We start from the raw sequence: 72,089 nt of genomic DNA, 5'->3' as shown, positions 1-72,089 counted from the left end.
TGATCTCTAATTTTCTTTTCGATACAAGGCACCTTGAGAAAGAGTTGGACGGCAGGGGAGAATGGAGGTGAGGGTGGATGGAGGAGCGTGGAGGAGGGCAGAGAAGCATGGAGGAGGTGAGGGAGGACAGGGGAGCATGGAGGAGGTGAGGGAGGACAGGGGAGCATGGAGGAGGTGAGGGAGGACAGGGGAGCATGGAGGAGGTGAGGGAGGACAGGGGAGCATGGAGGAGGTGAGGGAGGAGGCTGGAGGAAGAGAAGGAGGAGGACAGAAGAGGAGGAGGTAAAGGAAGAGAGAGGAGCCTGGAGGAGGGGGACATCAGAGGAGCCTGGGAGAGGAGGAGGAGGTCAGAGGAGCCTGGGAGGGAGAACAGGGGTGTCTGGCAGCTGCTCTATCTTCGAGGACTAACCTTAACAAAGCACTCCTATGTATGGGAGAGATGGCTGTAGCCAAATGATCCTGTACATCCAGACCTGTGTATGTCACCATCAGTGAAGGCAATGGGAGACCAGGCAACTGTGGGTGGTGGGACAGCACCAACCAACCCTGACTCTCAGATGGAGGTCAGGATCCAAAAAGTGGTGGAGAGCAATCCAGAAGGCAACTGCTGCTACAAGGCCAAAAAATTCAAGGATGTTACGGCAAGTACCATGGCCCTGCTGGTGCTGAAAGGTGTTCATGAAGATGGGGATATTTTATTTATTCTTTTTTTTTTTTTATAATACATTTTTCAACTTTTTGTAAGATTCTTGTGCTTGTAAAGTGCTGTGGAATAGGTAAACGCAGTATAGATAAAGGTGATTATTAGGAGTCTGTACATCCAGACCTGTGTATGGGGAATCTTTCACTTAGACGAATACTCAAGGGGTTAAAAAGAGATGGCTCAGCTGTGTGGTACCCAGCATGCAGCGGGGGATGGACTGCTCCAGCTCGCTCTCTCCTCCTCCTCCTTCTCCAGCATCCTCAGCATCTCTGCCGTTCATTCCTTATGCACAGAACGTACATACAGAGGGAAAAGGCGCTGGGATACCCCCAGCATGGACCACGACCAGTGAGGGCAATGGGAGACCAGACCGGTGTGGGTGGCGGGAGAGCGCCAGCCAACCCTGAGCCCGAGATAGAGGCCAGGATCCAAAAAGCAGTGGAGTTCAAGACGGAAGGCAACCGCTGCTACAAGGACAAAAAATTCAGGGATGCAATAGGCAAGTACCACCGGGCCCTGCTGGTGCTGAAAGGTGTCCACGAAGATGGGGAGGAGAGGAAGGCCAATGGCGGAGCGGGCACAAGACTGACAGAGGCTCAGAAGGTGCGGGTGGAGGCCACGGAGATCGAGTGCTATGACAGCCTGACTGGTAGGTGGTGGAGGCTCCGATGAGGGATGCAGCTGTGGAGGGAGGGGGAGGAGGACTCGCTGATGTGGAAGTGACAGAGATTAACCCTGTGAATTGGGATTTGGAGGGAAGCAGGGGGTCCTTTGTGCTCATTAACCTTTTGTGTGCCAAAGGGGGACACAAAAATAAAAGTTTACATGTCAACTGGTAGCGAGAAGGATGGAGCATGGCAGGTGTGTCACTCTATGCTCCATGTTTTATAGCTCCTTTCCGTCTACCCTGCAGTAGGAGGGGCAGACTTCATATCATATCTCTGTCACCCTGCAGGGGGCGGTACAGACTACATGTCAAACCCTTTGTTCCTCCCCCTGCAGGGTAATAAGGGTATGACATGTAGTCTGTTCCGCCCCCTGCAGGGTAATGACTTCTTACAGTCTGTGCGACCCAAACCATCTTTGCACTATCCAGATAGAGGCCGACGATTCCCTGGACTTTAATTTTCCTCTTTTTAAAAGAAAATTAAAAATTTCCAAATTTTACTGAAAGTTACAGAGCATCTCCCTCCAAAATATATTTTTTTAGTACATTTTTGGTCGCGTTTCGGTGCAAGGTATATGTTTTGAGTTGTCGCTCAACTTTTCTAGACTCCTGAACAGCACTTTTATATACACTGCTCAAAAAAATACAGGGAACACTTAAACAACACAATGTAACTCCAAGTAAATCAAACTTCTGTGAAATCAAACTGTCCACTTAGGAAGCAACACTGATTGACAATCAATTTCACATGCTGTTGTGCAAATAGAATAGACAATAGATGGAAATTATTGGCAATTATCAAGATACACTCAACAAAGGAGTGTTTCTGCAGGTGGGGACCACAGACCACATCTCAGTACCAATGCTTTCTGGCTGATGTTTTGGTCACTTTGAATGTTGGTTGTGCTTTCACACTCATGGCAGCATTAGACGGAATCTACAACCCACAGGAGTTGCTCAGGTAGTGCAGCTCATCCAGGATGGCACATCAATGCGAGTTGTGGCAAGGTTTGCTGTGTCTGTCAGCGTAGTGTCCAGAGGCTGGAGGCGCTACCAGGAGACAGGCCAGTACACCAGGAGACGTGGAGGAGGCCGTAGGAGGGCAACAACCCAGCAGCAGGACCGCTACCTCCGCCTTTGTGCAAGGAGGAACAGGAGGAGCACTGCCAGAGCCCTGCAAAGTGACCTCCAGCAGGCCACAAATGTGCATGTGTCTGCACAAACTGTTAGAAACCGACTCCATGAGGGTGGTATGAGGGCCCAACGTCCACAGATGGGGGTTGTGCTCGCAGCCCAACACCGTGCAGGACGCTTGGCATTTGCCACAGATCATCAGGATTGGCAAAGTCGCCACTGGTGCCCTGTGCTCTTCACAGATGAAAGCAGGTTCACACTGAGCACATGTGACAGACGTGACAGAGTCTGGAGACGCCGTGGAGAGTGATCTGCTGCCTGCAACATCCTTCAGCATGACCGGTTTGGCAGTGGGTCAGTAATGGTGTGGGGTGGCATTTCTTTGGAGGGCCACACAGCCCTCCATGTGCTCGCCAGAGGTAGCCTGACTGCCATTAGGTACCGAGATGAGATCCTCAGACCCCATGTGAGACCATATTCTGGTGCGGTTGGCCCTGGGTTCCTCCTAATGCAGGACAATGCCAGACCTCATGTGGCTGGAGTGTGTCAGCAGTTCCTGCAAGATGAAGGCATTGAGGCTATGGACTGGCCCGCCCGTTCCCCAGACCTGAATCCGATTGAGCACATCTGGGACACCATGTCTCGCTCCATCCACCAATGTCACGTTGCACTACAGACTGTCCAGGAGTTGGCGGATGCTTTAGTCCAGGTCTGGGAGGAGATCCCACAGGAGACCATACACAACCTCATCAGGAGCATGCCCAGGCATTGTAGGGAGGTCATACAGGCAGGTGGAGGCCACACACAATACTGAGACTCATTTTGACTTGTTTTAAGGACATTACATCAAAGTTGGATCAGCCTGTAGTGTGTTTTTCCACTTTAATTTTGGGGGTGACTGCAAATCCAGGCCTCCATTGGTTAATAAATTTGATTTCCATTGATATTTTTGGGTGATTTTGTTGTCAGCACATTCAACTTTGTACAGAACAAAGTATTCAATGAGAATATTTCATTCATTCAGATCTAGGATGTGTTATTTCAGTGTTCCCTTTATTTCTTTGAGCAGTGTAGTTACACATACGGAAAGACAGGAAAAAAGGAGAGCCGAAAAAAAAACAGGCGGACCTACCCTTCAGGATTGTAGGAAAGCAGTAATATGACTAGTTTGGGAGTCGTTATTAGTGGCCGTAGATATAAAGTATATCACACCTTCATTATTCAGTTCTAAAGGTTTTTTTACTTAACTGCAAGTATTTGGGGAGAAAAATCATTTTTGTAATTTGGTTTCATTAAACATTTTGCACCGTTTAGCACCGCGGAGAATCGGCACACATGGAGGATAGACATTATCACTCATGAATGAAACCTAAGCTGCACCCAATAATGGAGTCAAGTTTAACTATTCTTCTGTCTTTATAAAGTGTATATCAAGGATTTATTAACCCCCTTAAAGTATAGCTGTCATTTTTGTAAAACTTTTGAATTATTATAAGGCAGGGATGTTAAACTCAAACACACACAGGGCCAAAATGAAAAACTTGGACAAAGTCGCAGGCCAACCAATATACAGTATAATGGGCCCTACAAAGTCCTCCATACAGTATAATGGCACCACATAGTCCTCCATGCAGAATAATGGGTCCCACATATTCCTTCATACAAAATAATGGGCCCCACATAGTCCTCCATACAGAATAATGGCCCCACATAGTCCTCCATACAGTATAATGGGCCCCACATAGTCCTCCATACAGAATAATGGCCCCACATAGTCCTCCATGCAGAATAATGGGTCCCACATAGTCCTCCATACAAAATGGGTCCCACATAGTCCTCCATACAAAATGGGCCCCACATAGTCCTTCATACAGAATAATGGGCCCCACATAGTCCTCTATACAGTATAATGGCCCCACATAGTCCTTCATACAGTATAATAGGCCCCACATAGTCCTCCATACAGAATAATGGCCCCACATAGTCCTCCATACAGAATAATGGGCCCCACATAGTCCTCCATACAGTATAATAGGCCCCACATAGTCCCCCATACAGAATAATGGGCCCCACATAGTCCTCCATACAGAATAATGGCCCCACATAGTCCTTCATACAGTATAATAGGCCCCACATAGTCCTCCATACAGTATAATAGGCCCCACATAGTCCCCCATACAGAATAATGAGCCCCACATAGTCCTCCATACAGAATAATGGGCCCCACATAGTCCTCCATACAGAATAATGGCCACTCATAGGGGTGGCGGATCTGGGGTCGCGGGCCAAATAAAAACACCCTACGGGCCAGAGTTTGACATGTATGTTATAAGCGCTGCAAAGTGTTTGATTGGTGGAGATCCGGGACCTGGGACCTCCTCCGATCATCAAAACACAACTCTGAAGTGCGTATCTCTATGGGGTCCGTATGTACACCGCTCCTTGAGAGTTAATGTACGGACCCGTACCCTTACTATTGAGCCCGTACACCGCTCTGTGCGCGCAGCTCATGCAGAGGCCACTCATTTCAGAGCGTTGTTTTGATTGATGAGTGGGGGTCTCAGGACATGGACCCTCATTGATTAGAAACACTATGCAGGGCCTGTAATATACAAATTGACAGATACACTTTATGGAGCACGGCTTTTTTTTCACGGCTGACTTTTTTTCATTGCTATATTAAAAATTGCACAGGAACAGTTTTAATGCCACCAGTTTGGGGTATATATAATTTTTTTTTAATGAATTTTTTTTTTGGGAGGGGAGAGAGGATGGAAAAAAAACCCTATAATTTTGACATTTTATGTTTTGGGTCTTTTTAAACTGTATTTGGCAGGTCGGTACAAACATAACGTTATCAATTAGGTGTGTTTTTTAGGGAATTCAAGGCCCCTAAACACATTGGATGAAAGTTGGCTGAACCCGCCGATTTCGGCAGGACTGTAAGCATCTGATGTGTATGGGGGGGACTCCCGAATCTTCACTCCGACAGATGGGTTAGCAGAATCTTTATTTTTGCAAGCAGATCGGTGCGGCCCCCACTGACAGCAATCAGGATGGGGTGCAACTTTCTAACTACTACACTGTCCTTATATTGCAAAAGTGGACTTTCTGGAAAAAGGGGCAGAGGTGCAGATACAGAGGGGTTTTTTTTTCACACGGGCAATCATGATCTCACATTCAGTGAGTATTTTCCATCATCTGCATTACTATACAACCAGGTAAAATTGGCACCGGGTGCATTTCCATATTTTGCATCTTGTCCTGGTTATTTCCTGTTTTGCTTGTGCCCTGTTCTGTATAGGAATAATAATTAATAATTATTCTTTTTTCCCCCCGGTAATTGCTCCCCACAGCCTGTTTGCTGCAATCTGAGCTGGTGAACTACGAGCGGGTGAAGGAATATTGCCTAAAAGTGCTTGAGAAACAGACCAGCAACTTTAAAGCCACGTATCGGGCCGGCATCGCCTTCTACCACTTGGGAGACTATGGCAATGCCTTGCTCTATCTCAAGGAAGCTCGAAGCCGGGAGCCTACAGGTAAACCTCGCTTCCCAAATCATGGCCAATAGTCATCATTAGTACCAATCATCTATTATGAAGTTCAACTTCAAATGTGGCCTATCAAAGACAAATAGAAGATCTCCAGAATGGCAATTAAGGGGTTATTGCCATCTTCACACATGGGTATTATCAGATAGATCTCGTAAAAACGAGCACTTTTCCAATCTACAGAATATTTAAATTTGCAGCCTTTCTTGAGATATTAACACTTTTGTTTACTGCTTGTTGCCTAGGAGACCGACCACCGCTGCTGTTTAGCTTGAAAGCACTGAACTGAAACCTGCCAGGATTAAGGAGGTAACGGCACACTCCAGCAATCCTGGCCAGCTTCAAAACAGTGCTTACAAGCTCAATAGAAAAGAGCTTGTAAGCACTGTGCGTATTCAACTGTCTAACAGCGGTGGTTGGTCTCCAAGGCAACGAGCTGTAAATAAAAGTGTTAATATCTCAAGAATGGTTGATAATTTTAAAAAGCAGTAAATTGCAAAATTGCTTGTATTTACAAAGACTATCTGATCATATCTATTTAAGAAGATGGAAATAATCCTTTTAAATAAAAATAAAAAAAATATTGAGAGACCATTTATGTGACAGGTCATATACTGAGCTATCAGGTTATTTTAAGTTAATTATACACCATCTGTGATACACAGATATGTGATATACATTTGGTGGGGGACCGGCTGCTGAGACTCCTCCTGATCCCCGGAATGGGGGACCCTAAGTTCTCTGTGTAAATGGAACAATACTGAGCATGTGCAACCACAGCTCCATTCATTTTCCACTATCATTCTATAGACAGTTAATGGAGCGATGATCGCACATGCTCAGTAACTTTTTTTTTACAGTTTGGCCCCAAATTCTTGGGATCAGTGGTGGTCTCAGCAGCCCGACCCCCCAGAAGTTAATAATTTATCCTCGGTCCTGTGGATTAGTGATGCATTTTCTTTGGGACAACTACTTTAGGGGACTTTTCAAGTTTCGAAAACCCATAGTTAGGATTTTCTTCTATTGCCCAGAGTATAGAGGGGCAACAAAAGAAGGTTTCTGGAGGACTTGTCCTGTATGACACAGCCAACCCATGATATGGATGGGCACGGTGTAAAGCTTAATTTCCACTGTAATGGCGCTACAAGATTTCTAGATGATCGTGAGGGTCCCAACAAAAGGGCACTTATTTCTCTTATCGGGGAACCCTTCTAAATTGTTCCTCGGGAATGCTCTGATTTTTTACTCTTTGTATGGTTGCGGTCAAACATGGCATCATATCTGTTCCCTATATGTCTACTGCAGGCTGATTTTTTTTTTATGGAGTCACCCTTTAAGCTAATTTGCATATAGAGCAGAAATGTGACTGTTCTCTTTTTTTACATACAGACACCAACGTTCTTCGTTACATCCAGCTGACAGAAATGAAAGTCCAGAGGTCAAACCAACGGGAAAGGAAAAATTTTAAGGAGGTGATCGGATAGCCCAAACGTTAGACCCGACCCTAACCCTTCACCAAACTTGTATGTTGAGAACTGTGAGCAAAGAGCATGGCGGCTAATATTGAGCATCGCCCTGTGCAAACCTCAACAGTCTTTCTATCATCCGGAGAACACGATCTAGAAGAATAATGCAGCTCTGGCACTTTATATAAATTTATTTAAGGAAAAAAAAATGATTATTTTAGAAATCTATCTGCCTCTCCACTACCTATAACGTGTCAATGCATGCATCAAGTGTTCACGTGTATGTGTGTGTATTTCTATAAAGGATAGACGACACACACAGATGTATGAAGTCTCCGGATATGGACGGGTCATGCTCTGTAGCACTGGAGACAGCATGCTGATTTAAAGGAAGCCCCCAATTTCGGTTCTCATCCATGCCATATTGCCTCATTAACGAGGATTGCCCTAATGACAAAGTATCCCACGAGTTGATTCTTACACCCTCGTGAAACGGAGACTTTTAAAAAAAATTCCTAACCTTCGCTTCTCTTACCTGTCGTCGCCCCCCGCATAGACGACCGCGTCGAGTTCAGATTTACAAGGACTTTCCACAAAAATGGATGTTAAGTGTGACGCCCGACCCGATCTCTACATGTAACGCCGCCTCTGCACCTTACACTTCTAGTCAACGCTTTGCACTTTCGGCATAAGCGGGAAACAGAATTCGGACAGACCTACTACTCCCTCATGCCATACAAAGTGAAAATTGTGGCTCGTTCTTCAGTCTCAGAAAAGGATGTTGTGTAGGACTTTCTTTTGTAAATAAAAAGCCGACAAACTCTGTTTCTGCATTTGTTTTTCAAAGTTTAAAAAAACAACAAAAAAAACATAAAAAGTGAAGCACATATTGCTTTCCTCAAGTATTGGGACTGCGGTCTCTTGTGTGGTGGTGAATAATAAGAATTAGTTTCTTATTTAAACGTACAGAATAAATATTTTGCCCAGTTTTAATGTCAAAAACTTTTTTTTTGGTAAAATGATCTGCAAGTTTTTCTTTTCTTCATCAATTTCAGGACCCGGACAGTTTTGTGCTTTTGTTTTTTTCAACCCTTGTACCAAGGGCCATTACTTTTTCATTATTCCATCACTATAGCGGCACGAGGACTTGTGTTTTGCAGGACTAGATGCAGTCCTGAAGACAACATTCATTTTACCATATAATGTACTGAAAAACTAGCAAGAAATTCAGGGAATTCGGGCATTTTGATTTTTGCTTGTGTCGTTTACTGTATGGCCATGTTCACACATGTTGTTGCTTTTTTCTAAGTCACAAATCTGCAGCAAAGCTGATCTCTGGCCGGAAATCAGCTGCGTCAAAAACACAGGTTTTGCTGCGGTTTTTGTGCGTTTTTTCAGCGTTTTTTTTCAATGTCCTTCTGTCTCTATGCATGTACATAAAGTTCTGAGAAAAAAAAGAACACCATTCTATTTTGCCATCAAAAACGCTGAAAAACCTAACATGTGAGAACATAGTCTAAAGTATTTTATAGTCTCATAGATTGGACTTTGCGGCAATATATGAAATATATTTATTTTTCTTTTTTTTGTAATTTTTGGAAGTGATTCAAACATATATATATATATATATATATATATATATATATATATATATACAGTACAGACCAAAAGTTTGGACACACCTTCTCATTTAAAATTTTTCTGTATTTTCATGACTATGAAAATTGTACATTCACACTGAAGACATCAAAACTATGAATTAACACATGTGGAATTATATACTTAACAAAAAAGTGTGAAACAACTGAAAATATGTCTTATATTCTAGGTTCTTCAAAGTAGCCACCTTTTGCTTTGATGACTGCTTTGCACACTCTTGGCATTCTCTTGATGAGCTTCAAGAGGTAGTCACCGGAAATGGTCTTCCAACAATCTTGATGGAGTTCCCAGAGATGCTTAGCACTTGTTGGCCCTTTTGCCTTCACTCTGCGGTCCAGCTCACCCCAAACCATCTCGATTGGGTTCAGGTCTGGTGACTGTGGAGGCCAGGTCATCTGGCGTAGCACCCCATCACTCTCCTTCTTTGTCAAATAGCCCTTACACAGCCTGGAGGTGTGTTTGGGGTCATTGTCCTGTTGAAAAATAAATGATGGTCCAACTAAATGCAAACCGGATGGAATAGCATGCCGCTGCAAGATGCTGTGGTAGCGATGCTGGTTCAGTATGCCTTCAATTTTGAATAAATCCCCAACAGTGTCACCAGCAAAGCACCCCCACACCATCACACCTCCTCCTCCATGCTTCACGGTGGGAACCAGGCATGTAGAGTCCATCCGTTCACCTTTTCTGCGTCGCACAAAGACACGGTGGTTGGAACCAAAGATCTCAAATTTGGACTCATCAGACCAAAGCACAGATTTCCACTGGTCTAATGTCCATTCCTTGTGTTCGTTAGCCCAAGCAAGTCTCTTCTGCTTGTTGGCTGTCCTTAGCAGTGGCTTCCTAGCAGCTATTTTACCATGAAGCCCTGCTGCACAAAGTCTCCTCTTAACAGTTGTTGTAGAGATGTGTCTGCTGCTAGAACTCTGTGTGGCATTGACCTGGTCTCTAATCTGAGCTGCTGTTAACCTGCAATTTCTGAGGCTGGTGACTCGGATAAACTTATCCTCAGAAGCAGAGGTGACTCTTGGTCTTCCTTTCCTGGGGCAGTCCTCATGTGAGCCAGTTTCTTTGTAGCGCTTGATGGTTTTTGCAACTGCACTTGGAGACACATTCAAAGTTTGCCCAATTTTTCGGACTGACTGACCTTCATTTCTTAAAGTAATGATGGCCACTCGTTTTTCTTTACTTAGAATTTGTATTATGGCAAGAAAAAAGCAGCTAACAGTCTATTCAGTAGGACTATCAGCTGTGTATCCACCTGACTTCTGCACAACACAACTGATGGTCCCAACCCCATTTATAAGGCAAGAAATCCCACTTATTAAACCTGACAGGGCACACCTGTGAAGTGAAAACCATTTCCGGTGACTACCTCTTGAAGATCATCAAGAGAATGCCAAGAGTGTGCAAAGCAGTCATCAAAGCAAAAGGTGGCTACTTTGAAGAACCTAGAATATAAGACATATTTTCAGTTGTTTCACACTTTTTTGTTAAGTATATAATTCCACATGTGTTATTCATAGTTTTGATGCCTTCAGTGTGAATGTACAATTTTCAAAGTCTTGAAATACAGAAAAATCTTCAAATGAGAAGGTGTGTCCAAACTTTTGGTCTGTACTGTATATATAATATAAATATTATATACATCATAAAAATGATATATATATCTATCTATCTATACATACATACACATATATATAATATTGTATATATAAAGTTTGAATCACTCCCAAAATTTAAAAAAAATTAAAAAAACATATTTATATTATATATATTATATTTTTTATTTATAGATTTTTTGATATATATATATATATATATATATATTCTTTTTACATTTGATTTTATGCTATGTACAGTAGTTCCCTTTGTTGACTTGCACTTACGATCTTGTACTAAATAATGCAATTCTTTAATATTACAATATACTGTAAATATAAAGATCTCCTATGAAGTCCGGTGCATGGCTGGGCTTTATAGATGTACTAAAGATGGGGGTCTTCTGAAGGCCCCTAGCTGCCATGGTAAATCAACATCACCCTGCGATTTCATCATGGAGTATGAGGAAGGGTCGGTAAATACGCACCCAAATAAGTGCGCAGTCACATGGCAACATTTAAAGTCCCCAAAGGTGGACAATCCCTTTAAGGGTTTATTCTAGGAAGTTTCTAAAATCTTCCTGAAAGTAACTCCTTAAAGTGGGATTGAAGAGTACTTGTCATTTCAGGTGACTTTTCAGAATAAGCTGCTTGTGCACATGGGGGATTAACACCATTTCTAGACATTATATGACTTGTATCCTGCAGTTTTCCTCTCTACAGGCTCTGTGTCGAATTATCAGTCATCTCTAAGCTAGTGAGCGGAGACTAGCAGCTATGATGCCTCCCATGTACAGTCGTGGGTGATTCCTGTTCCTCTGTCTCTGTAGCACGCGTTAAGAAGCAGCAACATGGAGGACATTATACACCAATACTGAGCAGTGTAGCTGTGAATTCAGCTCCAATTGAGGGGAAAAAAAACACTAGACAGCATCAATGCACACAATGTATTTTTCTGTCTGTTCTCTCACTCAGTTCCTTACCCTCTCCCATCTTTGTAGGCTTCAATAGGCAGCTGTAATCTGATCCCTCAGTGAGCTGGGGGGGGGAAGTGGCTCATAAAAGGAGAAGGAAGCACAGTTCACAGATAAGATATATCACAAAGTTTCTGCTACTTATTTGTACTATTGATTTATTCAGGTTTCTCAACTATTTAACCCCCATGTCGCCTGTGTAGCAGTAATATATCCAGATATCACTAATTAAGCTACGTGCCATAGACCAGATTGGTAAAATTCTTTATTAATACTTCAGTCACCATTAAGACGACAACGGATGGAGAAAGTCGGGGGGGGGGGGACGTTTTGCACCCTTTAGCTGCTGGAAGTCACTACATCCCGACTACTGCCATGCTACAATGGAACTAAACCAGTGATTCCCAAAATTTCAGCAAGGTCTTTGATGTCCCAAGACACGGCTTGGTGGTAAGGATACTTGTAAACACAGGTAGGTTAAGCAAAGGCTCAGTCATTTTCACAGAAATCAATAAGATAATCCAATCCAAGGACTGATCACGTTACATTTGGGGGATTTTTAAAAGGTTACTAGGCCCCCCCAAGGCTTCAGCTGAGGATTCCTACAATGGACCTTGTTTTCTCTGTTTCAGCTGCTCTTGACCATAGGAATAAAGTTGGGGGATGAGGAACGACCCCTTAATTAATTTACTTGTTTATTTTCTTCATACCCGTTGGGTTACATCCACAAAATACATTCATAAGAGCCGCTTGTTTCCTGCAGGAGGCAGCAGCAGAATAATACTTGGTGCCGATAGCCTCGAACATTAAGACACGTCGTCTCCCATATTATAATAAGGGTCAGTCTGTGCTCGCACCCCTCCCCCACACAGAGGGACAGTGTTGTCCAGTCTCTGTCCTTCCACCTCCATGTCCAGCAGGGTCTCCTCAACTCCCCCAGCCTGGATACCATCTGTGGATCCGCTGGAGCTGCCATCCCCTCCGCTGCCGGATGGAGATGAACTGTGAGTCCGAGAAAGGGACACAAATTTCCAAGGGTCCAAACGAGGCCGGCTAGAAGAGGGTCGAGGCCGAGGGGCAAACTCCAAAGTGGTTGGTCTTTCTACTGCTAAATCCTTGTCGTAGGGTTTACGTCTGGCTGGAGGGGGGAACACAAAGTGGGGGTCCGGAAGGCGAGGAAAAGGAGTGTGCTCTTTGGAACCTGTGAGAATAAAACAGATTGTTATTAGACTTTGCAAATAGATCCCATTTATGACTTCTAACTCCTGGAGATCTTTAGTGCCAGTCGTGACCGATGCTCGACGATCTCCTGAACATACATGAATTAGTGTAATTGTTCATTCAAAGTAGCCGCGCAGGTTTATAGGGAGTATTCATACTCTAGGGATTGATATTGGGCTTTCTTTCACCTGGTCACAAGTTTAGTTTATGCCTTAGTCCTGCACCTAATCACAAGAGTTGAGAAAAATGGTTTGTGCTGCCTGGTCCGGAGTCCAATCTGGTCCCTCCTTGCAGTCCAGTCCTCTGTGTAACCCGGTCCTCCGGGCAGTCTGGTCCTCTGGGCAGGCAGGTCCTCCGTGAAATCCAGTCCTCCTTGCAGTCAGGTCCTCCTTGCAGTCCAGTCCTCTGTGTAATCCTCTCCTCCGTGCAGTCAGGTCCTCCTTGCAATCAGGTCCTCCTTGCAATCCAGTACTCTGTGTAATCTGGTCCCCCAGGCAGTCCGGTCCTCCGTGCAATCCGGTCTTCCGTGCAGTTAGATCCTCCTTGCAGTCCAATCCTCTGTGTAATCCAGTCCTCCAGGTAGTCAGATCCTCCGTGCAATCCGGTCCTCCGGGCAGTCAGGTCCTCCGTGCAGTCCGGTCCTCCGTGCAGTCCGGTCCTCCGTGCAGTCCGGTCCTCCGTGCAGTCTGGTCCTCCGTGCAGTCCGGTCCTCCGTGCAGTCCGGTCCTCCGTGCAGTCAGGTCCTCTGGTCAGTCAGGTCCTCCATGCCAGCCGTTCTCCACTACTGCAGCTAGCATCCTCGGCGCCTCTTGCACTTACTAGACTTTGTGACATCATGACGTAACCACTAGGACTCATAGGACCTCATGACGGGCAACAAGCTGCAACGTCATGACTTGCGGGATCTAATAAACCCCAGAGGTGCCCAGGATACCAGGCTGAGGATGCCGGCTCCAGTAGTAAAGACGGGCTTGCTACAGAGGACTGGAGTGGATGCTGGGCAGCACAAATCTTTTTTTTGCTCAACTCTACTAATCAACCTGACTAATGATAAGAGGCTTGTTGACTCCACTCCTGGTACTCAGCACCAGGGGTACATGCCCCAGTTGCCCCCTGCAAGCTCCATCCCCCATATGTTTTGGCCATGGAGAAAAGTAAATATTAGGGCGCAGTGAAATGGCCGTATAAATCGGAACGAGATTGTAACGCAGTGCACGGACTGGCCGTTGGCTCTTCTGACCTGAAAGTGACGGCTTCGTGTATTTCTGTGTAGCTGTCACGATTTGGTCAGGAGAGCCGCCGGCCAGTCCGTGCACTGTGCTCGGATCTCGTGCCGATTTATAGGCCCGCCTAACTCGCGGGCATTGGCCAGTTATGCATAGTTGGTTAACAATATATGAGGGGCACACATTAAAGGGGGCACTCAATTACTAATCTATATTTTGGAGGTGCAAATCGATTCATAAGACCCGATTCAGCGGCCAAGTCAGAAATTTATGAGCCTGTGAAAAGCCTCCTTACCTGCCAGCGTCCAAGGCTCTTTTTTTTGATTAACTGACCTGGCCCGATTGATGATGACGTTCCACCAGGCCGGCTAATCAAAAGAGTATTCGGGGCTGCCGATTAGAGATTTTGCCGCTGGACCAGGTCTTGCAAATCGATCTGCACCATCTCTAGAAGTTCTGTTTTCGGATGCAGCCTCCCAACATAGCGTCTTTAATGATCCGTTTCTCTACATGGTGACAGAGAACCTCTCCCGGATATGCTGGCAGAATGAATATTTCACTATTTTGGTGTATACAGCTGACACGCTGCGGCTATGTTGATGCTGCGGATGATTATAAAGGGCATTCTGGGGGAGTCTTCATTCTCTGCCAGACCACAGTGAACAAGGCTCTTCCAAAACCAGAAAAATTACGTCTGCATCATTTCCCATTCTCCTACACAACAATACACACAACCTTTATCCTGACCTGCGGTGCAGAGAAAATGGGGAAAAGCTCACATAGCATAAAGAGAGCCCCCGTAACCCGCATATACAAGTCCGCGAGATGTCACCTATAGTCAGGTCACCACTATCTATAGCAAAGCTACGTGACATTTCATGCGACCGACACCTTCATACAATCTTAGTTCTGCAGTAACATGGACATGTCGTAGCAAATGACTTTCCATACAGAACTCCATCTAAGGCCGTGTTCAGACGGGCGTATTTCACGGACCCTATACAGATTGTACTGACCATTCTTTCAGACTGTAAGGTCGGGAGAAGATCAGTCCGGGCATCGTTGTCTGTATACAGACCATGACATACGCCCGTCTGAACCCGGCCTTCCAACTCTTAGCTAACAGATGATGTTAGGAAAAGGAAGAGTTTGGTATGTTAAATTTTAACAAGTTTTCAGAAGAGATAAGAAGCTGCCAGAGATGTCTGGCAGCGGCTTTCTCCCTTTTCTCCAGTAAAAAGACGTGCACGCAGAGTGTGCATGTGTATAGAGAAGTCGGGAGAATACCAGTTTGCCAAATAGTTACATGAAGTCAGCTTAAAGGGTTATTCTCATTTTCACAAATGGGTTTTTATCAGATTGAACTTTTAAATACTAGCAATTTTGCAATTTACTGCTTTTTAAAATTTGCAGCCGTTCTTGAGATATTAACACTTTTCTTTTGTTTACAGTTTGTTGACTTGGAGACCGGCCACCTCTGCTAGCCACAGAACATAGCCAGTGCTTACAAGCTCTTATCTACTGAGCTTGTAAGCATTGTTTTGCTGCTGGCCAGGATTGCTTGAGCGTGCTGTTACCTTCTAATCCAGGCCAGCTTCAGCGCAGTGCTTACAAGCTAGACAGCAGCAGTGGTCGGTCTCCAAGGCAATGAGCTGTAAACAAAAGGAAAACGTTAATATCTCAAGAACGGCTGCAAATTTTAATAAGTAGTAAATTGCAAAAGTGCTTGTTTTTACAAGTACTATCCGACAACATCAATCTATAAATATGGAAATAACCCCTTTAAGTGTTGTATGCCTGTCATGGATTGGCAGACATGTAGAAGTGGACTGCACTCTTGTTTCATATCAGTATGCCATCCATGGTTGATTCTTACGCCAATCTCTTATAGAACAAGTGACTTGTGGCCCTTGGTCCTTTTTCCGTTTTCCCAGTTTACTGATGTGGAGAAGGTGCCAATACACACACAACTGACCTGTGTCAGGTGGGGTGCTGCCATCTGACGGTGAGCGCCGGTGACCTTGTGTGACCTGACGTATGGCGCCATCAGATGGGGTTCTCCTGTGGCCCCTTGTTGCAGAAGCGTTGGGTCTAGTGGCTGTGACGTGTGTAGGGGTCAGAGATTGCCGGGGGTCCCGCTTGAAGCTTTCCACTTTATAGTCCACAAGTGGGTTTCGCCCATCACTCTGCTCCCTACCAGATTCCTCGCCACCTTGTTGCCCACAGGACACGTTATCATTGGCCAAAACAGCCTCGTCGCTGTCTGAAGGGACAAGGGACTTGGTAGAGTTACAGTCTGAGATGGAAGACAAGGAGATGAGGGTGACAGAGCTGGTTGGTATGACTGGATCCTCTTTAGACATAGAGCGGCTGGGCGAATTGGCATTACGTCTCTGCCCTCTTCCTGCCCACTGAAAGATTCCCTTTCGCTTTTCCTCCTGGGGCACCAGGTCAGTGAGGTCAGTACCCAATGCCACCGCCGCTAAGAGGGATGCACAGCCGAGCAGCACTAGTTCAGTTTTCTTGCGCGACTGAGGGGTCCGCTTGGGACTGTCTGATGATGATGTTGCAGATAAGCTGGAGTCCTCGGTGTTGCTCCGGACATCGGTCTGAAGGGGTAACGTGAGGTAGGACTGTGTGGAATAAGGGGATTGGGGAGCGGAGCCTTCATTATCCGCATACTCCTCTGGAATGAGAAAAAATAATCAGATAATGTGATATGGCGCTACATCATAGTGCACGGGCAGCCATTTTCCATTCACACACGATGAGGGGATGGATAGATAGACAGATAAATAGACTCATGGCCGAAAGTGTTGGCACCCTTGAAATTGTTCCAAAAAATGAAGTATTTCTCCCAGAAAATTATTGCAAACTTGTATAGACTATAGTTTGCCAAAATGTACGTGAGTAAGCCAAAATCCTTCTGGGAAAGCGTCTTGTGGACAGATGAGACCAAGATAGAGCTTTTTGTTAACGCTCATCATGCTACCGTTTACTGAAAATGGAATGAGGCCTACAAAGAAAAGAACACAGCGCCTACAGTCAAATATGGTGGAGGTTCAAAGATGTTTTGGGATTGTTTTGCTGCCTCTGGCACTGGGTGCCGTGACTGTGTGCAAGGCATCAAGAAATCTGAAATGATCTTAAAATTTCTATTGGGAGAAGGCATCTTCAAATATGAGAGACCTGCAAATGAAGAGTGGTCCAAAATTCCAGTTGAGAGGTGTAAGACATTTGTTGATGATTATAGGAAGTAATTGATTGTAGTTATTTATTCCAAAGGATGTGCAACCAAATATTATGTTGAGGGGGACAACAATTTTGTCGGCCCCATTTTTGGGGTTTTATGTGAAATGATATCCAATTTGCTTTTTTTTCTCTGTTTTTTTGTGTTGTTCCAATATACACAAAGGTAATAAACATGTGTACAACAAAACATGTGTAATGGCAATAATTTTCTGGGACAATTTGAAGGGGGGGCAAAACTTGTGGGCATGACAGTATATAGATAGATAAACAGACAGACAGACAGACAGACAGACAGACAGACAGATAGATAGATAGATAGATAGATAGATAGATAGATAGATAGATAGATAGATAGAAGGATAGATAGATAGATAGAAGGATAGATAGATAGATAGATAGATAGATAGATAGATAGATAGATAGATAGATAGATAGATAGAAGGGTAGATAGATAGATAGAAGGGTAGATAGATAGATAGAAGGATAGATAGATAGATAGATAGATAGATAGATAGATAGATAGATAGATAGATAGATAGATAGATAGAAGGGTAGATAGATAGATAGATAGATAGATAGATAGATAGATAGATAGATAGAAGGGTAGATAGATAGATAGATAGATAGATAGATAGATAGATAGATAGATAGATAGAAGGGTAGATAGATAGATAGATAGATAGATAGATAGATAGATAGATAGATAGAAGGATAGATAGATAGATAGATAGATAGATAGATAGAAGGGTAGATAGATAGATAGATAGAAGGGTAGATAGATAGATAGATAGATAGAAGGGTAGATAGATAGATAGATAGATAGATAGATAGATAGATAGATAGATAGATAGATAGATAGATAGATAGAAGGGTAGATAGATAGATAGATAGATAGAAGGATAGATAGATAGATAGATAGATAGATAGAAGGATAGATAGATAGATAGAAGGATAGATAGATAGATAGATAGATAGATAGATAGATAGATAGAAGGATAGATAGATAGATAGATAGATAGATAGATAAATAGATAGAAGGGTAGATAGATAGATAGATAGATAGATAGATAGAAGGATAGATAGATAGATAGATAGATAGATAGATAGATAGAAGGGTAGATAGATAGATAGATAGATAGATAGATAGATAGATAGATAGATAGATAGATAGATAGATAGATAGATAGAAGGGTAGATAGAAGGGTAGATAGATAGATAGATAGATAGATAGATAGATAGATAGATAGATAGATAGATAGAAGGGTAGATAGATAGATAGATAGATAGATAGATAGATAGATAGATAGATAGATAGATAGATAGATAGATAGATAGAAGGGTAGATAGATAGATAGATAGAAGGATAGATAGATAGATAGATAGATAGATAGATAGATAGATAGATAGATAGATAGATAGAAGGATAGATAGATAGATAGATAGATAGATAGATAGAAGGGTAGATAGATAGATAGATAGATAGATAGATAGATAGATAGAAGGGTAGATAGATAGATAGATAGATAGATAGAAGGGTAGATAGATAGATAGATAGATAGATAGAAGGATAGATAGATAGATAGATAGATAGATAGATAGAAGGGTAGATAGATAGATAGATAGATAGATAGATAGATAGATAGATAGAAGGATAGATAGATAGAAGGATAGATAGATAGATAGATAGATAGATAGATAGAAGGATAGATAGATAGATAGATAGATAGAAGGATAGATAGATAGATAGATAGAAGGATAGATAGATAGATAGATAGATAGATAGAAGGGTAGATAGATAGATAGATAGATAGATAGATAGATAGATAGATAGAAGGGTAGATAGATAGATAGATAGATAGATAGATAGAAGGGTAGATAGATAGATAGATAGATAGATAGATAGATAGATAGATAGATAGATAGATAGATAGAAGGGTAGATAGATAGATAGATAGATAGATAGATAGAAGGATAGATAGATAGATAGATAGATAGAAGGATAGACAGATAGATAGATAGATAGATAGATAGATAGATAGATAGATAGATAGATAGATAGATAGATAGATAGATAAATAGATAGAAGGGTAGATAGATGGATAGATAGATAGATAGATAGATAGATAGATAGATAGATAGATAGATAGATAGAAGGGTAGATAGATAGATAGATAGATAGATAGATAGATAGATAGATAGATAGATAGATAGATAGATAGATAGATAGATAGAAGGGTAGATAGATAGATAGATAGAAGGGTAGATAGATAGATAGATAGATAGATAGATAGATAGATAGATAGATAGAAGGGTAGATAGATAGATAGATAGATAGAAGGATAGATAGATAGATAGAAGGATAGATAGATAGATAGAAGGGTAGATAGATAGATAGATAGAAGGGTAGATAGATAGATAGATAGATAGATAGATAGATAGAAGGGTAGATAGATAGATAAATAGATAGAAGGGTAGATAGATAGATAGATAGAAGGGTAGATAGATAGATAGATAGATAAATAGATAGAAGGGTAGATAGATGGATAGATAGATAGATAGATAGATAGATAGATAGAAGGGTAGATAGATAGATAGATAGATAGATAGATAGATAGATAGAAGGGTAGATAGATAGATAGATAGAAGGGTAGATAGATAGATAGATAGATAGATAGATAGATAGATAGATAGATAGATAGAAGGGTAGATAGATAGATAGATAGAAGGATAGATAGATAGATAGAAGGATAGATAGATAGATAGATAGAAGGGTAGATAGATAGATAGATAGATAGATAGATAGATAGATAGAAGGGTAGATAGATAGATAGATAGATAGATAGATAGATAGATAGATAGATAGATAGATAGATAGATAGATAGATAGATAGAAGGGTAGATAGATAGATAGATAGATAGATAGATAGATAGATAGATAGAAGGGTAGATAGAAGGGTAGATAGATAGATAGATAGAAGGATAGATAGATAGATAGAAGGGTAGATAGATAGATAGATAGATAGAAGGGTAGATAGATAGATAGATAGAAGGGTAGATAGATAGATAGATAGATAGATAGATAGATAGAAGGGTAGATAGATAGATAGATAGAAGGATAGATAGATAGATAGAAGGATAGATAGATAGATAGATAGATAGAAGGGTAGATAGATAGAAGGGTAGATAGATAGATAGATAGATAGATAGAAGGGTAGATAGATAGATAGATAGATAGATAGATAGATAGATAGATAGATAGATAGAAGGGTAGATAGATAGATAGATAGATAGATAGAAGGGTAGATAGAAGGGTAGATAGATAGATAGATAGAAGGATAGATAGATAGATAGAAGGATAGATAGATAGATAGATATATAGATAGATAGATAGATAGATAGATAGAAGGGTAGATAGATAGATAGATAGATAGATAGATAGATAGATAGATAGATAGATAGATAGATAGATAGAAGGGTAGATAGATAGATAGATAGAAGGATAGATAGATAGATAGATAGATAGATAGATAGAAGGGTAGATAGATAGATAGATAGATAGAAGGGTAGATAGATAGATAGATAGATAGATAGATAGATAGATAGATAGATAGATAGATAGATAGAAGGGTAGATAGATAGATAGATAGAAGGGTAGATAGATAGATAGATAGATAGATAGATAGATAGATAGATAGAAGGGTAGATAGAAGGATAGATAGATAGATAGATAGATAGATAGATAGATAGATAGATAGATAGATAGATAGATAGAAGGGTAGATAGATAGATAGATAGATAGATAGATAGATAGATAGATAGATAGATAGAAGGGTAGATAGATAGATAGATATATAGAAGGGTAGATAGATAGATAGATAGATAGATAGATAGATAGATAGATAGATAGAAGGGTAGATAGATAGATAGATAGATAGATAGATAGATAGAAGGATAGATAGATAGATAGATAGATAGATAGATAGATAGATAGATAGATAGATAGATAGATAGATAGAAGGGTAGATAGATAGATAGATAGATAGATAGATAGATAGATAGAAGGATAAATAGATAGAAGGATAGATAGATAGATAGAAGGATAGATAGATAGATAGATAGATAGATAGATAGATAGATAGAAGGATAGATAGATAGATAGATAGAAGGATAGATAGATAGATAGAAGGATAGATAGATAGATAGATAGATAGATAGATAGATAGATAGATAGATAGATAGATAGATAGATAGATAGAAGGGTAGATAGATAGATAGATAGATAGAAGGGTAGATAGATAGATAGATAGATAGATAGAAGGGTAGATAGATAGATAGATAGATAGAAGGGTAGATAGATAGATAGATAGATAGATAGATAGAAGGATAGATAGATAGATAGATAGATAGATAGATAGAAGGATAGATAGATAGATAGATAGATAGATAGATAGATAGATAGATAGATTAGACAGAACAAGTAAATCATCCACGTCTTACCCATTTCTGTCAGGCTAGCAAAGCCAACGCTGATAGGTGTGTGCTTGGGTGATTTTCCCAGATTGGGGGCGCTGTTGGACCACTGCTTGCTGCCTTCTCCAAGTGCCTTCAGTCTGTAGAGGGACAGAGAGAATATATAATATTGAGCTAAACGAGTGCGAGGAAAGATGCATTTTTGTGGCTCTTGATCACCAGTGCTGAGAATACGCTGATTTCTTCTACTTTTACATTTCATTATTTCAGACCTTCAGTCCAGATTTACTATAAAGACAATGAAACCTGAGCACATTTCAGCCATAATTTCATAAATAAAAAAATGTATTTAATGCCAACAGGAGTTAGTGTTTTTTTGCAGTGATTTGTGCTGTAATTTTTGTTGCATTTTCATTTTGCAAAAAATAATATAAATATTTCTGTTTTTACAAAACATGCAACAAAAGTAAAACTGCATGCGGCGTTACCACAAAATTCATGATTTTGTAATGTTTTTTTTTTTTTTAATGCATGTATTCGGGGCTAAAAAATAATTTTTGTAAATGGGTTTCATTACACATTTTGCACCGTTTGGATTTTTGTTTCCCTGCACATTCAACTTTGATGTAATCTGTGGTCATAAATCAGCAATAGGAGTTCAGAAAAAAGACAAACAAGACTTAGAAGCTCTCCTATCATTCAAGAGGAATGAGCTCACTGACAAATTCTCAGTTAACTCCTTCTGCATCTAGAAATACACAGTGTAACACTGAGGCTAAAGAAGGTAAATGGTGTAAGTTTTTTATGAAACCTAATTGCAAAAATAATTTTTAGCCCTGAATACATGCATTTAAAAAGAAAACAAAAATGGCGCCAAAATGGACAACCTCTTTAACTAATTTTTTTGGTCCCCTATGGCCATAGTAAAACACGGAATTATCATTACTAAGTTTCTACAACTTCTCCCTAGATACCAGAAGTCATTTATCGCCCGCCGGCAGACTATATTAGTGGACTGTGCTGATTACATAATGAATAGCTGGTAATGGCTTAATCTATACTAATGAATTCTATATCTATCATTGCTCTGTCGCTCATTCGCATCCGAAATGTCATTATACTCTCAAGCCGGGGATAAACTTGTCTTCCCTTAATGAATACGATACAATATTTTTTTAAATTTCAGCTAAAACACAAGGCAAAATTTGATGCTACGATGGAACTATTTTCTTATTTATATTATAGCAAAAGTTTCTATAATTTTATTTATTTTAAATGGAGAAATTTCCAGAAAACATTGTAAAATGACAGCTCCAGCTAATACGCTATTTTTTTTTTTTAAATTAATTTATTTCCATCTCAAAGCCTCCTGTTGCCCCTTTTTACACAGTAATAGTTACAGCCTATGATAAAACTCTGGCTGCATGCAGCTACCACTAGAGGGAGCTCACTGCACATCTAATAGCAAACATGCATCTGTAATGTCTCAGTCACCTCTCTTCTCCTCCGACTCTTTCTTTTGGTTGCGTGGAGCTTGGACCCCATGTCCTCCCCTTCTTCTTTGTTGCGGCCACCTCTTCCTTCTTCAGCACTGAACTCCGTCCCCAAGTTTTACTGACGTCTACAGGAGTCACTGAGAAAATGTATTAGTAAATTAGTCACTGAGAGACTTTATTAGTAAATTTGAAAATTGAACATTCAATTTCAGCACAAAGCTTGGTAAAAATGATAAAACCCTTACATTGTGTAAACTAGAGCCAAACTTTGAACTTACATCGAATGGCGCGCAGCCTGGGGATGATCAAGGGGCTTCCAGGAGGACTGTAACTGCTAGAGCCTTGACCTTTACACTTGTCCAGAGTTGGTGAGGCTTGCACTGTGATCTTGTGTTCAAAACCTGTGCAGTAAGGTGGTGTAAAGAGTAATTCACTGTTATCTGCAAACATCTTTGCTTTTCCATGCATGAAATAGTTTGGAGTGTAGAGAAGCCGTGTGCACAGGATAATGTTGGTACGGAGAGGTAGAGTGCTCAGGATAATGTTGGAGTAGAGCGGTGGAGTGCTCAGGATAATGTTGGAGTAGAGCGGTGGAGTGCTCAGGATAATGTTGGAGTAGAGCGGTGGAGTGCTCAGGATAATGTTGGAGTAGAACGGTGGAGTGCTCAGGATAATGTTGGAGTAGAGCGGTGGAGTGCTCAGGATAATGTTGGAGTAGAACGGTGGAGTGCTCAGGATAATGTTGGAGTAGAACGGTGGAGTGCTCAGGATAATGTTGGAGTAGAGCGGTGGAGTGCTCAGGATAATGTTGGAGTAGAGAAATGGAGTGCGCACCACATGATGTGTGTGTAAAGAGGTGAAGTGCACAGGGTAAAGTAGTTATACACAGGTGGAGAAGGAGTACTATAGTGTCTCGGATGATGTGTGTTTGAACTGGTGGAGTGCACAGGATGATTGACTGCAGACAGGGGGAGTGCACAGAATGATGTGGCTGTGGACAGGTGGAGTGCACAGGATGATGTGACTGCGGACAAGTGGAGTGCACAGGATGATGTGACTGCGGACAGGTGGAGTGCACAGGATGATGCTGCTGTGGACAGATGGAGTACACAAGATGATGTGGGTGTGGACTGGTAGAGTACACAGGATGATGTTGGAGTAGAGCGGTGGAGTGCTCAGGATAATGTTGAAGTAGAGCGGTGGAGTGCTCAGGATAATGTTGGAGTAGAGCGGTGGAGTGCTCAGGATAATGTTGGAGTAGAGCGGTGGAGTGCTCAGGATAATGTTGGAGTAGAGCGGTGGAGTGCTCAGGATAATGTTGGAGTAGAACGGTGGAGTGCTCAGGATAATGTTGGAGTAGAGCGGTGGAGTGCTCAGGATAAGGTTGGAGTAGAGAAATGGAGTGCGCACCACATGATGTGTGTGTAAAGAGGTGAAGTGCACAGGGTAAAGTCGTTATACGCAGGTGGAGAATGCAGGAGTACTATAGTGTCTCGGATGATGTGTGTTTGGACTGGTGGAATGCACAGGATGATGTGGCAGTTGTCAGGTGGAATGCACAGTATGATTGACTGCGGACAGGTGGAGGGCACAGGATGATGTAGCTAACGTCAGTTGGAGTGCACAGGATGATGTGACTGCGGACAGGTGGAGTGCAGAGGATGATGAGTTGTGGACAGATGGAGTGCACAGGATGATGTGGCTGTGGACAGGTGGAGTGCACAGGATGATGTGACTGTGGACAAGTGGAGTGCACAGGATGATGTGACTGCGGACAGGTGGAGTGCAGAGGATGATGAGTTGTGGACAGGTGGAGTGCACAGGATAATGCGGCTGTGGACAGATGGAGTGCACAGGATGATGTGCCTGTTGGCAGGTGGAGTGCACAGGATGATGTGGGTATGGACAGGTGGAATGCACAGGATGTTGTGGGTGTGGACTGGTAGAGTGAAGAAGATGATGAGCTGTAGACAGGTGGAGTGCACAGGATGATGTCGGTATGGACAGGTGGAGTGCACAGGATGATGTGGCTGTTGGCAGGTGGAGTGCACAGGATGATGAGTTGTGGACAGGTGGACGGTACAGGATAATGCGGCTGTGGACAGGTGGAGTGCAGAGGATGATGTGGCTGTGGACAGGTGGAGTGCACAGGATGATGTGGCTGTGGACAGGTGGAGTGTACAGGATGATGTGGCTGTGGACAGGTGGAGTGTACAGGATGATGTGGCTGTGGACAGGTGGAGTGTACAGGATGATGTGGCTGTGGACTGGTGGTGTGCACAGGATGTTGCGGCTGTGGACTGGTGGAGTGTACAGGATAATGCGGCTGTGGACAGGTGGAGTGTACAGGATAATGCGGCTGTGGACAGGTGAAGTGCACAGGATGATGCGGCTGTGGACAGGTGGAGTGCACAGGATGATGTTGCTGTGGACAGGTGGAGTGCACAGGATGATGTGGCTGTAGATTGGTGGAGTGCACAGGATAATGCGGCTGTAGACAAGTGGAGTGCATAGGATGATGTGGCTGTGGACAGGTGGAGTATACAGGATAATGCGTGTGTGGACAGGTGGAGTGTACAGGATAATGCGGCTGTGGACAGGTGGAGTGCACAGGATAATGTGGCTGTGGACAGGTGAAGTGCACATGATGATGCGGCTGTGGACAGGTGGAGTGCACAGGATAATGCGGCTGTGGACAGGTGGAGTGCACAGGATGATGTGACTGCGGACAAGTGGAGTGCACAGGATGATGTGACTGCGGACAGGTGGAGTGCACAGGATGATGCTGCTGTGGACAGATGGAGTACACAAGATGATGTGGGTGTGGACTGGTAGAGTACACAGGATGATGTTGGAGTAGAGCGGTGGAGTGCTCAGGATAATGTTGAAGTAGAGCGGTGGAGTGCTCAGGATAATGTTGGAGTAGAGCGGTGGAGTGCTCAGGATAATGTTGGAGTAGAGCGGTGGAGTGCTCAGGATAATGTTGGAGTAGAGCGGTGGAGTGCTCAGGATAATGTTGGAGTAGAGCGGTGGAGTGCTCAGGATAATGTTGGAGTAGAGCGGTGGAGTGCTCAGGATAATGTTGGAGTAGAAAGGTGGAGTGCTCAGGATAATGTTGGAGTAGAGCGGTGGAGTGCTCAGGATAAGGTTGGAGTAGAGAAATGGAGTGCGCACCACATGATGTGTGTGTAAAGAGGTGAAGTGCACAGGGTAAAGTCGTTATACGCAGGTGGAGAATGCAGGAGTACTATAGTGTCTCGGATGATGTGTGTTTGGACTGGTGGAGTGCACAGGATGATGTGGCAGTTGTCAGGTGGAATGCACAGTATGATTGACTGCGGACAGGTGGAGGGCACAGGATGATGTAGCTAACGTCAGTTGGAGTGCACAGGATGATGTGACTGCGGACAGGTGGAGTTGCAGAGGATGATGAGTTGTGGACAGATGGAGTGCACAGGATGATGTGGCTGTGGACAGGTGGAGTGCACAGGATGATGTGACTGTGGACAAGTGGAGTGCACAGGATGATGTGACTGCGGACAGGTGGAGTGCAGAGGATGATGAGTTGTGGACAGGTGGAGTGCACAGGATAATGCGGCTGTGGACAGATGGAGTGCACAGGATGATGTGCCTGTTGGCAGGTGGAGTGCACAGGATGATGTGGGTATGGACAGGTGGAATGCACAGGATGTTGTGGGTGTGGACTGGTAGAGTGAAGAAGATGATGAGCTGTAGACAGGTGGAGTGCACAGGATGATGTCGGTATGGACAGGTGGAGTGCACAGGATGATGTGGCTGTTGGCAGGTGGAGTGCACAGGATGATGAGTTGTGGACAGGTGGACGGTACAGGATAATGCGGCTGTGGACAGGTGGAGTGCAGAGGATGATATGGCTGTGGACAGGTGGAGTGCACAGGATGATGTGGCTGTGGACAGGTGGAGTGTACAGGATGATGTGGCTGTGGACAGGTGGAGTGTACAGGATGATGTGGCTGTGGACAGGTGGAGTGTACAGGATGATGTGGCTGTGGACTGGTGGTGTGCACAGGATGTTGCGGCTGTGGACTGGTGGAGTGTACAGGATAATGCGGCTGTGGACAGGTGGAGTGTACAGGATAATGCGGCTGTGGACAGGTGAAGTGCACAGGATGATGCGGCTGTGGACAGGTGGAGTGCACAGGATGATGTTGCTGTGGACAGGTGGAGTGCACAGGATGATGTGGCTGTAGATTGGTGGAGTGCACAGGATAATGCGGCTGTAGACAAGTGGAGTGCATAGGATGATGTGGCTGTGGACAGGTGGAGTATACAGGATAATGCGTGTGTGGACAGGTGGAGTGTACAGGATAATGCGGCTGTGGACAGGTGGAGTGCACAGGATAATGTGGCTGTGGACAGGTGAAGTGCACATGATGATGTGACTGCGGACAGGTGGAGTGCACAGGATGATGCTGCTGTGGACAGATGGAGTACACAAGATGATGTGGGTGTGGACTGGTAGAGTACACAGGATGATGTTGGAGTAGAGCGGTGGAGTGCTCAGGATAATGTTGAAGTAGAGCGGTGGAGTGCTCAGGATAATGTTGGAGTAGAGCGGTGGAGTGCTCAGGATAATGTTGGAGTAGAGCGGTGGAGTGCTCAGGATAATGTTGGAGTAGAACGGTGGAGTGCTCAGGATAATGTTGGAGTAGAGCGGTGGAGTGCTCAGGATAAGGTTGGAGTAGAGAAATGGAGTGCGCACCACATGATGTGTGTGTACAGAGGTGAAGTGCACAGGGTAAAGTCGTTATACGCAGGTGGAGAATGCAGGAGTACTATAGTGTCTCGGATGATGTGTGTTTGGACTGGTGGAGTGCACAGGATGATGTGGCAGTTGTCAGGTGGAATGCACAGTATGATTGACTGCGGACAGGTGGAGGGCACAGGATGATGTAGCCAACGTCAGTTGGAGTGCACAGGATGATGTGACTGCGGACAGGTGGAGTGCAGAGGATGATGAGTTGTGGACAGATGGAGTGCACAGGATGATGTGGCTGTGGACAGGTGGAGTGCACAGGATGATGTGACTGTGGACAAGTGGAGTGCACAGGATGATGTGACTGCGGACAGGTGGAGTGCAGAGGATGATGAGTTGTGGACAGGTGGAGTGCACAGAATAATGCGGCTGTGGACAGATGGAGTGCACAGGATGATGTGCCTGTTGGCAGGTGGAGTGCACAGGATGATGTGGGTATGGACAGGTGGAATGCACAGGATGTTGTGGGTGTGGACTGGTAGAGTGAAGAAGATGATGAGCTGTAGACAGGTGGAGTGCACAGGATGATGTCGGTATGGACAGGTGGAGTGCACACGATGATGTGGTTGTTGGCAGGTGGAGTGCACAGGATGATGAGTTGTGGACAGGTGGACGGTACAGGATAATGCGGCTGTGGACAGGTGGAGTGCAGAGGATGATGTGGCTGTGGACAGGTGGAGTGCACAGGATGATGTGGCTGTGGACAGGTGGAGTGTACAGGATGATGTGGCTGTGGACAGGTGGAGTGTACAGGATGATGTGGCTGTGGACAGGTGGAGTGTACAGGATGATGTGGCTGTGGACTGGTGGTGTGCACAGGATGTTGCGGCTGTGGACTGGTGGAGTGTACAGGATAATGCGGCTGTGGACAGGTGGAGTGTACAGGATAATGCGGCTGTGGACAGGTGAAGTGCACAGGATGATGCGGCTGTGGACAGGTGGAGTGCACAGGATGATGTTGCTGTGGACAGGTGGAGTGCACAGGATGATGTGGCTGTAGATTGGTGGAGTGCACAGGATAATGCGGCTGTAGACAAGTGGAGTGCATAGGATGATGTGGCTGTGGACAGGTGGAGTATACGGGATAATGCGTCTGTGGACAGGTGGAGTGTACAGGATAATGCGGCTGTGGACAGGTGGAGTGCACAGGATAATGTGGCTGTGGACAGGTGAAGTGCACATGATGATGCGGCTGTGGACAGGTGAAGTGCACATGATGATGCGGCTGTGGACAGGTGAAGTGCACATGATGATGTGGCTGTGGACAGGTGGAGTGTACAGGATGATGTGGCTGTGGACTGGTGGTGTGCACAGGATGTTGCGGCTGTGGACTGGTGGAGTGTACAGGATAATGTTGCTGTGGACAGGTGGAGTGCACAGGATGATGTGGCTGTAGATTGGTGGAGTGCACAGGATAATGCGGCTGTAGACAAGTGGAGTGCATAGGATGATGTGGCTGTGGACAGGTGGAGTGTACAGGATAATGCGGCTGTGGACAGGTGGAGTGTACAGGATAATGCGGCTGTGGACAGGTGGAGTGCAGAGGATAATGTGGCTGTGGACAGGTGAAGTGCACATGATGATGCGGCTGTGGACAGATGAAGTGCACATGATGATGCGGCTGTGGACAGGTGGAGTGCACAGGATGATGTTGCTGTGGACAGGTGGAGTGCACAGGATGATGTGGCTGTAGACAGATGGAGTGCACAGGATGATGTTGCTGTGGACAGGTGGAGTGTACAGGATAATGCGGCTGTGGACAGGTGGAGTGCACAGGATAATGCGGCTGTGGACAGGTGAAGTGCACATGATGATGCGGCTGTGGACAGGTGGAGTGCACAGGATAATGCGGCTGTGGACAGGTGGAGTGCACAGGATAATGCGGCTGTGGACAGGTGAAGTGCACAGGATGATGTTGCTGTGGACAGGTGGAGTGCACAGGATGATATGGCTGTAGATTGGTGGAGTGCACAGGATAATGTGGCTGTAGACAAGTGGAGTGCACAGGATGATGTGGCTGTGGACAGGTGGAGTGTACAGGATAATGTGGCTGTAGACAGGTGGAGTACACAGGATGATGTGGATGAAGAGTGAGAAAGCTTTTCTATAATCTTTAGATGGACTAAAACCTAAATTCCCCATACCTGAGGGTAAGCTGATGCGATTTCCATCCTTGTGCTTCAGACGGCTTTTCTTGAAGTTCCCCTTCCGTTTCTTCACCTTGGGCTTCTCCTGATACATCTGGTACATTATAATGTTCAGCTCCCTCTCTACAATGTCAAACTCCCGCTCTGCCAGTTCTTGTTCTCTTCTCCGGAGCATCTCTTCCAGGTTCCTCTGCTCCTCTGCCGCACGCACCAGCTCCTCCTCCCGACTACGCAGTTCCTAACACGGGAGCATATGTGCCACATTATTATATTTATTACTTTAAAAACACTATCTGGATTTAGTATGATTTCATGTTACAATAGTCAGAGGCCACATCTGCCGTCAGGTTATGTCGATATTGCAGCTCAGCTTCATAGAAGTGAATGGGGGTGAGCTGCAATACTGGGCTCATGTGATGAAGATGTATACATACATGGACCATATTTTTTAGGGTCTGCATTTCAGCAATCTTTATTATATACAGCAGAGGTGGTCAATCTGTCATGCAATCGAGGCCTCCAATGTGGACCTTGACGCACCCACAACATAGTGTTGTTTCAAATTGGCCATAAAGTCTATGGACACCTTTGGGAGCATTTTTCCTTTAACAAAATACATTAATTTTTGGCTGAAAATCATTTTTTTAGTTGGGTTTTATTAAAAATGTGCAACTGTTTGCATGCAGCCTACATGCATTCTCATACATTGTAGGCTGCACAATGCTGTTCAGTGTGCAATCTGACAGACGAGCTTTCTATGGCCTTTATCTGCTTTCCAGAACACAAATTTAAGCTTATATTATTACAGCCAAATCAGTTTTATAGTGCAGGACAGCAGAGAGGGGTTACAGACCCAGTTGTGAGAGAGCTCGTCTGATAAAATTTTCTACTGAAAGGGATTAAGCAGCCTGCAGTGTATAAGAATTCAAGTAAGCTGCAGCAGACAAAAGGTTACAACATTTTAATACAACCTAATGACAAAAATTATTTTTTAGTTTAGTCAAAAATACATGAATTGAAGGAAAATAATGTCCCATAGGTGTACATAACCTTTAAAAGTCTTGTCTGTTATATTTACTCTGATGTGATACACATTTTACGTTTCGGGATCTTTCCAAATTGCCTCTCATTGGTGATGTAACTGGAAGGCTATGTTCACAGTTTGTGTTTCTGCAGCGTTTTTTTTCTGAAGGAAAAACCTGCTCTTGTGGCAGTAAAGAAGCTGCTTATAAAAAGCAGATTTTGCGTATTTTTGCTGCTTTTTAGTGCCTTTTTTATTGGTGTCTGCAGTACATGTTTAATAAAATTTAGTTGTATTAACCCAAAATACTGCAAAAACACATGGTTGCATTTTTTTTCTGCGTTTTTGCACTTTTTCATTGCTTTCCATGGGTGACAAAACGCAGCAGATTTAAAAAACGCTGCAGTTTTCCAAGATAGGAGTAAAAAATAAGTGTGTGCATGAGATTTCTGAAATCTCAAAGCTTTTGCTGGTACAGTAAAAAAGCAGCTTTTAATTTGCATTAAAAAAAACCTCTGCAAATCCGCAATATGTGAACATAGCCTAAGAGTTCTTTTTACTTTTTGATTCACTTTGTCTAACAATTGAGGATGATCCTTCTGCAACTAAAGGCAATTTTATAATATAAATTTGGAACTATCTTGAAGTTTTTAAAATGTCTGCACTTTTTTTTTGAAGATGGATCTAATTTAACTTTCATTGAAACAATGGATCAAGAGAACATTAAAGGAATCTTTCTCCACTCCTCATGACATCTGGAGCACCATGAATGGAAACTAAGAAAAGAAGAACAATGGTGTTCACCATGGAAACTAATCTAAACTCCAATTATTTTTCTTCATATTTGCTACAGGACACAATGTATTAGAATCAGTAAGTGCACACAAGTCTGAATTTTGGTAAAGCCATAAATATTTGTAACTGAAATTATTGTTGCTCATTTTTACTGCTGCTTTTACCCTGTACAATGCATAAGGTGAAACCCACTGCAAATCCATAGCAACGTCTTCAACCCACCTGAAAAGCTCTAAAAAGAATGAACCTGTGTATAGCAATGCAAAAACCATTTACAATGTGTATGTTCCGTTTTTTTTTAACTCCTTTTTAACCGCTTCAGGTTCTCGAACTCCGCCAATGCTTTCCTGATGCATCATTTTCATGAAAAACACTTATTCATGTGGATTTTGCCACAGTTTTTTTCCTGATCAGTTTATGTTCCATATGTGGATGGTTCTTTTTTGATACGTTAACCTTAAAGAACCACTGCAGTGTTTTTTTTTTTATTATTTCAGTGCTGGAGTGGTGCCACTAACTTAAAGATGTTGTCCACTACTTTTACATTGATGACCTATCTTTGGGACAGGTCATCAAGGTCTGATTGGCCGGGGTCCGACACCAGGCACCCCCCGCCGATCAGCTGTTATAGGTGTCGGCGGCCGCCGGCAGGAAGTACTCACTTGCGGAGCTGCTCCGTCTTCTGATAGTGGCTGCCGCAGGGTACTGCACTTCTGCCTCCCATTGATTTGAACAGGAGGTGGATGTGTAGTACCAAGCACCGGCCACTACAAGAAGACGGAGCAGCTCGGAAAGTGGGTACTTCCTGCCGGCGGCCGCCGACACAGATAACAGCTGATTTGCGGGGATGCCTGGTGTTGGACCCCGGCCAATCAGACATTGATGACCTGTCCTAAAGATAGTTCATCAATATAAAAGTAGTGGACACCATCTTTAAGTTTCCTGACCTTAGTATTACACTTACCAGCCACCGTCTTCAGCTACTTCCGGCACCACTCTGGTCCCACTCCGCCATCCTGTGACATGAACTTCTGACTGACCGGAAGTCGGAGGTAACAAACACAAGCTCTCAGTGTAAGTCTATGAGAACCCCATTATGGCCATCGTTCTGGTTCTCATAGACTTGCAAACACCTGAATGATCCGGCAGGTCACAACCTGCAGAAGACGACCACAGCGGCGTAAATAAAAGATGAAGACGTCGGCTGGTAAGTATGAGTCTAAGTGCAGGGAACTTCGATTAGTGGCACCACTCCAGGGGTATAATAAAAAAAACCTGGAGTGGTGCTTTAAAAAAAAAAAATAATAATAATCTGCAAAAAAGTAGACAGTGCCCATTTTAGATCTTTTTGGTAGAAACTAAATGGTACGACCAACACTGAAAAAGAGATTTTAAATGAGACCTTAGACTTTTAATAAGTAATAAATATTGCAAACCCTATTTACTATTTCTAATATACCGAGGCCCAAGGGTGTCATGTCTGATAACACTCAGCTATATCAGTGATGTTGCCCAAAACATCTGATCGGTTTCCCAATTCTCTGAAGATAGGAAATATCTGAATAGCTTCCTCCTATTTTGGGTCTTCTGAATGTGAACGTCGCAGACAGTTTGTATTATTTCCTTAGTTAATCTGTTTGATTAGATCCATGTATAATAATGTGTAGAAATTCTATGGTGTAGATTATGATCGCAAAAATTTTTCCATGTTTTCTAGATGCAATTCATTTACAAAAACAACATGCTGACCTAGTCCTCATTTGAAGACCATACGAGAAGAGAGAGACCCAAGAAATAAAAAAACACCATGGTAGATGGCAGTAGAAACTGAGACCTTTTTTAACCAAGAAGATGTAACCGCCATATTGATTTCAGATTGGGGCACCTGGCTGTCAAGATTTATGATCATTGTAGCATCTGCCATGGCTTGATTAGTTCCCTCAGAACATCACAATCCAATGAGCCACTGATTTCTCCAGGACATGTCTGAAGACCACTTTCTTTAACATGAACATTGTGATCTAGTTACACCATTACATGGAACGTTTCAGATTTTTCCTTTTTTTCTGAAACTTATGGCACCATAAAATGCTGAACCTTGGTTCACATTTTCAGGCGTTGGCCTTTGGAATGGATATGTCGGGCTCGCCTACACATGACACTACGGTTTACCTTCTCTTTATTCCTGAGCTCATCAAACATCTGCTGGATCTCTATTCTCCAGTCTTCCTGCAAGGAGTGGAACGATTCCAGGGGCATCTGGAACATGGCTGACTGTTCTATGGCGGTCAATTGCTCCAATATGGTGCAAAACGAAGGGCGACTGTGAGGGTCTGGGTTCCAGCATGCTAAAAGAATATTTAAAGAGGTTAAGACAATGGTAAAGGGTTCTGCACTCAATTTAAAAAAAAAATAATAAATGGTAAGGCTAGTATCAGCTGCAATGACTGTACACAAGGTTTACCCATCAATCAAAAGTCAAGATTACCTTCTAAGATCCTAACAAATGGATCAGGACACGTTGATGGGATCGGAAGAGTCAGTTTGTTCATTGCAACTCCATAGGCAACAGCTAAAGCATCGATTTCCCGATAAGGCACCTCCCCAGTAAGTAGCTCCCATAGGAGAACCCCAAAACTGCAAGACAGAAGGAAATATGGTTTCTGAGATCAGTCATTGTTAGATTTATATAACAGACAGAAGGCGAAGAGCTGAACTGCAAACGTCTTCTAAACTTTCCTATTGTGCCCTGGCTGTCTGGTCGAGAGTAATGTGCACCTTTGGGAGACCTGATTATATAAGGCACAGGACAAAATCTTTGTTTTTTCTCGTGATTATCTGATCCTAGTGAGCACAGATGTCAGTTAAAAATAAGCCTTTTGGGGTTATCTCACCAAGAACAAAAGGATCGGCAGTCATGCCGGACCCTTATGTCTCCCGACATCATCTGTCTTGGGAGAGTTTGAAAGATTAGACTGTCGGCCGAGTCCACCGATATCAGCGGGTTCAGCCGGCGCCGATCTAATGTGTATGGTGGTGTTTAGTACAGCTATCGATAATAGGCTCCAATCATATTTACATCCGCTTAAAAAGGAAACCCCAACAGCATGCTGGATCTGTCATACCAACGGACTTTACTGACTTATAATGGGGTCCATCAGGCTTCTCCAAATTGTCTCTCATTTAGCCGGACACCTCAACAAAATCTATGACGGGAGCTCTTAAACTCAATGGACTGTCATGTAAGATACAGGTGTCTTGGGTCCTCCAAAGTGAGAGGCATACTGACAAATACTCTGCAATCGAAAATCTAAAAGTCCTGAATGAGTGAAATCATTTCTTAAAGGGACCCTAATGTTGTTTTCTCCTGACTTCGCTGAGCGCTGGCTATGGCATGGACATGCTCCGAAGACTAATTATAACCCTTAGCCTCCTCTGCCTTTACTTAGGGAATCCTGACCTGACAGGTTTGCTTTAAAGAGAGTCGGTCAGCATAAAATTACACCCTTGGTGCGGCCGAGCAGATCAGAGCAGCTTCCCACCTATTTGTTTTCCACCGTCCTCCTCTAACTACTGTAAAGCCAGAGCTGTCAATCAAGGAAGAGCAGGACAGAGATTGATGGAAAACAGGTAAGTGAGAAGGAGCATCGAACTATATTGGCTAAGACAAGAAGGGTGCATGGAGTGCTTGGTTTGAGCAGTCATTTTGCGCTGATGGGCTCCCTTTCATTTAGCATTCCCTACAATGAAGATATTATCACCAGGAAACAGACGTTACCTCCACACATCACTGCTCTTGGAAAATAAAGAAAGACGGATGACTTCCGGAGCCATCCAAGCATAGGTGCCCGCTGCACTCATCTTTGTCGTCTTCTGCCACTCTCTGGCCAGGCCAAAGTCTGTGATCTTCAAGGTTTTGTTAAATAAGTCATTGTTCTCAATCTTCTCAAGTATTAAGACTATGGGTGGAAAAGACAGAAGGCAGGTCTATTAATACAATATCATTTACGTAAAATCGCCTTATTAATAACAAGCATTTATTCTGCATTAATTTATGGTAATGTAATCCAACTCCAACTTTAATCCAGCACTAGATGCTCCAAGAATTGCCTTTATTCACTGTTGCCAACATATTCCACAGAAATCCAATTAAAGGGTCTGTGTCACAATCAATACCTATAATTTATACACAGGGTGGGTGATAAATGTACGACCGGTGGGGTCCGGAAGGCCAAAAATGTGCATTCCATGTCCATAGTGTGAATGGAACAGTAGAGCGCATGCGGAACCGTTACTCCATTCGCGGTCTATTGAAGCTATTGTCAGGACTCAGGCATGCTCAATACTGCTCCATTCCTGGCACGAAAGGGGGTGCTAGTGGTCACACGTCCACTGGTTATGCATTTATCACCTACCCTGTGGATAGGTGATAGCTACTGCTCATAGGATAACACATCTAACTGGAGTTGTAGGTGGAATCGGAAGAAACCAGTGGAAATCCACACAAACATGCGAGGAACACTTGGTGTAGTTCTTGCTTGGATTTGAAGACAATTTTCCAACTGTGGGACCATCATTTAGTCACAGGGTCCACCAGGGTTTACAGAATATAAAGCTCATTCTCTCCTTCACACACCCAATCCTATGAGTCCCAGCAGAAGACGAGCTCCACTGAAACTTAGAGGGGATGTTTGGTGCGGTGGTCTATTATTCTGGGTTAGTTTCAAACAAAAAAAAGTTATTCCCTAGATAAGAGATAGGGGATAACTTATTGATCACTCTGCGTCTGACAGCTTTAACCCCCACTGATCCTGACTAGGGGGCTTGAATAGGGCAGAGGAACACATGCCTAACCATCGCTCCAGACCACTCGATGCCTATATGACTGCACAGTAGAGGTGTTTCTGAAAAAAATCTGGGGTACCATGGGATGATTGGTAGTTCAGTAAGTAATAATACATGAGTATTTACTAATTACCGGTCATAAAACAAATATTGTATACAATGCAAAAATAATACCGCCAAACAGTAACCAAATAATAGTGCCACCATAATGTATAATACTACCATTCCATAATCTGGTCGGTGATAGATTGCTAATAGTGAGAGGAGTGATGTTTGACCACTTGGGAACAAGTTTGGGATCATGGGGGGAATTATTTCTACAGGTGATCCCCAGATTGATAAAAAACAGTTTGACGGTGTCCGTGTGTCTCGTGTTTATTATACTGTAGTTTCAGTCTAAGATATTATACAAAGAGGAGAACGTTCCTGTTAATAATTACTTGTCCTTAAAAAGCTTAAATGATCCGTGACAGCTGCGGCTTCCCCTGATGTGGAGGGTTCTGGGTAGTGAGATGCAGAATCATTCCTCACTGCTCCCTCTTTTGCTTGCACACTTTGCATGCACAATGCAAGAACATATAGCTGGTTATTATAGGAAGGATTAATGGTGATTAGTCCAAAAAGCCAAGTATCATCAATGAAGGGAAATGTCTGATTGATCTGGAGCCTGGGCCCTTTCTGGAGCTCATAAATGTCTCGTAGCCGTTTACAACCTTTTATCATCGATTCTTCTATTACGGTTTTCAAGGCGATTCTTTACTCAAGATTATATTCAGCTCAGGTCTTGGCACCGTTACATAGTAAACCTTGGATGGCTTGGCTGTCAATGGGCGTCTTGGTTATGCTTTGTTTTCCCAGCAAGAAAACAACATTGAAGAACTAAAGCTACGTCACCACAACTACGTTATAGAGTATTTACATACATATACACAGTATACAGAGAAAAGTATATGGACACGCGTCTTACGCAATGAATTCCGTTTTTTTCATTCAGTCCCATTCCCCCGGTGTATAACGTTTGACCCCTTGCCCCCCCCGGTGTATTACAATTGGCCCCTTGCCTCCGATGTATAACCTGCGGCCCCCCGCCATGCCGTCTGCCTTTACTAACATGTGACAGTACGGCCGGTGGTGCAGAGCTCACTGATACCAGCGCGGTCCTGTAATAGGAGCCACCGGGGTAACAAGTCCGTTCATGTGAGTGATATTACTGACAAGTGGAAGGAACCGCAGCAACTCAGCCACGAAGTGGAGACCCCGTAACGTTACAGAGTGGGGGCCGAGTGCTGAGGAGCATACAACAGAAAAGGCACCAACACTCTGCTGACTCCACAACTGCAGAGTGCAGACCTCTTGGTATTAACATCAGCACAAACACAGCACCCCCGCCGGTAGCTTCATGGCCAAGCAGCTGCATGCAGCCGTACATCACCAAGCACAATGCCGAGCGTCGGATGGAGTGGCGTAAAGCCTCCACCACTGGACTCTGGAGGAGACATGTTCTGTGAAGTAAAGGATCACACTTCTCTATCTGGCTTCTGAATGAGGAGTCTGAGTTTGGTTATTCCAGGAGAACGTTACCCCCTGATTGTATTGTGCCCCCTGTACAGTTTGGTGGAGGAGGAATAATAATTCTATGGGCTCATTTTCAGGGATCGGCCTCGGCCCCTTAGTTTCAGTGAAGGGAAATCTTAATCCTTCAACACAAGAGATTTTAGGCTTTTGTAGTTTACACCTTTGTGGGAATAGTTTGGGGAAGGTCCTTTTCCCGATGCACAAGCTCCATACAGACATGGTTAGAGGAGTTTGGTGGAAGAACATGAGCGGCCGCACAGAGCCCGGACCTCAGCCCCATCCAACACCACGAGGATGAACTAGAATGGAGATTCCGAGTCTGGCCTCACCCCAACATCAGGGTCTGACCTCACAAATACTCTTGTGAATGATGGGGCAAAGATTCAGACCTGGGAAGAGTTGTAAAGTAGCTGGGCCAGGCTTAATGATGAGCTTCAGACAAACTGGTTGACTACTCTGTGCCTTGTGAGTGTCCTGTTATTTCAGTACTGTAAGACCTGTGACGTGTAGGGATCTAGAGAAAAAATGTTATTCCAGTGGTTCTTGGAAGTAAAGCCAGGTATTTATTGAGTGTCCCTCACCCTTTGTTAGAGCATTGGTTATTAGGTGTTTGGACTCAGACATAGTACACTGAAGGATGGTGCAGTGACACAGGAGGTCTCGGGTCTGGTGCAAAACAAAGTAAACTCTAGATGGGGCACGAAGCTTAAGGGTTACAGCGGGGAAGTTACAATAGAATTTATAGCTCAGCTGACAACTGTTGGGCACATTGTGAGCTGGGTCAGACTCTGGCTGTGGTCACACCTGCTTGTGCGGGTGATTAGGCTTCCACTTGTTGTTCCTTACAGTAGCACTGGAAGTAGTCCACTTAAGATACACAGGGAAGTGGTTGGACTGACAACATTACTGTGTGCGCGCTGTTACATACAGTGTCCACTTATACACAGTAATCATGAATATCAACCGTAAGCATACGTTCACACATGGAGCATACGCAGTGGATTTTCAGTCTGCATATTACAGGAGCAGCGCTAGGTATCTCACCTGGACACTGTGGAGAATATCCGCTGCATTAATATAAAGGCGCTGCAGATTTGAATGCAATGCTATGTTCACATTTGCTACAAATTGATTACTCTCTCCAATGTGTCTAAAAATTAAACACAAATTAACAATACATCTCCATGGTAACAGACTACAAGAAAATGCCAAGTTGTCTGATCCTCCCATACACCTTTTCCCTAATTATGGCTTATCTAGCGAACTTATGCAAGGAAGAAGAGAGCGATCTAGATGATCAGACCAGGGACGTACATGTCATTGGTGTAGCATCCCAGGGGCCCAAGCCGTAAGGATCCCATTTCTACCTCCAAAGCAGGTGAAATTTTGCATTATGATGAGCCATTGGACTGCAAAGAACCCATGCACTGTTCTGTCTGTGTCCGCCAGTGGATCAGACTACACAGGGTTGGGTTGTAGTCTGTTACTATGGAGATCCATTGTTCTGCATAGGAGCTGAAAATACGTTAAAAAGGAGAATAACAAAATATACACGGCCACTTCTCCAAAAGATAATTCTAGCTGAGTTTCTATAGAATTGTTTCATGCAAATGTGTATTTGTATATCTGAAAAAAAAAAAACCTAGTCGCTTAGGAAATCAATATAATAACGTGAAAAGACAAACAAATACTTGGTACATAAAACCGAGCAGCATTCAGATCACTGGCAATAGAATGGCCGACACAGCAGAAGTAATGTGGAGTCCGCTAAAAACATCACCGAGAACACAAATACATTGTAAAAGGGCAAGACCACACAAATTAGATGATGAGGTCAGAATGCCGGCAGCAGAGGGGACAATACAGGGGTGAACAGGGTCATCCATTTTCTTATAAAAAGAGCTGACATTTTCATGACCTATCCATAAGATAGGTCATCAGTATCTGATTGGAGGGGATTTCAATATTATCCCAAGGCTTTAGATATGTAGAAGTTTAAGGTGATAATTACACCTGGCAGATTTGTTGTAGACATACAGTACAGACCAAAAGTTTGGACACACCTTCTCATTTAAAGATTTTTCTGTATTTTCCTGACTATGAAAATTGTACATTCGCACTGAAGGCATCAAAACTATGAATTAACACATGTGGAATTATATACTTAACAAAATAGTGTGAAACAACTGAAAATATGCCTTAGGCTATGTGCCCACAATGCAGAAATGAAGCAGAAAATTTCTGCAGTATTTCTGCATCTCCCTGGCAGAAAAAACGCATGCAGATTGTACATGCGTTTTTCCTGCAGAATACATGCGGAATACATGCGGATTCACATGCGTACCCACATGCGTTAACGCATGTGTTTCCGTGTGCGGACTGACAAGCACTTTCCAGGCGATAGCATCACTTGGAAAGTGCTTGACAACTAGGTCACACTATATAAATCCATGCAAACAGCATGGATTTATATAGTGTGACCGTTAAACAATGTTAAAATAAAGCTATACTCACCCCCGATGCCCCGGCGTGTGCTGCAGCGCTCGTTCCTGTCTGGTTCCCGGCTGCCGGCATATCGCGAGACAGAGCGGTGAAGGGCCTGCGGTCACATGACTGTGACGTCACCGAAGGTCCTTCAGCGCTGCCGGCAAGTAGAGAGAAGCCGTCGGAAGGTGAATATACACTTTATTTGTTATTTTATTCTTTTTTTAACAGGTACAATGGCACCCAGGTCTGGATGAGAGTCTTGAAACGCATATTATCCGTGTGTACAAATGTACAGACACGGATTCTATGCGTCTCAATGCAAGTCAATGGCGGCGCTTCCGCAAAATTAATGAACATGCTGCGGATTTATGAGCGCTGCAGAAACGCTGCGGAAAAATCCGCAGCATGTGCATTGACATTGCGGAATACCATTGGGGACCATGGGGTGCGGATTTCTAAGCGTTTTTGATGCGTTTCCGCTGCGGAAATTCCGCAGCGGAAACGCATGAAATACGCATCATGGGCACGCAGCCTTATATTCTAGGTTCTTCAAAGTAGCCACCTTTTGCTTTGATGACTGCTTTGCACACTCTTGGCATTCTCTTGATGAGCTTCAAGAGGTAGTCACCGGAAATGGTTTTCACTTCACAGGTGTGCCCTGTCAGGTTTAATAAGTGGGATTTCTTGCCTTATAAATGGGGTTGGGACCATCAGTTGTGTTGTGCAGCAGTCTGGTGGATACACAGCTGATAGTCCTACTGAATAAACTGTTAGAATTTGTATTATGGCAAGAAAAAAGCAGCTAAGTAAAGAAAAACGAGTGGCCATCATTACTTTAAGAAATGAAGGTCAGTCAGTCCGAAAAATTGGGCAAACTTTGAAAGTGTCCCCAAGTGCAGTTGCAAAAACCATCAAGAGCTACAAAGAAACTGGGTCACATGAGGACCGCCCCACGAAAGGAAGACCAAGAGTCACCTCTGCTTCTGAGGATAAGTTTATCCGAGTCACCAGCCTCAGAAATCGCAGGTTAACAGCAGCTCAGATTAGAGACCAGGTCAATGCCACACAGAGTTCTAGCAGCAGACACATCTCTACAACAACTGTTAAGAGGAGACTTTGTGCAGCAGACCTTCATGGTAAAACAGCTGCTAGGAAACCACTGCTAAGGACAGGCAACAAGCAGAAGAGACTTGTTTGGGCTAAAGACAAAAAAGGGGGTGGGGTGGAAAAGCGCAGTGCTTGTGTGAACCTGTATGGAAGTGGAATATACGTGCAGATACAGTGGTCTGCTCACCTGAGTGGGTTGTGCAGACCGCACAACCCAGGTTAAACAGCTACTGGCGCTGATAGCGCTACCACGATGCCTTCAGTGTCTTCTCTGGATTAGCAGATGGAGCTTCCAATCATATGATTCCGGGTGGGGTCACATGGGTGATGACATCATCGCAGGTCCTACAGGTCCTGCAGCTGAAATTGTATCCAGTTCTCTGCAGCCTCCAGCCACAACTCCCAAGGGAAAAGTGAACAGTGTGCAAATTGAAGTGGTCATTAGAACTTCAATAAAGAGGTTTGTTTTATCCTTTTCCAGCGCCTTATACAGTTTCTAGCGCCCCACTGACCACTTCAATTTGTTTGGGCTAAAGAACACAAGGAATGGACATTAGACCAGTGGAAATCTGTGCTTTGGTCTGATGAGTCCAAATTTGAGATCTTTGGTTCCAACCACCGTGTCTTTGTGCGACGCAGAAAAGGTGAACGGATGGACTCTACATGCCTGGCTCCCACCGTGAAGCATGGAGGAGGAGGTGTGATGGTGTGGGGGTGGTTTGCTGGTGACACTGTTGGGGATTTATTCAAAATTGAAGGCATACTGAACCAGCATGGCTTCCACAGCATCTTGGAGCGGCATGCTATTCCATCCGGTTTGCGTTTAGTTGGACCATCGTTTATTTTTCAACAGGACAATGACCCCAAACACACCTCCAGGGCTATTTGACCAAGAACGAGAGTGATGGGGTGCTACACCAGATGACCTGGCCTCCACAGTCACCAGACCTGAACCCAATCGAGATGGTTTGGGGTGAGCTGGACCGCAAAGTGAAGGCAAAAGGGCCAACAAGTGCTAAGCATCTCTGGGAACTCCTTCAAGATTGTTGGAAGACCATTTCCGGTGACTACCTCTTGAAGCTCATCAAGAGAATGCCAAGAGTGTGCAAAGCAGTCATCAAAGCAAAAGGTGGCTACTTTGAAGAACCTAGAATATAAGACATATTTTCAGTTGTTTCACACTTTTTTGTTAAGTATATAATTCCACATGTGTTAATTCACAGTTTTGATGCCTTCAGTGTGAATGTACAATTTTCAAAGTCATGAAAATACAGAAAAATTTTTAAATGAGAAGGCGTGTCCAAACTTTTGGTCTGTACTGTACCTGCAACCTAAAATCGGTTCCATTCATCTGACCTATCTAGGATAGTTATGGCAGCAAGAACCATTTATTTCTGCAGGCCTCAGGTGTGAATATACCCTTAAAAAGAATCTGAAGGGGAAATATCTGGATATTTGAAATTTGTCCCAGCAGCATCAGCTGTTTAAGGATGGAAAGTATCAAGAACTTCTTCATTCAGCTGATTGTTGCTACATTTGCAACATGTTGTAAAGTGAGTCAAAAGATTTCTCAATTCTTAGATATCTGCTTATCTACGTGTACTCTAAGAAACCAACATGAGACCAAATAAGCTTCAATTTTTCACTGTTATATTTAACTTTAATATTTTTTTTATATTTAGTTGCAAAAATTTTCTCCAAGCCCTTTCATTTGATCCATCACCTACTCTAAAAACCAAAAAAAAAACACTGTCAGCTTAAAGTAAAGCTCCAACTTCTATTGCTTGGTCATTATTAGGTCCAAAACACTGGGCTGATTAATTTTTTAATATAGCTCTACCCCCCTACATGTATGGCAGAAGCGCACGATCACTATATAGAGTAGGAGTATTGCATGTTCAGGTCCCCTATGGGGACTAAAAAACACATTGTAAAATAAAAAAAATTATATATACAGTACAGACCAAAAGTTTGGATACACCTTCTCATTTAAAGATTTTTTTGTATTTTCATGACTATGAAAATTGTACATTCACACTGAAGGCATCAAAACTATGAATTAACACATGTGGAATTATATACTTAACAAAAAAGTGTGAAACAACTGAAAATATGTCTTATATTCTAGGTTCTTCAAAGTAGCCACCTTTTGCTTTGATGACTGCTTTGCACACTCATGGCATTCTCTTGATGAGCTTCAAGAGGTAGTCACCGGAAATGGTCTTCCAACAATCTTGAAGGAGTTCCCAGAGATGCTTAGCACTTGTTGGCCTTTTTGCCTTCACTCTGCGGTCCAGCTCACCCCAAACCATCTCGATTGGGTTCAGGTCTGGTGACTGTGGAGGCCAGGTCATCTGGCGTAGCACCCCATGACTCTCCTTCTTGGTCAAATAGCCCTTACACAGCCAGGGGGTGTGTTTGGGGTCATTGTCCTGTTGAAAAATAAAACTAAACACAAACCGAATGGAATAGCATGCCGCTGCAAGATGATGAGGTAGCCATGCTGGTTCAGTATGCCTTCAATTTTGAATAAATCCCCAACAGTGTCACCAGCAAAGCACCCCCACACCATCACACCTCCTCCTCCATGCTTCACGGTGGAAACCAGGCATGTAGAGTTCATCCGTTCACCTTTTCTGCGTCGCACAAAGACACGGTGGTTGGAACCAAAGATCTCAAATTTGGACTCATCAGACCAAAGCACAGATTTCCACTGGTCTAATGTCCATTCCTTGTGTTCTTTAGCCCAAACAAGTCGCTTCTGCTTGTTGCCTGTCCTTAGCAGTGGTTTCCTAGCAGCTATTTTACCATGAAGGTCTGCTGCACAAAGTCTCCTCTTAACAGTTGTTGTAGAGATGTGTCTGCTGCTAGAACTCTGTGTGGCATTGACCTGGTCTCTAATCTGAGCTGCTGTTAACCTGCGATTTCTGAGGCTGGTGACTCGGATAAACTTATCCTCAGAAGCAGAGGTGACTCTTGGTCTTCCTTTCCTGGGGTGGTCCTCATGTGAGCCAGTTTCTTTGTAGCGCTTGATGGTTTTTGCAACTGCACTTGGGGACACTTTCAAAGTTTGCCCAATTTTTCGGACTGACTGACCTTCATTTCTTAAAGTAATGATGGCCACTCATTTTTCTTTACTTAGCTGCTTTTTTCTTGCCATAATACAAATTCTAACAGTCTATTCAGTAGGACTATCAGCTGTGTATCCACCAGAATTCTGCACAACACAACTGATGGTCCCAACACCATTTATAAGGCAAGAAATCCCACTTCTTAAACCTGACAGGGCACACCTGTGAAGTGAAAACCATTTCCGGTGACTACCTCTTGAAGCTCATCAAGAGAATGCCAAGAGTGAGCAAAGCAGTCATCAAAGCAAAAGGTGGCTACTTTGAAGAACCTAGAATATAAGACATATTTTCAGTTGTTTCACACTTTTTTGGTTAAGTATATAATTCCACATGTGTTAATTCATAGTTGTGATGCCTTCAGTGTGAATGTACAATTTTCAAAGTCATGAAAATACAGAAAAATCTTTAAATGAGAAGGTGTGTCCAAACTTTTGGTCTGTACTGTATATCTATAGATATATATCCATAGATATATATATATCTATAGATCTATATATAAAATTAAAAAACCTAAAAATGTCCCCCCATTTAAAGATAAAGAAATGGTAATTTAAAAAATTTCATATTTGATATTGCTGCACCCTTGACAGTCTGATCTATCAAAATATAATATTAGTTATCCCATAAGGTAAACTCCATGAAGAAAAAAAAATGAAATGCCAGAATCATACTGACAGGTAATTTTTACTACACAATGAAGGACGTAAAAACTAAAACAAAAAAAAACACACAACAAAATTGCAGAATTAAGATTTTTCTCCATTACACCTCACTGGGGATTTTTGCCCCTGTTTTTCAGTGCATTGTATGGTAAAGTGAATGTCATTCAAAACTAAAACTCATCCCACTAAAAAATAAGCCCTCATACGATTATGTTGATGTACGAAAGTCAAGGAGGAAAAAAATTAAAGCGCATAAACAGCTGTTTTCCCAAGGGGTTAAAGCAGTCAGAGCTTTGTTTTCCTGATACAGAGCTCCAAATTCTCTGCATAGATATAGATGTCAGACATAACTTACTGCAGGCTGCCTGCAGCCACCACTAGAGGGAGCATAGGAGATCATTGTATACAGGTACACACTGAGCTTTGCAGGGAGCTCCCTCTAGTGGGGGCCGCATGTTTCTTGCATGTTATCTTTTCCAGACCTATGGAAAATAGATGACAAATTCCAGTAACCACATTGTTTGTTACCCAATTTTTATTTGATTGCATTTTTATTTTATACACCACTTAACTCAAAAAAAAAACCAAATAACTTAGAAGCAGATGTTTCTACATATTTCTGTTGCCATGATCAAGGTCATTGGCAGCCCTGAGTTTTTTGTCTCTTCGCTGCACCTCCTTCCTTCAAGGTCTGAGGCCTAAAGTAACAGTGCGGGTACCTGCAGAGACAAGAAATACACGCACCTAACGTAGAGCTCTCCAGCGGCAATATACTATGTCAATAGTCACCATGTCTAGCGTAGAAAATTTATGCAAAAGAATGGCTGGGTATATACAAATGACGGGAAGCCTGTGAGGAGTTAACCCTTCCCGACAACCTCACGGCACAAAATATTTTACCTCCAGAAAAGCCATTCATACCCCGGCTGAGACACTAATAACCCAATAATCAAGCTATATATGTGTTCATCCCAGTTATGGGGACTTGAGTTAGTACATACAATAAAAAGTGAATGGTGTGATGGCGATGTAAGGGTTAATCCCGACACAGAGGAGAAAGTCAAACAGGTTTCAGGAGAGAGGAGAGGAGTGTGTGAAAGGTCAGCGTGTACTGATACTAGAGCGGTGCGGCGCACACCTCCCCCTCACACGGCACTACTACACCTTGACACGATATGGGCACTACTACATGGGGCCACACACACTACACGTGACATGACATGGACACTTCCACTAGGCCAGAGAAGGGCACTGCTACTACACCATGATGGAGACACAGCTACTAGGCCAGAGAAGGGCACTGCTACTACACCATGATGGAGACAGAGCTACTAAGCCAGGGAAGGGCACTGCTACTACACCATGATGGAGACACAATCACTAGGCCAGAGAAAGGCACTGCTACTACACCATGATGGAGACACAGCTACTAGGCCAGACAGGGGCACTACTACTACTACACCATGATAGAGACAGTCACTAGGCCAGAAAAGGGCACTACTACTACAGTCACCAGGTCAGAGAAAGATACTGCTACTACACCATGATGGAGACACAGCTACTACGCCAGAGAAAGGTACTGATACTACACCATGATGGAGACACAATCACTAGGCCAGAGAAAGACACTGCTACTACACCATGATGGAGACACAGCTACTAGGCCAGAGAAGGGCACTGCTACTACACCATGATGGAGACAGAGCTACTAAGCCAGGGAAGGGTACTGCTACACCATGATGGAGACACAATCACTAGGCCAGAGAAAGGCACTGCTACATCATGATGGAGACACAGCTACTAGGCCAGACAAGGGCACTACTACTACTACACCATGATAGAGACAGTCACTAGGCCAGAGAAGGGCACTACTACTACAGTCACCAGGTCAGAGAAAGATACTGCTACTACACCATGATGGAGACACAGCTACTACGCCAGAGAAAGGTACTGATACTGCACCATGATGGAGAAAGTCACTAGGCCAGAGAAGGGCACTGGCACTACAGTCACTAGGCCAGAGAAAGGCATTGCTACTACACCATGATGGAGACACAGCTACTACGCTAGTGAAAGGCACTGATACTACACCATGATGGAGAAAGTCACTAGGCCAGAGAAGGGCACTACTACTACAGTCACTAGACCAGAGAAAGGCACTGCTACTACACCATGATGGAGACACAGTCACTAAGCCAGAGGAGGGCACTGCTATTACAGTCACTAAGCCAGAGAAAGACACTGCTACTACACCATGATGGAGAAAGTCACTAGGCCAGAGAAGGGCACTGCCACTACAGTCACTAGGCCAGAGAAAAGCATTGCTACTACACCATGATGGAGACAAGGCTACTTGGCCAAAGAAGGGCACTGCTACTACAGTCACTAGGCAAATGAAAAGCATTGCTACTACACCATGATGGAGACACAGTCAGTAGGCCAGAGAAAGGCACTGCTACTACAGTCACTAGGCCAGAGAAAGGCACTGCTACTACAGTACTTAGGCCAGAGAAAAGCACTGCTACTACACCATGATGGAGACAGCTATTAGGCCAGAAAAGGGCACTACTACTACACCATGATGGAGACAGTCACTAGGCCAGAGAAGGGCTCTGTTACTACAGTCACTAGGCCAGAGAAACACACTCCTACTACACCAGGATGGAGACACAGACATCAAGCCAGAGAATGGCCCTGCTACTACACCATGATGGAGACACAGCCACTACACCAGAGAAAGAAACTGCTACTACACCATAATGGAAACACAGCCACTAGGCCAGAGAAAGACACTGCTACTACACCATGAAGGAGACACAGCTATTAGGCCAGAGGAGGACACTACTACTACTACTACACCATGATGGAGAAAGTCACTAGGCCAGAGAAGGGCACTACTACTACAGCCACTAGGCCAGAGAAGGGCACTGCTACTACAGTCAATAGGCCAGAGAAACGCACTGCTACTACACCATGATGGAGACACAGCCATTAGGCCAGAGATGGGCTCTGCTGCTACGCCATGATTGAGAGACAGTCACTAGGCCAGAGAAGGGCACTGCTACTACAGTCACTAGGCCAGAGAAAAGCATTGCTACTACACCATGATAGAGACATGGCTACTTGGCCAGAGAAAGTCACTGCTACTACACCATGATGGAGAAAGTCACTAGGCCAGAGAAGGGCACTACTACTACAGTCACTAGACCAGAGAAAAGCACTGCTACTACACCATGATGGAGACAGTCACTAGGCCAGAGAAGGGCACTGGCACTACAGTCACTAGGCCAGAGAAAGGCATTGCTACTACACCATGAAGGAAACACAGCTACTAGGCCAGAGAAAGGCACTGATACTACACCATGATGGAGAAAGTCACTAGACCAGAGAAGGGCACTACTACTACAGTCACTAGACCAGAGAAAGGCACTGCTACTACACCATGATGGAGACACAGTCACTAAGCCACAGGCGGGCACTGCTATTACAGTCACTAAGCCAGAGAAAGACACGGCTACTACACCATGATTGAGAGAGAGTCACTAGGCCAGAGAAGGGCACTGACACTACAGTCACTAAGCCAGAGAAAAGCATTGCTACTACACCATGATGGAGACACGGCTACTTGGCCAGAGAAGGGCACTGCTACTACAGTCACTAGGCAAGAGAAAAGCATTGCTACTACACCATGATGGAGACACAGTCAGTAAGCCAGAGAAATGCACTCCTAGTACACCATGATGGATTCACTGCTACTAGGCTAGAGAAGGGCACTGCTACTACACCAAGATGAAGACACAGCTACTAGGCCAGAGAAAGGTACTGCTACTACATCATGATGGAGACACAGCTACTAGGCCACAGAAGGGCACTGCTGCGACACCATGATGGAGACACGGCTACTTGGCAAGAAAAGGACACTGCTACTACATCATTATGGAGACACACCTATTAGACCAGAGAAGGACACTACTACTACACCATGATGGAGAAAATCAGTAGGCCAGAGAAGGGCACTGCTACTACAGTCAATAGGCCAGAGAAACGCACTGCTACTACACCATGATGGAAACACAGTCATCAAGCCAGAGAAAGACATTGCTACTACACCATGAAGGAGACACAGCCACTAGGCCAGAGATGGGCTCTGCTGCTACAGCATGATTGAGAGACAGTCACTAGGCCAGAGAAGGGCACTGCTACTACAGTCACGAGGCCAGAGAAAAGCATTGCTACTACACCATGATGGAGACACGGCTACTTGGCCAGAGAAGGGTACTGCTACTACAGTCACTAGGCCAGAGAAAAACATTGCTACAACACCATGATGGAGACACAGCTATTAGGCCAGAAAAGGGCACTACTACTACACCATGATGGAGACAGTCACTAGGCCAGAGAAGGGCTCTGCTACTACAGTCACTAGGCCAAAGAAAGGCACTGCTACTACAGTACCTAGGCCAGAGAAAAGCACTGCTACTACACCATGATGGAGACACAGCTATTAGGCCAGAAAAGGGCACTACTACTACACCATGATGGAGACAGTCACTAGGCCAGAGAAGGGCTCTGCTACTACAGTCACTAGGCCAGAGAAACACACTCCCACTACACCATGATGGAGACACAGCCACTACGCCAGAGAAAGACACTGCTACTACACCATGATGGAAACACAGTCACTAGGCCAGAGAAAGACACTGCTACTACACCATGAAGGAGACACAGCCACTAGGCCAGAGATGGGCTCTGCTGCTACACCATGATTGAGAGACAGTCACTAGGCCAGAGAAGTGCACTGCCACTACAGTCACTAGGCTAGAGAAAGTCAGTGCCACTACACCATGATGGAGACAGTCACTAGGCCAGAGAAGGGCGACGCTACTACAGTCACTAGGCCAGAGAAATGCACTACTACTACACCATGATGGAGACACAGTCATCATGCTAGAGAATGGCACTGCTACTACACCATGATGGTTAAAGTCACTAGGCCAGGGAAGGGCACTGCCACTACAGTCAGTAGGCACTTCTACTACACCATGATGGAGATAGTCACTAGGCCAGAGAAAAGCATTGCTACTACACCATGATGGAGACACAGTCAGTGGGCCGGAGAAATGCACTCCTAGTACACCATGATGGATTCACAGCTAGGGTAGAGAAGGGGACTGCTACTACACCAAGATGAAGTCACAGCTACTAGGCCAGAGAAGGGCACTGCTACTACAACATGATGGAGACATGGCTACTTGGCCAGAGAAGGGCACTGCTACTACACCATGATGGAGACACAGTCACTAGGCCACAGAAAGGCACTGCTACTATACCATGATGGAGACACAGCTACTAGACCAGAGAAGGGCACTGCTACTACATCTTTATGTAGATGTAGATACTAGGCCAGAGAAAGGCACTGCTACTATACCATGATGGAGACACAGCTATTATGCCAGAGAAGGGCATTACTACTACACCATGATGGAGAAAGTCAATAGGCCAGAGAAGGGCACTACTACTACAGCCACTAGTCCAGAGAAAGGCACTGCTGCTACACCATGTTGGAGACAGTCACTAGGCCAGAGAAGGGCTCTGCTACTACAGTCACGCACTGCTACTTCAGTCACTAGGCCAGAGAAGGGCACTGCTACTACAGTCTCTAGGTCAGAGAAAAGCACTGCTACTACACCATGATGGAGACACAGCTATTAGGCCAGAGAATGGCACTACTACTACACCATGATTGAGAAAGTCACTAGGCCAGAGAAGGGCTCTGCTACTACAGTCACTAGGCCAGAGAAGGGCACTGCTACTACAGTCACTAGGCCAGAGAAAGGCACTGCTACTACACCATGATGGAGACAGTCACTAGGCCAGAGAAGGGCACTGCTACTACACCATGATGGAGACAGTCACTAGGCTAGAGAAGGGCACTGCTACTACAGTCACTAGGCCAGAGAAAGGCACTGCTAATACACCATGATGGAGACAGTCACTAGGCTAGAGAAGGGCACTGCTACTACAGCCACTAGGCCAAAGAAAGGCACTGTTATTACACCAAGATGGAGACACAGTCACTAGGCCAGAGAAAGGCACTGCTACTACATCATGATGGAGACAGTCACTAATCCATAGAAGGTCACTGATACTACAGTCACTAGGCCAGAGAATGGCACTGCTACTATACCATGATGGAGACACGGCCACTAGGCCAGAGAAAGAAGCAGTTATTACACCATAATGGAGATATAGCCACTAGGATAGAGAAGGGTACTACTACTACACCATGATGGAGATGCTGCCACTAGGCCAGAGAAGGCACTGCTACTACACCATGATGGAGACACAGTCACTAGGCCAGAGAAGGCCAATGCTACTACACCATGATGGAGCCACTGCCACTAGGTTAGAGAAAGAAGCGGCTACTACACCATAATGAAGACACAGCTATTAGGCCAGAGAAGTGCAATGCTGCTACACCATGACATGAACACTTAAATTAATTATTATTATTATAGATTGCACCATCCAAAAGCATAGAATGGTCTATGCTTTACAGCCTGCTTGTGCCGCTCTGCAGCTGGTCAAGCATTGGATACGACCAGCCTCAGTTTCCCCGCACTTCTCCCATGCTGCAGAGGCAAAGCTACCTCTGCTAGCAGCCTGTAAGCGAGCAAAGTTCATACCAGGGGTGCCACCATGCTGCTGGTCTGAACTGTTAATCATCATGAGTGAACCGCCACCAGGAAAGCAGGAAGCAAGGGGCCAGGAGCAATGCGCCTCTGAAGATTCATCTGGAGACAACCACTTTAAGTGTCCTGTTTTCAGCGTATTAGTCCTAGCTTCACAACAGTCTATATTGTAAACCAGGAGAAGGCAATATAATCTTATTGTAAATTGTAGGAAAGTTCATTCCTGGTAAGGGAACGAGTGCAACCTGAGCACTGGATAACTTTTATGTTGGCACTGTTTAGCCCTTTGTAGGCACAATATGGCATTATTTGGCTATACAGTTGTGGCTAAAAGTTTTGAGAACAGACACAAATTTTGGTTTTTCCAAACTTTGCTGCTTCAGTTTTTAAAGTGGCAATTTGCATTACCTGTACATTGTTTTGAAGAGTGATCAGAAAATTGCAAAAATTTGCAATTGTGAAAATTAACTTGATCACAAAAAAAACAATTCCACTTCTTTTTTAGCCCTGCCACAAAATGACTCAGTGATCCTCTGATTAGCTCAGGAGAAAGTGTTAACGAGGACAAGGCAGCTGATGTTACTCTGTCATGTCATGCAGTCGTCATTGCTTTGCATCAAAAATGGATTTACAGGCAAGGACATTATTGCTTGTAAGATTGCCCCTAAATAAACCATGTATTGAATCATCGAGAACTTCAAAGAGAAAAGTTTATTTGCTGTGAAAAAGACTTCAGGGCACCAAAGAAAGTCCAGCAAGTGCCAGAAGGGTCTCCTAAAAAGAATTTAGCTACAGGATCAGTTCAACAGCAGTGCAGAGCTTGATCAGAAGTGGCAGGTGTCAGTGCATCTGAGTGCATAATGAGGAGAAGGCTTTTGGAGACTGGCTTGGTGTCAAAGAAGGTCAGCAAAGAAGCCACTTCTCTCCAAGAAAAACATCAAGGACAGACTAACATTTTGTAGGCCGTACAGGGAATGGACTGCAGATGACTGGAGTAAAATTATCTTCTCTGATGAAGCCCCCTTCAGACTTTTTGGGACATCAGGAAAAACGATTTTCCAGAGAAAAAAAGGTGAGTCCTCTGTCATGCCAACAATAAAGCATCCTGAGACCATTCAAGTGTGGGGGCTTTCCATCCATGGCGGGAACTCACTCACAATTTTGCCCTAGAATACTGCCATGATAAAGAATGGGATCTATACCTCCTCCAAGAGCAACTTCTCTGAACCACCCAGGATCAGTTTGGTGATGAACAATGTTTTTTTGCAACATGATGGAGACCATGTCACAAGGCAAAAGTTGTAACTAAGCGGCTCGGTGAGGAAAACATTGACAATTTGGGTCAGTGACAAGGAAACTCTCCAGATCTCAATCCCATTGAGATCCTGTGGTCAATCCTCAAAAAGCGGGAGGACAAACAAAAACACAAAAATTGTGATAAACTCCGAACACTGATCCAACAAAAATTGGCTGTCATCAATGAGGATATGGCGCAGAAGCTGATATCCACCTGTCAGGAAAGGAAGGGCAGAAGTCTTGAAAAATAAGGGTCAACATGGTAAATATTAAGTCTTTCCATAAATTTCATGTATTTGTCAATAAACGTTGTAAAACTTATGAAATGCTGATACTTGTGCTTCAGTAACTACAGATACATCCGACCAAGGCTGGGCTCAAATGGCTGTACTAAAACTCAGGCCGGTCACATCCGCAAATTGCATGATGCGATTTCTTCCACGCAGATCATTGGTCCATGTAGAAAGTCAGGGCATCATATGTCTGAATAACACACTCGTTGAATGAACCCTAAAAGATTTAAAAACACCAAAAAAGCAAACTTTATGAAAACCAAAGTTTGTTTCAGTCTCAAAAACTTTTGGCCACAACTGTATGTAATTACATTATGTATCCATGTTGACAATGTAGGACAGTATTTGGATTTATGTTTGAAGGAAGAGGTTTCTGTGTGACAATCCTTGCCCTATTAATTTCGGCCTTAAGATATATTTACATGGTGTATACAAATCGCGAAAGTCATGTATTGAACAAACAAAAAAATCAAACATTTTGACTGCATCTTATGAATACACCCATAAACTTTATGCACACAGCAAAGCTATGTGCATGGATCCTAATGGCAGGAAATAACAGTATGGATCTGTACTGCTGAGACGTAGACACTCTGTGTGTCGCCATATGGTGCCTCCATTTAGCACAGTATTAGAAATATTCTTCCTTAAAAGAAAAGCTTTGAAAACAAAAATACGAGAGCACCACAATTTTTTATTATTCCATATAAATGTAGAAGGAAAAAAAAACATGAAACATATATATATAAATTAAAAAAGCAGAAAAGACCCCGACAGCTTTTGCATTTAGTTGCCGTTGTGCACTTATATGAAATGAGCTTGTTCCACTGTGACCGATCCGAGACAAACAATATTTCATCCCAGATAATGATTGCACCAGTTTTTCGGGAACATAATTACATAATGTCCTCTCTTCTAAGAATAGATTTAATGCAATTATTATGCAAATATTGGAAGAATGTTTTTGCATCAGACCTAGATGTAGAATACCGCCTTTATATGTACAGTACGTCCCTCGTAGAAATAAAATTTAAGGACAAGCCAATATTTAAAGAAAATGTACCCAACTGGTTCTTTGACAGAGGTCCTAACTATAGGAGTACAGCGGTAGTAGTCACACCCAAGGCCCCTCCGCCATGTATTATAAATGGCATAAAGTAAAGCCGGGTTCACACGGTCTGTGCTCAAATCGGCAGACCCAACCGCCGGGTCTCCTCCTGACCTGAGCTATTTGCTTCATAGGCATATATGCAGCAATTTGCTCAGGTCGGGAGGCCGGGCAGTCGGCCTGGGTCTTCCAATTCAGGACACAGGCTTGTGTTTCACAGACTGTTACAGTTTTGCATTGGAGACCAGGAGCTTTAAAGAGGTTTTCCGAGCTTCAGCTAAATTTTGTCAGTCACTCTATGTGATTGATGAATCCTGATGATGTGCAATGTGCACACTGTCAGGATGATGCTCCCTTGCCTGCTCGAGCTGTCATCACTTGACCACAAGTGTATAGCTGAGGTCACGTGTCGACTAGCAAAGTTTCCTCCTTTTCTCAATCTTCTATTGAGAAAAACGGATTAGAAACTAGTTGGCGTTTAACTGCAAGTATCTAAATCTCATACTTGGGGTCACATAACGACTACTCGAGCAGGGTAGAATCCTGACAGTGTGCACATTGCACACCATCAGGATTCAGCAATCTGTATCTACATAGAGTGACTGCAGAACTTTAGCCTGAAGAAAACCCCTTTAAGTGATACCTCTGTTCAGTAAAACTAGCGACAGCATGGAGGCACTAGAGCTGGTCATACACATTAGATGGATCCTGAATGATCCCACAGATTTGGCAAGACCAGAAAACCATCTAATGTGTACAGGGGACTCTGGACTCTATACCAACAGAAGTTGGGCAGAATAAGGATTGGGCATTTTTGTTCTTACCAGAGGTGTCAGGCACTGGTTTACTCCCATTCTTGTTAGTGAGAACACATGCACGCTCAGTCAGTATGAGTATGCATGTGTATGGAGGGGTCGGGAGAGATAGTCATCTTAGTGCTGAATATGTAACTACTGTGCTGATTGAATGGGTAGAATGATTTTATTTTATTTTACGCCATTAAAGCCATTTTTGCCTTTTTATGAGACATGTTTTGTTTTGGTTTTTTTACACATAGGAGGAGAATTATCTATTTAAATACGTGCAAAAAAATGTCTTTCATGACCGTCACCATGTTTATTATCTGTTTCTGTGTCTTGTCGGACAAAGAGTTATGGCCTAATGCACAACACCGCAAATCAAAAAATAAAAATTTCTGGAATAAAGTAATCTAAAAGATGGTATAAACTTGGACTAGAAAATCTAAAGATGCACCAAATTTATCAAACAGCAACGACTATGGCAAATCTGCTGCATTTTACCACTATTAAGTCTAAGTTTGCACTGTGTAGGAATTAGACAGTATCGATAAATGTGCCCTATAATATCTTGGATATTAAAAGAACCTTATAATAGAATTCAGATTTGAGTCTTATGGCATTAAGTTTGATAAATAACATCACCTAGCTAGTAGATTTTTTTTAGGACTAGGGCATAATGTTAGGAGGAAATTAGGCTTTTCATTTATTTAGAATTTTTTTTTACTACAATTTTTTATTATTTATTAAAGGTCTTTGGGGGACATAATTTATTTCTTTTTACACTTTATTTTATACACGATTTTCTCAATTTTATACTTTTTTCCCTATAATTGTAAATGTCATAAAAGGCGTCATAAAAAGTCTAGTTACAAGGGACAACAGACAAGGCGGAATCTGAAATGTCACAATCCATTCAGACCTATGCTGCGTCTACTTAGACCAAGGAGCTTGGTGATTTGATTGCGTGATCACCAAGACCAAGGCAAGTCATTAAATAATGTGTATACAGAAATCAGAAAGGGGAAAAAGGTAAAAAACAAAACTCTCCTTCCTTCCTGAATGTATGTCTGGTCGTCACAATCCACTATTCTTGTTCTTTCTCCATGGATAAAATTAAAGAGGGGTTTCATACCTCACTACTGTGAAGGTCCAACCTCTAGGACCATCAGTGATTGCAATATGTTCTGAAAATCGAGACGGGTCCCGTTAGTCTGGCCGCCACCGATGAGAAAGTTATGACTTTTCTTAGCAATATGGCATCTAGTGGGAAACCCTTTTAATTGCCTATAAATTCAATACCCAATAGGTGGGCATCACTAGGAGAGTCTGTATCATATAGACTTTGCATGCACCCTCAAAACTCATAACACCTTAAAGTGGTCCTACCTAGGCCAAGTTCATTCACAAACTTAACATCAGGGGTGCAGAGATAGGAGTCGTATCCGTCCCTGGTGCCCAATGAGCCCTAAAAACATCTCCACCTCGTAAGAAGACTCCAGCATTACACCTCCATTTCTTAGATGGGGGGGCCTTTTTTCACAATGGGACCCATTGAGGAATGAAAAGACATTTCATAGACTCTGTATCCCTTTAACAAGAAAATATGAACATGGCCTTATACTAATATTGTGAATGATGGCATGTCCTGAATTTCGGGCCATGGGCTATATCTGACCTTTAAGTGATGACATTTACAAAAAAGGCTAAGAGCGAATTTTAAGAAGGAAGCGGCAGATGAGAACCCCAAACCATCATCAACCCACATAAAACAATGGTCGTCGCCTCTCCCCATAGACACTTACTATTGCTGGACTTCAGGTCCCGGTGGATAATGGGTACAATGGCCTCGCTGTGAAGATACTTCATGCCTCGGGCAATCTGTACAGCCCAGTTGACCAGTACATGAGCCGGCACTTTTTTTCCAGCCAAGGCCCGATGTAATGGTCCCCCTCTTGCATACTCCATGACCAAGCAAAGATGCGGAGGAGTCGTGCATACTCCTTTCAAGGCTATAATGTTGGGATGATGCAGCATGCAAAACAATTTGGCTTCCTGTCTGACATTTTCTGCCGTTACGTTGATATCTTCATCTGGGTCATGTCGTACTGCCTTAACGGCCATCTCTTCTCCTCGCCATATTCCCTTGTAGACCTTCCCAAAACCTCCTACTCCGATGATTTCCTCCAAATCCAGCTCCTCAAACTTTATCTGCAGCGGATGAGGGAAATCTTTCACGGTGGTCTTCCAGCTGGTATATTTAAGGTCACTGACCACATAGTTGCTTGGAAAGATACCTACTTGGTCTCTAACTTTTCCAGTCCACCAACCTTCATCGCCAGAGACTGTAGAGTCTTTGGAAAGGATCTCCACCAAGTCACCCCTCCTTAATGTTAGTTCTTCTTCCGCTGTGGCCTCGTAATCGAAAACAGCTGTCCACAAAGGATTGGAGCCCTCATAACCTTCCGTATCATGCCACGTTCCATTTTCCTTTGGGTCTTTAGAGTTTTGCCACAACATGGTCTCAGGTTTTGGAAATCCATCCATACCTGCAGGTCAAGATCTCATTTTACTTCATTCTAATCCCAAGGTTGAACTTGCCCAAAGTACATATTCCCATAATAAAGCGATTTAAAGACGTCCGAGACCAGTTGTGCATAAAGTGGCCCAAGTTTAAACCCGGGATCAACTCCATTACTCATCGTTCCGTCTAGTTTCCAAAAGTCGCATTCTGGACAGCAAACCGGTTTAGTAAAATGGTTTAGACCAAGTCAAATCTTTCCGGTACATCTGGATGGAGAGTTCTTAAAATTTCAGGTGAATTAGGTGACTGTCTTACAGTTTATGAATCCTGGAAGTTCAAGACTTGGAAAGCTTCAAACAGGAACTGTGAGGGATTAGGAAAAGTTAGATGTTAAATCCTCATTAAAAATATCAAAGACATCTTCAAGGTGGTGAGGAACATCTTGTTTTCTACCCACGGTTTCCACACTCATTTAATAATGAACCAGTGTTTACCGGAAGACTTCCTTCTCGATCACGAGATCTGGGAAGGGTTAAACCCGTGTCTGCGCTTAGTTGATCTATAGAAATCTGATGCTGCTGTTTGACACTGGCCGGCTACCTGTCACACAGCATTGTCTCGGGGATTAGGGTTACATACTATCCATGCATAGGCTTTTTAGGGAAACGGATCAGTACATATGTAACAGATCAACAATGTATCTGACTTCATGATTAGGATCTTTGACTTTTGTGCTTCCTATAAAGGTATATGTCACAGTCAGACTTGATCACACCGTACTGGGATCCTATATATATTATACAGACAGAAGGGTATTTACTAAGCGGATAATATCTGATCAGACAGCAGTGGATTTTCTATGAGAGATCTGCTGATAGGAGTCGGATCAGCCAGTGCCGGGTCAAAATAATGATCATCTGAGTGGGATCAGCCAGTGCCGGCGCAATATAAAGATCACCTGACGGGATATTAGCAGTTTGGACATTATTCTGAGTACAGTAATGTATAATTTATACATCCAGGCTATCAAACAGAATATTAACATATGCAATCCAGTAGATCACGTACCTCACAAGTCCACATTTTGGGTCCGATCTGTCATGGAAAGATGATCTCTTGCAACCATGCAAGGACCTAAAGCAGCAATAGCACCCGGTATGTAGATATGCACCAATTTTCACAATCTTCCCATCGTCTCCAGCACCATCATCATCCTCTTATCCATCCCTCTCTGGCAAGGTGAAGATGGGATCATTCTTCTCCATCACCTGCGAGGATCTAGTCCTAGCCCCCTCTCTCTGGGGTAATGGTTTCCATTCACCTTACACAGGCTGCTGTCAGCTGTTCCAGGCACAGCAGATACACAGCCACCCCCTCACCTCCCTGCTTCTGTCCCATTGCATTGTGGGAGTTGTAGTTTCCTACATGGTGCAAAGAGACAATTACAGTGTGTGGCCAGCAGGTTGTGCCCTGCGATCCCGGGAAACCCTGATAATAAATGTTCATTGACATGCAAGGTCCAATTGTCACACATTTGTATACTGAATTTTTTTTTTTTTTACCCACTAGATTTATGTCTTATGGAGAACGAATACACATTGTAATGACTTGTTTATGCGGATCCTGCGTGCAACGTATATAAAACCTTTAAATGAATGAGAAAATTTAAACGTTTTGCTGTTTTAGCAACATTGTTGCAGTTGTAATATTTTCATTATTCGCGCAATGTATCTAGAATTTACAGATAGAATTTAATTATCTAATATAGTATTATATGGGAATTGTGATCATTTCCATCTGCTCTGTTTACTGCATTTTGTATGCCTTTTTGGCATGAATTTGATGCAGAGGTTTTATAAATGCATCCTTTTTTGTGCAGAAACGCTGCGATTCTGCACTTGAAAACTCAATTTTGATTTCATATGCGTTTCATTTTTCAAGTTCCCCATAGAAGTCTATGGCTGGGTTCACACGTTCCGTTTTCGGTACGGATTTTCTGCAAGTAAAATCCATTTTACAGCATGAGTTTTAGTTTCATATCATCTATAGGTTTAATTTTTTTTTTTATTATTTTGTGCAGAAAACGCACAAAAATATTTTTTTTGTTCTGTTGTTTAAATCCTCAGCATGTCAATTGTTTGGGCAGAATCAGCGTGGATTGGGTTTCACCCTTTCCAATGTAAAATCTGCAGCAAAATCTGCATACTTGGGTTCTACACCTAATACACGAGGTGTGAATCCTGACACATGATGCGTTCACAATGCAGTGTGTGAACCCAGCCTGAGGGTATGTTCACAGATCATTTCTTCCAGGTGAGTACGCACCATAACGAGCCTGAACAAATGCTAAAGAAACGCTAAAAAGAATGCCCAGCAATCTAAAAATGACTTGTTGTTCATATGTTCAGTATCTTGAACTTCCTTTAACCGTTCCAGGTTTCCAAAACTGCAAAGCGGTTAAAGGAAGTGACCTGACCATTCTTCAGGGAGCTTCTGCTGTATACAGTCTGAAGGGGGCTTCATCAGAGAAAATACCTTTGCAGGAAATATAGGGATCGGACTACAGAGGAGTGGGGTAAAGTTATTTTCTCTGATGAAGCCTCCTTCAGACTGTTTGGGACATCTGGAAGAACGATTGTCCGGAAAAGAAAAGGTGAGCGCCACCATGAGTCCTGTGTCTGCCAACAGTAAAGCATCCCGAGATCACTCGTGTGGGGGCTTCTCATCCATGGAGGGGCTCACTCAAAATTTTGCCTAAGATCACTGCCATGATTAAAGAATGGGATCTAACCATCCACCAAGAGCAACTTCTTCCATCCATCCAGGAGCAATTTGGTGATGATCAATGCTTTTTCCAGCATGGTGGAGACCATGTCACAAGGCAAAAGTGATAACTAAGTGGCTCAGTGAATAAAACATCAACATTTTAGGTCCATGGCCAGGAGACTCCTCAGATCTCAATACCTGGACTTGTGTTCAATCCTCAAAAAGCAAGTGGACAAACAAGCAAACAAAAGAGAAAGGGCTTGTACACACGTCCGATTTTCATGGATGATTGCTATCCGTGGTTTTCATGGATAGCACTTGTACCCGTGATATTCTATGGGGCTGTGCACGTCTGATTTTTTTCTCCAACCAAGTGGTCCGCGGAAAAATCGGAGACATGACCGGTTTTGATCCAAAGGTCGGATCAAAATCGGAATGCAAGTCTATGGGTCCAAGAAGGTGAGAAGGTGGAGAAACACTTTTTTTCTCTCCACTTCCGAGAAACTCCGAGCACCGATCAGACAAGAATTGTCACAAGTCAGGATTTGGCCCAGAAGCCGATATCAAGCCGCCAGGGCAAAAGTCTTGTAAAATAAGGGACAACGCTGTAAATATTTAATCTTTGCAGAAACGATGTATTTGTCAATAAAAGTTTAAAACCTTATGAAATGCTCATAATTGTTTTTGCACCTTTCCTCCAGAATAAAAATAACTCTCACACTGATTTCTTTTTTATTTTCGCCTTATTAGATATTTAACGTGCGCCTCTTTAAGCTCACTTTTCTTTTCTTGGCTTTGTCTGTTTTTTTCCCCATGTTATATTGCAATATTCATTGTTATTCAAATGTTTTAACCTCAATTATCATTTTAGCGCTTTTTCAGGAAGGTTCTGGATGCCACTCACTATCTATAAATTATCAAAAAAAAGATGCCACCGCAAAACCGACTGAAAAGTCACCCGAGAAGACGCTTCAGCGAAAAGACCACCAGTGTATTCCCGACGAGTCTTTGCCTTAAAAAAACCTCAGTGGGTGCGCCGGCATCTTAAAGACGTCTTGTATACATACTAAATGTATATTCAAATGGAGTTTTTTACATGGATATTTCTGGCTGAAAAATCCACAATCAAAAACAGCTTCTAAAAACGTGTGGTTTTTGGAAGAGTTTTGTATGAACACAAGGGTTTTGGTTTTGCATTTTTAATTGTGGTTTTTGATGCATTTTTAATTACAATATGTTCTGTATCAATATGGTGTGGGTTTTTTTGGTGCCAAAAAATGCATTAAAAATGCGCAATAAATTAGCATTTTCTGCACATAAATTGTGGCAAAAATTAGCATTTATCATGTTTTTATACTTTTTTTGCAAGGTTTTTGCAATGGAAACGCACCCCCAAAAAAAGCACAGCATAGTAATACAGCCCCCAAAAATTGGCTACACTTCTTTTCCCACATTTTATAAGCAGATATGAAGAAATGTTTTTAGGTTTTTGATGCTGTGTACTTTTGCAGGGCCCAAAAAAAAAATGCATCGTCTTTCAGTTTCACCAAAGTGGATGGGATTTATAGAAATCTCATGGCCACTGTGATTTTTTTATGATTCATAGACTGACCTGCGGTGAATGAAATCTGCAACATGTCAATTTCTCTTGCGGATACGCTGAGCTTTAGGTGCAGATTTGCCCCACAGAATTATATTAGGAAAATCCTGCAGGTAAAAACCTCATGTAACTTTATCAATAAAGTTTTGTCAATGCCAAATACGAGGAAGTATCAAAAACTAAGCAGATGACCCGGCTCCTGTCATTAGGGCCCCTCCCTCGTGGCTGCACACGCTGTAATGTGTAACCTGGCTTCAGCACAACATTAACCTGCTCCACTGCTGCACAACCTTTGCTCAGGCGCAGGCAGCGGCTGGCCCCTCCCTTGGCAGAGCAGAGGGTTCTGGGAAGTGTAGTCTTAGCTGTGATTGAGCTGTGCGGTGGGTGGTGATGGGTAGGCTGCTGCACAATGAGGCGGCTCCATCCTGAGCCTCTTCATGGCAGGTGAATGCACACAATGGAGAGGCGGCTGTGATGCTCTCTCCAATGTGCAGCGCAGGTGTCTCCAGCTAAAAGGGCTCCATCTAGTGTCGCACCAGAACACTGCAGCAAGTGCATTCATTTCTGGGGGCGGAAAACACATTTTGGGTCTATGCATACATCGGGGAGGCGATTTTTCCTCCTTTGGGTTTCAGATTTTACGAAATATCATCCACACGCTGGAACGAAAATTGACTTGTGTTGTGGATTCTCATGTTTTACCCTTTGCAATGCAAATCCTCAACATTTCCTGTGTGGAAATCCCCAGCAGATGTACTGTAGGTATTCAGGCATCACAGCTCCACGATAAAAATCACGCTACATGGGTGCAGTGGAGGCCGTGGACCATCACAAGTTGTTATCACTTCTTTCCTATAAGGCCACGTTCACACGTTCAGTATTTGGTCAGTATTTTACATCAGTATTTGCCAAAACCAGGAGTGGAACAATCAGAGGAAAAGTATAATAGAAACACGTCACCACTTCTGCATTTATCACCCACTCCTGGTTTGGGCTTACAAATACTGATGTGAAATACTGAACATGTGAACTTGGCCGTAGGCTATGTTTTTTTGTTATTTTTTAGAGTGGATCAGCTCCAAAATCCTCCCCGAAAACTGCTTGGAAAACTCATTCATTTCTACCGAAAATCTACTTTGCTGTTTATATGAGGAATTTATTGAACATTTTTTGTTTTTCCTGAATAGGTTTTCAAAAAAGAAAATTTGTGGGAAAGGTATGGGAAAAAAAGAAAACAGAAAACCGCCGTAAAAAATGGGCATAATGCACAGCAATGTAAAAAGGGCATTGCTGTACACATGTTCGGTCTTTTGTTACTTCTTTTAACCGCTTTTGGGTTCAGAAACCGTGGAGCAGTTAAAAGAAGCGACGTGCTCATTCTTCTGGCGGCTTTATTTGGAAGCTGCCTGCTCTTTATAATCGAACGCACAGCAAGAAGACACCAGCCTAAACTGCGACAAAACCGCCAGCGAGAAGCTGCTACAAGAAAAAGATCGCACGCTTTTTCCCGAAGCGACTTCGCCTAGCAAAACTTTCCGTGGCTCTGCTGTTGGAATTAATCCGTCGTGTGCACATACTCTTAAAATTCAGCAAAAGCTTCAGAAACAGAGCATTTCTCAGCTTGAAAAATTTGTTGTTTTTGAACGCCACAAAAAAACCTCTGTGTGAACAGAGCCTGAAAGGTCTCTGGTGTCATCATAATCCTTCTCGGCTTCTTTTGATCTTTATTGTAAGGGAAGGTAAGTTTACTACGTAGTGAAATATCTCCTTCAAGCTTAGTTCCATTTTTAAGAGACCTAGTTTCGGTCAGACTGGAACGTACGTTCCTCTATCAGCAGCTGGCGGAGCAGGTTCCACCGCATTCCTGCTTCTTCAGGTCACTGGGGATACACCCAAATACAGCTCTGTACTATTAACCACGTCCTCACCATACACTATTGTGACCCAGGGAATAACGCTGCTCATCCACCTGGATGGAGATGACACTAGGTCCTCATGGGGGTGGTGGGGTTATATTACCTCTTGTGCTGTCAGTCCTATGGAGGACGAGAAGGAGCGGTCAAGAGAACGGACAGGGTGGGATAAGCGGCTTAGCAGGAATTTACAACTTATTCTCTTCTATTAATAGTCAAAAAATATTTCATTTATTGGGAGAAATGAACTTATTATATTTTACTTTCTAAGGATCATCACATATGATCCTTAAGGGGTACTCCAACCAATGACCACAGAACATGCCATAAGAGTCTGATCAGTGAGGGTCCGACCAATCAGAACAATTGCTCTTGGCTGTTTTCATAATTCATTTAGACTTTAAAGAGATATTTCCAAAATACTAAGTTATCCCCTATTCATTAGATAGGGGAAAACCTACAGATCTGACTACTAAGACCCTCCCCCAAGGATCCTGAGATCGGGACTTTGGAGCCTAAGAAGTGGGCTTTGTAGAACCCCATCTTGAATGATGCACATGCTAAGTCCTCCAATCTATTCTGTGTCTATGAGACTGTGGAGCGCAGCTCCGACCCCTATAAAAATCAAAGTGGTCCCTGTTCTAGTAAGATTTCCTGGACGCCTCTGTGCAGGTTTAAAAGCCAAAATTTTAGAACAAGATCAACAACTTCTTATCCCCTTTCATTTGTTGTATTTTACTAACCTTTTTAATTGAATTGGGTTACAAAAGTATATCAATATATCGTATACCCTGTAGAATGTAAGCCCGCAAGGACAGGATCGTCTTCCCTCCGTACCGTTCTATCATTGTTAGTTCATTTACTGTAAGTGATATCTGTATTTTGTATGTAACCCCTTCTTATGTACAGCACCATGGAATCAATGTCGCTATATAAATAATAATAATAATTAATAATAATACATGCAACTGAATAGCTGATGGGCTGCAGTACACGGGAATGGCCACTACATGGTGTATAGAGCAGCGCTATTCCAACTCCCTTCACAGCAGGATTTGGTAACCGCTGATGGTTGGGGGCTATCATGTGATGGACCCCCACCCATCTGATTTTGAGATAGGTCATCAATAGCGTCATTTTGGACAATCCCTTTAAGCCATCACCTCTTTAGTAGGACTAAAAATGTGGAAGATAATGAAATTAATTATAATTTATTACTGTCTGAACTGAATCCAGTCCAGGGCAATGCATGTGTCACTGTAGAACAGATCTCATTGTGTACGGTTACACTATATTCTGCCTGTTCTATGTGGCTACTATGTCGCCAGATGAAACTTTCATTTCCTGATTTACGGCAATCTCAGAATACCTGTCCCATCCCGCGTGACAGGCGCCACACCCTCCTAACACAGCCCAACCGGCTGACACGGCCAGCATTCCACAAATAGCACAGATAGCCAGGATTGCTGCAATCAATGAAATCAAATGGTCTTTATTGTACAATACTATAAAGCCTACCTGTAGTAAACAATTTAGAGGGATTTTCCTGTTTAAAAAGTTTTCCCTGGCTATCCAACTTTTATCACTAAGCCATTTTTAGGTCTGATATTTTGTGCTGATTAATATTTTAATGCGTCTTAAATGCTGGAGTATTCCAAATTCCAAATATATATTATTTTATCCATCATTTGTATTATTATTTTTATTATTATTATTTTATTGTTTGTGGCTCTAGTGATCTGTCATGCAGCTGGACATAAATTTATGGGCTGGGTTTCCATTTACCAGTTGTGTTTGGTCCGTTTTTTTTCTGTTTTTTTTTAACTCCTTCCCAACATCTGCTGTCCATGGAGCCCATTTGATAAGTGGCAGCTGCGCTATAAAGTCAACGGGCTCCATTTATCCCTTAGATGCCACCGTCATCGGATGATATCTAAGTGATTAGTGCCGTGCTGGGAGGGGATGAGTTTTTTCGTCATTGCCCTTTCTTCACCTCTGCAACCAATGGGTTAACAATGAAGGAGGAAAGTTGAGAGGGTGTTAAAAATCCCATTTTAAACATATTTTAACAATTAAAAAAAAAAAAAAGTTTAAAGCAGCTCCTTCTAATATTCTAAAATGAAATAAATGAACACAAATAAAATAATAAACATATTTGGCATTAACGCACCCGGAAATGTCTGATCTTTTAGAATATAAAGATTGTTAACTTGTACAGTAAATACTGTTAAGAGAAAAAAAAAAACGTCATCAGAATTGTGTTTTTATTTTACTATCTTGAATCCTATAGAAATTGAATAAAAAGTGATTAAAAATTCGTAAGCAACCCAAAATGGTGTCAAAAATTACAGTGAACAAGACGGACACAAACTAGGCAAACTGGGCACTTCGTTCATCGGTCCGGCGTCGACAGTCAGATCAGAAAGCGCATATACATTTCTCTCTATTCACTTCTGTCGGAGCCTAGAAAATTACCAAATGTGCAGATTTACACTGCTCAACTATTGAACCAGCAACACCAAGAAAAGTCATGGACTTATGGAAATGACAGGATGGAGACATGTTACTGATCTGCGAGTGATGGGAAAAAGGAAACGACATTTTCAAAACATCCCGATTTATTCAGTCTGGAGTATGAGCGCCACGCGCAGAAATCCCCGCACTTACAGCCTCAGCTCTATCAGTGAGGTTATTAATGGTTATCTGAGGAAGGTTTTTCCATGCTAAACGCACTTGGGCAAATCATCAAGATCCGCTGTTGGCAGCTCCCTTTGCAATTGCAATATGTGTTTTTTGGGAGTCAAGTCTGGGGATGCTGCAGGCCATGCAGGATGTTCACAGTAGTAATGATAACATGGGGTCATTGTGTTGAAAAATGGCTTCTAGGATACTCCATGGCGTTGCCCACGTGTTCTCCAGACTAATCTCCAGCTATTGCATCCAAGAGAAGAGCGGGAATCATCGTTGAAGGACAGACCTCCATTACAGCCTCCATTGCCATTTTGCTCTGCACCTTGATAAATTATGAGAGCAGTGGCATGAGGTCAAAGGACCATCTGTAACTGGACGTCTGGTTTGAAGCCCAATGTCGTGCAGACATCTTCTGATGGTTTGTGTGGCGCCTTAGGCTCGGTATGTGACGTCTTATTTTTCTTGCAGTACAGAATGGATCACTATGTGACCATAATGGCGATGCCATGAAAAGACCTTAACGAGGGAACGTCACACCGGCCCTACTCCCGGGATTATGTACGGTTGCAGGATGGACCCCTCCAGTCTTTATTCCTGTTCCACTAACAGCTCGGGGTTACATTGATTTGGAGATGGATCCAGTGTTGCGGCCATTTCCCCAAAGTATCACAGGAGCCGTTATTAAACAAGACTTCCCTGGTTTTGCAATTTCACCATTGAAGAGTGTAAATGTGTATAGAAACCATAAAGGATATATGTCAAAGCCAGTCATGAGAAGGCTGAAGGTTACATGTTCCTAAGTGAGAAAAACAGGATAAGGAGAGATAACCAGAGGGGATAATCTGTATTGTATGGAACATGTGTATTTTGGCACATACACATTGGTTATTATCTACCTTACCCTGCGTGACTCAGGACCGTCACTAGACATAAATACATATAGGGAGAATATGTTCCGTATGATACGGTTACATCATGTTAGCCGATAAATAATATCATCTATTTACTATTTTTGCTAAACATGTTGTAATACTTGAGTTTAATATGGATACATTTCTGTATGTCATGTAAATCTAAAAGTTTAAAAGGAATCTGTCAGCAGGTTTTTACTATGTAACCTGAGAGCAGCATAATGTAGGGGCAGAGACCCTGATTCCAGTGATGTGTCCCTTACTGGGCTGTCTGTTGTTTCAATACAATCAGTGTTTTATCAGCAGGACTAGGTGCCTCCTAGTCCATCCACAGCCGCACCACTGATTAGCAGATTTCCATAGTACAGGTGCATCTCACTAAATTAGAATATCATCAAAAAGTTAATTTATTTCAGTTCTTCAGTACAAAAAGTGAAACTCCTATATTATATAGAGTCATTACAAACAGAGTGATCTATTTCACGTGTTTATTTCTGCTAATGTTGATGATTATGGCTTACAGCCAATGAAAACACAAAAGTCATTATCTCAGTAATTAGAATACTTTATAATAACAGCTTGAAAAATGTATTTAAAATCTGAAATGTCCTACTGAAATGTATGTTCAGTAAATGTCCTCAATACTTGGTCGGGCTCCTTTTGCATCAATTACTGCATCAATGCGGCAATGTGGCATGGAGGCGATCAACCTGTGGCACTGCTGAGGGGTTATGGAAGCCCAGGTGGCTTTGATAGCAGCCTTCAGCTCGTCTGCATTGTTGGGTCTGGTGTCTCTCATCTTCCTCTTGACAATACCTCATAGATTCTCTATAATAGATTCTCTATGGGGTTAAGGTCAGGCGAGTTTGCTGCCAATCAAGCACAGTGATACTGTTGTGTGTAAACCAGGTATTGGTACTTTTGGCAGTGTGGACAGGGGCCAAGTCCTGCTGGAGAATGACATTTCCATCTCCATAAAGCTTGTCGGCAGAGGGAAGCAATGAGCTTTTTGATGATGTTCTAATTTTGTGAGAAGCACCTGGACATCAGTGATGCTGTTGATGCCGACTGTTCTGGGGTCAGCAGTGACATGGGGGTCTTCTTGATACCTTACAGTACCCACTTTGCTAAAAGTAAAGACTAAGGGATCCCTCCAATTCTGCACCCAAAAGTTCCAGAACCATACAGATTACAGATTGACAATCCATACTGTAGGTCTCTATACACTCAAATAATCCCATAAAACGCCTTACATAGGTCACCTCTGGTTGTTGCTGTACCGGTTTCCAAGTGAATTAGCGTCATAGATGTTCCTGCCCTTCTATTACGTAATGATAATAATAGCTGAGGGTTTTTAGAAGAGTCCACTAATTAATCACTGCAGAATGCTAATTATAGGGCTTTATGTAAATGCTGTATGATCACGTTATATAACATTATATACTTTGTGTTGCAATTCCTCAGTGATTGGACCATCAGATATGTGATATCACGCGGCTGCACAGCTTGTAACAGTGTGTTAGGTGCTGAAGCTGTCACCACGTACTTACACATGGCAGCTGTGTAGACGCTTGTCCCCTAATAAGAAATAATACCTTTTTATGTAGAGCTCTAATGTGCCATGTAATCTCTATGCAAATAATACTTGAAGTGCACTGGGGGCGTGTCGAAGCACTTAGACTGCTTCTTCAAAATGCAATGACACACCCCGAGTGCACTTCCAGCCTGATTTGCATATTGCTTTTATCCTAGATTTCTCATGACTGGCAAATCGGATCTCTACTAAAAAAAGGTGTCATTTTAATTTGGGGACAAGCACCTACACAGTCGTACCAGGACTGCCATATGTAAAATGTGCCGACAGGTTCCCTTTAACGAAACACAGTGGGACCACGTTTGACCTTTACTACTGCTATGTGTGCCCGCACCCTCAGACTTGATGTAAGGAGCCCTGTACCTGGGTATAGCCATCAATGATCATATTGTAATCAATCAGACATGGAATTATAAAGAGATTTGACAGACCCTATCAGTTGGATCTGCTCTGTCTGCCAGTCCACCAAGCACAATATCCTATTTTACTGCTAAAATGTGTAGCCTTACAATGCCCAAATAATGCACTGGACTGGTAAAAAAATAATAGTGCCATCCAATCCCATTGCCTCCATATATTATAATAGGGAATAGATTTATTGTGATTTGCTGAAGCCATTTTTTCTGGCAGACAAGGAGATTCTACTATCGAATGCGATTGTATTTACAATGACGCTCCACCTTTATAATTAAAAAAAAATTCTAGCATCCAGCGTCTCCCCAGTATTTCTCCCTGCATTACCCATTCGTAGGTTTGACTCAGTTTCCAGTCTGTTTGGTCTGTGGGTAGTCCTATACTGACACCTGCTGTCCGTTTGATATATTGCAGTCAGGGAGTCTTCCTGAATCATTGGTGTAATTTAATTGAAAGAAAGCATTTTAATGCCTATTTGCGAAGAATAGTCACTGCAACTTACTACAATGACATTTGTAGTTTATGTTGGAGAATTCAGTCATTTCATAAGTAACTTAACCCCTTCCTTTCGCGGTAAACTTTCAATTTTGCACATTTGTTCCTTCCTTCTCTTCTTCCAAGAATCATGACTTTTTTCATCGACAGCCGTATGAAAGCTTGCTTTTGTTTTTTTTGCGAGGTAAGTTGTAGTTTTATTTGACACTTAACCATGGAAGACAAGTAAAAAAAAAATCGGTGCGGGACCTAGGGAAAAAAATAACGCAATTCCACCACTGTTTTTTGGGTTTAGTTGTCATGGCATTCATTAATTTGTAAAAAAATGGCCTGATAAAATCATTCCTCGGGTCAGTACGATTACAGAGATACTAAACTTGTATATACATATATATATATATTTTTATTTTACTGGTGAAAAAAAGTTCTGAAATTTGAAAAAAAATTGCTCTGTGTCGCCATTTTCTGAAACCTGTAACTTTTCTATTTTCCATCAATTAAGCTCTGTTAGGGCTTGTGTTAGAGCCAACGTTTTTCTACATACCATTATGGGGTATGTATCCTATAATACCCCATAATGATACCAATATGGGGCACATACAATGTTTTGATTGCCGTTTATTGCATTTTTGGGGAGGTGTCGCAGCTATAAAACCTCAATTCTGTAATTAATTTTTTTTTTTTGCTTTTACCTTTTTGGCTAAATAGTAATCGAATCATATAAATTATAATTACCATATGTATATTCATTAAATATTACGATTATATTATTTATTATATAATTATAAATAATTTTATATTTTGAGAGATTGGACTTTTGCAAATTAAGTTATAATGATTTTTTTTTATTAATTGTCTGATTTTTTCATGGGGGAAAAGGTTGGTGATTTGAATTTTTTTTTTTTTATCTTTTCAAAAACTTTTTTAACTTTTACATTTTTTTTTTCTTTTTTACTTCCCTTTAAGGGATTTGAACATCCAATCGTCTGTAATTGATAGTTCTATATACT

At 42.9% G+C, this 72,089-nt stretch overlaps 2 protein-coding genes across 2 annotated transcripts; one reads left to right on the top strand and one right to left on the bottom strand.

The window, feature by feature from the left end:
* Positions 1-879: 879 nt before the first annotated feature.
* Positions 880-8,346, top strand: TTC9B (tetratricopeptide repeat domain 9B). Its single transcript, XM_073641468.1, has 3 exons — positions 880-1,352; positions 5,861-6,043; positions 7,445-8,346. Exons 1-3 carry the CDS (start codon positions 989-991, stop codon positions 7,537-7,539), a joined length of 642 nt encoding a protein of 213 aa, XP_073497569.1. The 5' UTR covers positions 880-988; the 3' UTR covers positions 7,540-8,346.
* Positions 8,347-12,031: 3,685 nt separating this feature from the next.
* MAP3K10 (mitogen-activated protein kinase kinase kinase 10) lies at positions 12,032-60,104 on the bottom strand. Its single transcript, XM_073641467.1, has 11 exons — positions 59,764-60,104; positions 57,977-59,058; positions 35,957-36,137; positions 34,667-34,815; positions 34,351-34,526; positions 30,360-30,600; positions 23,699-23,821; positions 23,419-23,557; positions 21,952-22,064; positions 16,178-16,888; positions 12,032-12,956 (listed from the first exon to the last, which is right to left on the bottom strand). The coding sequence occupies exons 2-11, from the start codon at positions 58,716-58,718 to the stop codon at positions 12,562-12,564; spliced, it is 2,970 nt and encodes a 989-aa protein (XP_073497568.1). The 5' UTR covers positions 58,719-59,058; positions 59,764-60,104; the 3' UTR covers positions 12,032-12,561.
* Between the last annotated feature and the right edge of the window lie 11,985 nt (positions 60,105-72,089).

The sequence above is a fragment of the Phyllobates terribilis genome, unplaced genomic scaffold (genome assembly GCF_046119375.1).
Source record: "Phyllobates terribilis strain yellow unplaced genomic scaffold, ASM4611937v1 Scaffold_7__3_contigs__length_470593459, whole genome shotgun sequence".
Classification (NCBI taxonomy): domain Eukaryota; kingdom Metazoa; phylum Chordata; class Amphibia; order Anura; family Dendrobatidae; genus Phyllobates; species Phyllobates terribilis.
The sequence above is the reverse complement of the archived record's forward strand: the minus strand, read 5'-3'. Positions and strand labels throughout refer to the sequence as shown.

What these genes read in the sequence shown, in the direction of transcription:
- TTC9B (XM_073641468.1), top strand. Translation starts at nt 989, where the DNA reads ATGCACAGAACGTACATACAGAGGGAAAAGGCGCTGGGATACCCCCAG. An exon ending in GTGCTATGACAGCCTGACTG is followed by an intron (nt 1,353 to 5,860) that starts GTAGGTGGTGGA and finishes TGCTCCCCACAG; the next exon opens with CCTGTTTGCTGCAATCTGAG. An exon ending in TCGAAGCCGGGAGCCTACAG is followed by an intron (nt 6,044 to 7,444) that starts GTAAACCTCGCT and finishes TTTTACATACAG; the next exon opens with ACACCAACGTTCTTCGTTAC.
- MAP3K10 (XM_073641467.1), bottom strand. Translation starts at nt 58,718, where the DNA reads ATGGATGGATTTCCAAAACCTGAGACCATGTTGTGGCAAAACTCTAAA. An exon ending in GGACCTGAAGTCCAGCAATA is followed by an intron (nt 36,138 to 57,976) that starts GTAAGTGTCTAT and finishes TTCCACCCATAG; the next exon opens with TCTTAATACTTGAGAAGATT. An exon ending in TCGCATCAGCTTACCCTCAG is followed by an intron (nt 23,822 to 30,359) that starts GTATGGGGAATT and finishes CTTACTGCACAG; the next exon opens with GTTTTGAACACAAGATCACA.